The 72,089-nt window shown below is 45.0% G+C and overlaps 1 protein-coding gene across 1 annotated transcript; it reads right to left on the bottom strand.

Moving 5' to 3' along the window:
• Positions 1 to 34,404: 34,404 nt before the first annotated feature.
• Positions 34,405 to 65,552, bottom strand: LOC307078291 (zinc finger BED domain-containing protein 5-like; the record flags this gene model as incomplete). Its single annotated transcript, XM_079740034.1, has 8 exons — positions 64,412 to 65,552; positions 63,970 to 64,295; positions 63,788 to 63,872; positions 63,568 to 63,702; positions 63,315 to 63,472; positions 63,107 to 63,218; positions 62,850 to 63,003; positions 34,405 to 34,705 (listed from the first exon to the last, which is right to left on the bottom strand). Exons 1-8 carry the CDS (start codon positions 64,518 to 64,520, stop codon positions 34,405 to 34,407), a joined length of 1,380 nt encoding a protein of 459 aa, XP_079596160.1. The 5' UTR covers positions 64,521 to 65,552.
• Positions 65,553 to 72,089: the final 6,537 nt, after the last annotated feature.

Here is a 72,089-nt window from a genome sequence, read left to right as displayed (position 1 = left end):
GGCTTTTAGCCTGATCAATTCAGCAAATCAGTCTACCACCATGAACAGCAGTAGGGCCATTGTCTTTATGTGGGCTATTACCATAGTGTAGCTATCTTTGGTAAGAGCTAACTTGTTTTCCTTCTTGTTTTAGGCAGTACTGATTGGTGGCTTACAAATCGTTCTTGAGTGGGGGTCGAAAGGAACACAGCAGGGAAGAGGAAACCGACATGTTCTTCCATCCTGTGTAGTGACCAGCATCCGAAACAAATACCCTTCGGCCACTGGACAATATATTGGCTTCAGGGAAGGACAAGATGCTCTGAGATTGTTCTGAACACAACGCTACTGTAGGCCACTAGAAAACATTTGCTACTGCACCAAATCCTTTATATCAAACACAGAAAGAACACATACATTTGGTTACAGATGACACAATACGATTGTGAAGATACTTTGTATAATTTTACTTTTTTATACAAACAATTGCACCTAAGAGAAGATTAACAGTGTTCTCATTTTACAGTAACATTTTAATTACAATGTCCGTAAATGGTTCAATAAAAATAAGTTTGCTGTTGACCTTTTGTCTTTTTACTAATGTTTGCAGACAGTATTTAGCACCACACTAACCTACAGTTAGACTTTCATTTTCCCTTTTTAATCAGGTTTTAAAATGGGAGACGTGCTCTGCAATATTTTGATCTGGTCTTGGAGTGGTGGCTATGTTGTCGGATATACTAGCTGGTTGCTGTTAAGGGAACAGAACGTGGGGACCCAAATGCTGAACACAGGGAGGCAGAGGCGGGGAAAGGGAAACGGGATTTATTGGTAGGCAGGTGGGTAGTCAAGCAGGCAGGGGTCCGGTAACAGGCAGACAGTCAGGCAGAAAGGGGTTCAACGACAGGTGGGTAGTCAGGCAGGCAGGGGTTCGATAGCAGGTAGGCAGTCAGGCAGGCGAGGACGAGACGGTATGCGGGTAGTCAGGCAGGGGTCCGGTGGCAGGTGGAGAACTAGGGAAGAGGAGAGGTGGTTACCACGGTGGTAGGCTACAAAACAGAGGTTCAAGAATGCTGGTAGGACCGATACTGACTGGGTAGACGTAACGATGAACTGGCGCCGGCTGATAGGAAATCCCCGGCTGAAGTAGGGAATGGTGATTGCTGATTGTAGACTGGTGTGTCGGTAGAAGGACCACTGGCGTCAAGTAGTCGCTAGATGGAGGTATTGGACCGAGTAGCAGGACGCGGCGTGACAGTACCCCCCCCTCTACGGACGCCTCTCGGCGGACGCACAACACCAGACGGATGGTCTCGATGGAAGTCCCGGACGAGCGAGGCATCCAGGATACTACTCCGGGGAACCCAGGAGCGCTCCTCAGGACCGTACCCCTCCCAGTCAACGAGGTACTGGTGACCCCGGCCGCGGCGTCGTACCTCCAGGAGGCGACGGACTGTCCACGCCGGGTGGTTGTCGATGACCCTGGGTGGAGGTGGGGGCGGAGCGGGGGGAGACAACGGGCTGGTGGAGACGGGCTTGACCTGGGAGATGTGGAAGGTCGGATGTACACGGAGGGATGGGGGAAGTCGGAGACGAAGGGCACAGGGGTTAATAATAGTCTCAATTTCAAAAGGTCCAATGAAACGGGGGGAGATCTTGGGCGAAGTACCCTTCAAGGGAAGATCCTTAACCCGAAGCCACACCCTCTGTCCGGGAGCGTACTGGGGGGCAGGTAGACGGCGCCTATTGGCCTGCAGTCTGGAGCGGGAGGATGCGCGGAGCAGCGCAGTGCGTGTGTGCTTCCAAGTGCGCCGGCACCTGCGCATGTGGGCCTGAACCGACGGGACTGAGATCTCCTCCTCCAACTCGGGGAACAGGGGTGATTGGTAGCCCAGTGAGGCCATGAACGGAGATAAGCCGGAGGAGTCATTGACCAGCGTGTTGTGGGCATACTCGACCCAGGGAAGCTGAGAGCTCCAGGAGGAGGGACTGGCGTGGGAGATACAGCGGAGCGCTGCCTCCATCTCCTGCTTGGCCCGCTCCGATTGTCCATTGGACTGGGAGTGGAACCCGGAGGAAAGGCTGGGTGTGGCCCCTAGGACCGCGCAGAATGCGCGCCACACCTGCGAGGTGAACTGAGGGCCCCTGTCAGAAACGATGTCCGCAGGGATGCCATGAAGGCGGAACACATGCCTGACCAGGAGGTCCGCAGTCTCCCTTGAGGATGGAAGCTTGGGAAGCGCGATGAAGTGTGCGGCCTTGGAGAAACGGTCGATCACGGTGAGGATGGTGGTGTTACCCTCGGACGTGGGCAGACCGGTGACGAAGCCCAGGGCGATATGAGACCAAGGTCGGCTAGGAATGGGTAGAGGCCGAAGCAGACCAGAACGGGGGCGAGTCGAGGTCTTATTGCGGGCGCAGGTTGCGCACGCTGCAATGAACGCACGGACGTCCGCATCCATGGATGACCACCAGAATCGCCGGCAGATGAAGTCCAAGGTGCGGGTGACTCCTGGGTGGCAGGTAAGCTTGGAGGAATGGGCCCAAACCAGTACCCTGGACCGTACCGTGTCTGGGACGAACAGGCGATTCGGAGGACCGGAACCGGGGTCTGGCTGTTGCTTTTGTGCCAGGCGTACCACGACCTCAATCTCCCAGGTGAATGTGGCGATCAGACAAGCGGGAGGCAGGATGTTTTCGGGCTCAGTACAGGGGTCCTCAGGGGAATTCAGAAGGGACAGGGCATCCGGCTTACCGTTCTGGGAACCGGGGCGGTAGGTGAGGGAGAAATTGAATTGACCAAAGAATAAGGCCCACCTGGCCTGTCGAGAATTCAATCTCTTAGCCAACTGAATGTAAGCCAGGTTACGGTGGTCGGTCCAGACTATAAAAGGGTGGCCCGCGCCCTCCAGCCAATGCCGCCACTCCTCCAAGGCAAGCTTGACGGCCAAGAGCTCGCGGTTACCGACGTCGTTGTTCCTCTCCGGCGGGGACAGCCGGCGGGAGAAGAAGGCACAGGGGTGGAGCTTGTGGTCGGAGGGAGAGCGCTGGGAGAGGACCGCGCCCACTTCGGTGTCAGAAGCTTCAGCCTCCACCACGAACTGGAGAGCGGGATCTGGTTGCAAGAGGATGGGCGCAGATACGAAACGCTTCTTGAGATCCCGAAATGCTGTCTCGGCCTCCGGAGTCCACGAGAAAAGGCTCTTGGTAGAGGTCAGGGCTGTGAGGGGTGCCGCGACTTGACTGTAGCCTCAGATAAACCGTCGGTAGAAGTTGGCGAATCCCAAGAACTGCTGCAATCTCTTGCGGGTTGAGGGGGAGGGCCACTCGGCCACCGCAGAGACCTTGGAGGGATCCATCCTTATCTGGCCCTTACCGATTATGTAGCCCAGGAAGGAGATGGATGGCACGTGGAACTCGCACTTCTCCGCCTTGACATAAAGTCGATTCTCCAGTAATCGCTGAAGAAGTGGCCCAAAGGTGTGTTGAACGCAGTCTTTCACTCGTCTCCCTCACGGATGCGGACCAAGTGGTATGCGTTATGCAGATCAAGCTTGGTGAAGACCGTGGCTCCGTGGAGGGGGACGAAGGCGGAAGTAATGAGGGGCAAGGGGTACTTGTTCTTCACCGTGATGTTGTTCAAACCACGGTAGTCGATGCAGGGACGAAGCGAGCCATCCTTTTTCCCCACAAAGAAGAACCCGCTCCTACCGGTGAAGAGGATGGCCGGATGATCCCAGCGGTGAGGGATTCCCCGATGTACTCCTCCATAGGCTCACGCTCAGGCCGAGAAAGATTGAACAGGCAACTCCCAGGGAGAGGAGCTCCGGAAAGGAGGTCGATTGCGCAGTCATAAGGATGGTGGGGGGGCAAGGACGAAGCGTGGGCCTTGCTGAACACCTCCCCATGGTCGTGGTACTCCTCCGGAACGGAGGATAGGTTAGGAGGTGCGGCGGCAAACTCGAGCTCTGGCGCCCAAGGTGACTGAGCGGACCGCAAACACTGGGACAGGCAGTGCGTACTCCAGGTCATTACACAACCTGTTCCCCAATCGATCTGGGGGTTGTGTGTTTTAAACCAGGGGTAACCCAGAACGACCGGGGAGAAGGGGCTGGAAATCACCAGAAGCGAGATGGACTCGTGGTGATTACCTGAGACGAGTAGGTTGACCGGAACGGTACGGTGCTCCACCCGCGTGAGTGTCCTCCCGTCTAGCGCCAGGGTCTCGATTGGGGGGTCAAGCGGAAGTCGATCTTCAAACGAAGAACCAACTCCCGATCAATAAAACTCTCATCAGCTCCGGAGTCCAGGAGGATAGAGAGCGGGAGGGTTTGATCCTGCCAGAGGAGGACAGCTTCCAGGAGGGGATGGGAGACCGAGGGGTTACAGGAGCGGCTCGCCAGGATCCCTCGGGTTACTGGCAAGCCCGTTCTTTTCCCGAAAGCGAGGGGCAGGCTGCCCGGAGATGGCCCGGAAGACCACAGTAGAGGCAGGAACTGGAGCGCATACGGCGCTCCCTCTCCTCGGGGGAGAGATGCATGCGTCCGATTTGCATGGGCTCGGGAGAGAGTCCCCGCTCGGGACGGGGTGGAGCGGAAAACAAAGGAGAGGGCTGAGGTGTTGCAGGTGGTCCAACCGGGTGCGTGGAGGACGAGCGTAGACCTCTCTCTCTGCGGCGTTCGCGCAAACGATTGTCCAAGCGAATGGAGAGAGCGATCAACTGATCCAGGCTTGTGGATTCCTCCCGAGAAGTCAGCTGGTCTTTGATGTCATTGGCGAGGGCATTTAGAAAAAACCCCTGCAGAGCATCCTCATTTCAGCCGCTCTCGGCCGCAAGGGTGCGGAACTCAACCGCGAAGGAGGCGACGCCGCGGGATCCCTGGCGAAGACGCAGAAGACGCTGAGAGGCCTCTTTTCCCCGGACCGGGTGATCGAACACCTTGCGCATCTCTTCGGTGAAGGCAAAATAGTCAGAACACACCGCGGAACCACGTTCCCTCACACGGCTGCCGCCCAGGCGAGGGCCTCACCTCGCAAGGAGCCGATCAGATAGGCGATCCGTGACTTCTCGTGGGGTAGGTCTGGGGCTGTAGCTCGAAGACCAGAGAGCACTGAAGGAGGAAGGACCGACAGGAACCCAGGTCCCCTTCATAGCGTTCGGGAGCTGGGATAAACGGCTCCCGGGAGGAAACCGATGGACCAGGGGCAGGGAAATGGGGTTCCGGAGAGACGGGGTGCTGGGAGTGTACTGAGGTCAACTCACGGAGGTTGGAGGTGATCTCCTGCAGGATCTGGTCATGCTGACCCAGGAGTGTCCCTTGACGGGAGATTACCTGGCGGAATGCCTCTGTGTCCGCTGGGTCCATGTTGGCCAGTTCGTACTGTTAAGGGAACAGAACGTGGGGACCCAAATGCTGAACACAGTTAGACAGAGGCGGGGTAAGGGAAACGGGATTTATTGGTAGGCAGGTGGGTAGTCAAGCAGGCAGGGGTCCGGTAACAGGCAGACAGTCAGGCGGAAAGGGGTTTGACGACAGGCGGGAAGTCAGGCAGGCAGGGGTTCGATAGCAGGTAGGCAGTCAGGCAGGCGAGGACAAGACGGTATGCGGGTAGTCAGGCAGGCAGGGGTCCGGTGGCAGGTGGAGAACTAGGGAAGAGGAGAGGTGGTTACCACGGGGGCAGGCTACGAAACAGAGGTTCAAGAATGCTGGTAGGACCGATAATGACTGAGTAGACGTAACGACGAACTAGTGCCGGCTGATAGGAAATCCCCGGCTGAAGTAGGGAATGGTGATTGCTGATTGTAAACTGGTGTGTCGGGAGAAGGACCACTGGCGTCAAGTAGTCGCTAGATGGAGGTATTGGACCGCGTAGCAGGACGCGGCGTGACAGTTGCTGGTTATAAAAATGTGGATCTGCAAACTTCACAGTAGGATCCTTGCGCCTTTCCAGGACCCGCTCCATAAAATCCTTCATGAATGTCTGCCTGGTTGGCTCGTACCTCTTCCTGGCAACCCATCTTGTTGGGAAAAACCAAATTGTATCTCGGAGTCCCTGAGGGAGACAAAATGCACAGCAACATAAACAAACCAAGGCTTGACAAGTACATTCACAGTGTACTTGTTAAAGAAGGCTTACAATTTTGCAGTTATCTATTATGTGTAGGCTTACCATCACTGGTCGTTGCTTGTTGACGGCCAACATTCTCGTTGTTGTCCATCACAGAGAGTAGGGTGCGTGCCTTCATAGAGCTGTAGGCGAAGCGAAGCCTCTTCTCAGTGTACTTCAGCATTGCACTGTGGTACACTTCCAGGGCTCCTGCAGTTTATATTAGTTGGTTATTACCTTGTAAATGGTATCCAGAAGGTTTATATTCAAAAATAGTTTGTATAATGATGTTGTATAATCTATGCCTTTATTCATTCAATCACAAACAGTTACACAGTAGAAACTCTCAACGGCAGATGTGCTAATATCTAAAGCACTCATGGCAGCATGTTATTTTAAGTAGAGCATTACAAAAAAATATTTTTTTCAAGAATTCAAGTTGTGTAAATGCTCAACTATTTGGTAGCAGCAGACATACCTGTATGTTGGAAGAGAGTAATGTGGTTGAGGTCTTTCAACAGGTAATGGTTCAGGACGTGGTCTGACAGTGTATTGAATGCAGCAGAGTCGGTTTGCAGCCATTTCTTCCTTCTCTGCTGCTCTTCAGTGAGGTCCTGGTGGTAGCAAGTCCTCTCCTGTCCGTCTTCCTCCCAGCGATGTATGCCACAAATGTGATGGAGAATGGACGTCCAGCGGCGTTTCAACTCCTGCCAAACCACCGTTTTTCAGGGACACACAGACATTATACAAAAAACCCGAAGTACAGAAAAGAAGAAAAAATCAGTACAGAAAACAAGAAAAAACATCTAATGAACTTGCCTCTGTATCACCCCCGCATGACTAGCAAGACCACCACAGGTGATTAGTAATTGCCTTTAGCCAAGGATGCAGATCATTGTTTTTTTTGTTGTTTGCAGCCGCAGTCAACGTCTTCTTCAGTCCTAAGGAATAAAAGGACAATGAGGGCAGGGATGAGAGAGAAGAGGGGTTGGGGGAGGTTTCAACAGAGTCCGATTGCATTTAGTAAAAAGCTTACCTTTCGCAACATGCCAAGGGTCAAACTGACGTTGGATGTCAGAGTAGGTCTCTCTCATAAGCTTCCTGATAGAAGGAGAGCATTCTGTAGTGATGACATCCACTCCAACTCCTGCCTGAAGCAAACGGTCCAGACCCCTTCGAAACCCTAACCCTAACCCTAACCCAGTGTCTCCATGGCTGGTGAACTGGTCGCCTCTGTAACCTTTGTAATGACAATCAGTGTACGTTATGAGCAACTATTTCACCTTCCACCAATCACTCACCCCCCCCCCAACCATGATGATTTCCTGTGTGTCATTTCTCATGAAACTGTATGTAGTGTACTTGGCACTAAATCCAGGTGAATCCGAACGACCATCATCACAGATTGAAATCCCTCCACCAACTGTCTGTAGTTGTAAATTGCTCATTATCTCTTCGTGATGGTCACGGTATGCACACTCAATCACTGGTATGAGGTAGGTGGATTGCAGAGTGTAAAATGTAGTCTTCTTTGGAATTTGGAGATTCAGTAGTTCAGCCCAATCAAAGATTTCTGTGTAAGCTGAACCTGTGAACAGGATGGATGAGGCATTATCGGCATTCCACGCAGTTGAGAACATGACTCCCATTCACCTGAGTGTCCTTTCATACAGCTCCACTTGATGTGTATGTGGGTCCTGTAAAGTATTTGGTTACTTATAATAAAAGATGTCCTAACATGGGTCCAAGTTAACTCAACGTCTTTACTCGTTTTCTTCAGGTACGCTTCCGCGCATGCGTCCATCCCGTAATGACGTATATCCGGGTACGTCATTTACATGTGATCATACAATTCTATTACATCTTCCCCTTGAGATTCTTACGATCTTAACACTGAAATTATCAACATTGGCTAGGAACATCACTGAAGGCTTATTAAAGCATTATTCTGTTAATTCTATTGCCAAACTAGGAAAATGTGTATGGCCTTCTGGAACTCAACGTAAAACCAACTAATACATTCCGTCACAGTATGATAGACATTTCTGGAACTCTTTTCACATTAAAGACAAAACTCTTTTCATTGTTGGAACTCAATGCAATATTACCAAATCCTTATATCACAGTGCACAGTATGATTGACATTGCTGGAACTTTTTTTTTTAATTTTATTTTTTTTACTTTCTTTATCTTTTCTTTTCCAGTGTCCAGGTGACACGACCGCTCACAAGTCCAGTCTCTGAACTGGTCTACTGAACCTGCCTGACCTGGTCTGAGTCAGGCCATCAGCAACTGCGCCCGTGCTGGTGTCAACCGTTGTAGGGCTTCTCCCCGGGTCACTGGACGGCTGCTCTGGTGGAGGTCCCAGTGTACCTGATGCTGTAGATCTCACGCTGGGCACCACCTAAATATGGCGACGGTTGCGGCAAAGTCTGGCTCCCTGCTCCGTCTCCACAAGGTAGGATCTCGGTGTTATGCTCTCGCCAGTCACCACAGCTGGAGTGACCCAGGACTTTTGATGGTCCAGTCTGGTGAAGACGTGGTCCCCTGCCCTTAGTGTTGGAAGGTTCCTCACTCCGTGGCGTTGGTTGTAGTAGTAGGTTTGTTTCCCCTTCTCTGATGCGTCCTTGGCTGCGATACTCTGCTTGTTAGGCCGTCTGGGTTGTAGGTTGCGGTCAAGGGTAGGCAGAGTGGTTTGAATCTTGCGGCCCATTAAGAGTTCTGCTGGGCTTACCCCAGTGCTGCTGCACAGAGTAGATCTGTAGCACATGAGTGCCAGGAGAGGATCCTTTTGTCTCAGGATCCCTTTTGCTATTTGCACCGCACTTTCGGCATGCCCGTTGCCTTGAGGATGGTGTGGGCTCGATGTGACGTGTGTGAAGTCTTATTCACGGGCCAGTTGCTTGATCTCTTCACTAGAAAACTGTGGGCCATTGTCACTGACCACTTCGTCTGCTACCCCATAGCGGGTAAAAGTAGCTTTCAGTTTTGTGACTACATGGGCGGTAGTGGTGGTGGGCTTATGGAGAATCTCAATAAACCATGAATAGTAGTCAGAGATAACTAAATAGTTCTGTTTGTTGTACTCACATAAGTCCATGCCAATTCTTTTCCACGGCCTGTCAGGGAGCGGTATGGAGATCAAAGGCTCTTTGGACTGAGCCCTCCTTTGTTCCTGACAAGGCTGGCAGACTAAGACTTTCTGCTTGATGTGAGCTGATATACCCGGCCACCAGACGGCAGAGTTAGCTCTGTCTCGGCATTTAGTCAGTCCCTGATGACCATCATGGATACATTCTAACACATCTGCTGTCAATGTCTATGGGATTACTATCCTATTGCCTCTAATCACCAGGCCCTGGTGAACTGACAGCTCGTTTATCATGGGGAAGAACTCTCTAACCGTTGGGTGTGTCTTACCTACGTGATCAGGCCACCCGGACTGTATGTATCTGGTTACAGCTTGTAGTGTGTCATCAACAACTGTGGCAGCTCTGATACTGTCCATTCTCCCCTCCATAGCCGGCATGTTGTTGATGATGGATGCTACGTAGCACTCCACATCAACGTTGGTGTCGCCTCCCTCCTGCGCATCTCCTACTGGGCTCCTGGACAACGCGTCTGCCGTGACAAGGGTTTTCCCTGGTGCATATTCCGCTATAGGGTTGAACCTCATCAGCCGCATCAGGAGTCTCTGGCAGCGGATGGGGACAGTATCTAGGTCTTTGGAGTTCATTAGCGGGACTGTGATAACGTTTGTGAGTTCATAACGGTTTGTGATCTGTGATCAGCCTGAACCCCTCTAGGCCGTGTAAGTATTTCCAAAATCGTTCGCAGGTCCAGATGCTCGCCAGGCACTCTTTTTCTATCTGAGCGTACCTGGTTTCCGCCTCACTCAGATGCCGTAAACAATAGGCTACAGGTTTCCAGCCCTCACTGTGCAGTTGAATCAGCACGCCCCCGATTCCATAGCTGCTGGCATCTGCAGAGACAGCAGTGGGTTTGTTGACATCATGAAACGCCAGAGTGGGTGGGGTTGTAAGAAGTTCTTTGATGCATTGGAACGCTGACTGCTGTCAGTTCGTACATGGGCTGCCCCACAGCAGCTAGGTTCGGGATGTATTTACCTAAATAATTCACCATCCCGAGGAATCTCTTCAGCTCGTGGACATTAGTGGGTGGAGTCAGGTCGTTAGCTTCAGCCCAGCTGTCTCCAGGCGCTCCATGACCTGCTGTAGACATTTGTTGTGCTGGGTCATATCTTTTCCATGCACTATGATGTCATCCATGTAAACAGCCGTCCCTGGTAGGCCTTCCAGTGTTCCCACCATCTTTCTCTGAAAAATATTGCGTGCGCTAGATATCCCAAATGGGAGTCGTTTGAAACAGTACCTGGCAAATGGTGTGATTAAGGCTGTCAGTCTCTGACTATCCTTGTCTAGCGGTATCTGCCAGAACCCTGCTGCTGCATCTAATGAGGAGAACACCGTGGACCCACTCAGCTCAGCTGTGATCTCATCTGTTGTCGGCAAAACAAACCTCTCTCTCTTAACGACCTTGTTTAATTTTTGTTGGTCAACACAGATACGCACCTGTCCTGATTTCTTGGGAGCGGGCACCATGGGAGCACACCACTCTGTGGGCTCCGTCACCTTTTCTATGACGCCTTTGGTCTCCATTCTGTCCAGCTCCAGCTTAACAGACTTCATGAGGGGAATGGGGTCTCTGCGGGCAGTGTGGACAGCATAGGGCATCCTCCTGGAGCGCTATTTGCACCGGCTGTGTTTTTAGCAGGCCGAACTCTCCTCCGGAGCCACGGACCTCACAAATTCTCTTCACGAGCCCCATTGTCTGTGCCGCCGCTCTGCTAGGCAGGTTGCTCACACTCTCTCCTCCAACTACGTAGACTCTGAATGAGTACTTTTTGTCCTTGTGCCACACGTTCGCTGTGAATTGGCCAATACAGTTCAATCGCCCGCCTGGACTACACAGCACGGCCTTTGCTAGGTGTAGTTCAGTCACTTGGCTGACATTTTCAAAAGTACACATAGCCACCACTATCCAACAGAGGGCGCACCTTCACAACAAACACATCTCCAAATACCTATAAATTACCACAAACAATACAAGATTTTGATGAAATAAAACTCCCCTAACCACAAAATATAAAATGCATTCTCTAACCCGTTACATATACAAAAAACATGAATGCAATGAAAATACAATTGTTGTCACAGATCACAATATGAATGAAACGATCATATAAATCACAAAATTACCTCAATTGACCTCCAATTTCTGAGAGGACGGAAGGCAAAATAGAAACCAGATGAAGAACGCAGTTTCTGTGGGCGTGACGAAGCCTGTTCTGGAGTGGAGATGAACATCTTCAGTGCACCAGAACACTCAGTTGAGTCCTTGGATGATACTGGTCCGGAGGAGTCCTTTTTAGGGGTGGACTGTGGTACAGTGCACATCTCCTGTGTTTCCTTTTCAGATAACAACAATAACATATAAAAAATAAATGTATTACAACACACAACATAAAGACAAATAAACAACTTTCATGGATTGTAAAGACGACCAAATTCAAGTACAGCTGTACAGTAGGCCTACAATGTTTGAGAGACTGTTGGACCAATTCATACACCACTACACTTCAAAGTTGCAATGCAATATGTTTTGCCCCAAAGTTACAGCACAAAACGTTAGTATAAACTCATGCTCTTGTTATGGAATATATCCTATATGTTTACAAGATTCTCTCTCTTCCCCTCTCCCTCTGACACTCACACAGGCCCTGGCCCTGACACACACACACACACACACACACTCACACACACACACACACACACACACACACACACACACACACACACAAACACACAATCGCTTTTGTCCTGATGTGAAATTGCCAGGGAAGTTTTGCATGTACACTTTACAAGCTTACATTACTTTTCTATAAGCAATTACCTAAAGTTAGCAATTAGCCACTCAGGTACCAAGTGTGTAGCTTCACCATTAGCTAACGTTGTCACTCTCCAAAATGCATTGAAATGTAACTATACCGCTATGTCTAATAACGTCATCATGAATCTATCAGTAAGCTAACATTATGAAAGGGGCAAGCTTTATTAGCTAGAGTAGCCTACCAAAACTTATTACCTGTTCATCAGTGACTGTTGGTGCATCTGAAAAGACGGATGGCACCGCATTCGATTTCAGCGATGTCTTGCTCTTTAGATTGCTTGGTTTCTCAAAGTCGTCCGGTCTGAAATGATTGCTACAAATTTGCCAATTGCGAGCAGTTTCCGCCTGTGTATTGATGTCCAAGCCAGCAGCAACAAGCCACAGTTGAGTCCTTTCTGGATTTCGCAATGGAGATTGGTGGAAACACAATGGCCTAATAATTGAGTTTTACATGTTCTAGAAATGTTCATTAATTGACAGTCCTAATATTTTTTTTCTTGTCTTCTGATGCTTTATTACAGTATGGGAGGGGAGATTTGGAGGAACCTGGTCAGGGCTTGGTCAGCCTACAAATCCCAGGTGTGGCGACTGCAGGGAAACCGCACAGAGAGGACACTAAAGAGCCATCTCTCATTCATCGAGTGGACTCATTGGTTTGCGAATGACCACAAAGATGCTCCCATAGGCAGATTGCTGCATGGCATTCGCCACTTATTCAAATTGTAGAGGTTGAAGCAGTCTGCATTTTGGTCACTTGCCATAACACTGTCATGTGTTTTATCAAAATACCATCAGTAACATTTAAACTGAGTTGATGTGGATGGCACATTTTTTTGTCCGATTCTTTCAGTGTTCAGTGCCTGTTTGTGAGATATGCATTGTTTGAAAGATAAGCCTTTGATTTTGTTTAATTTTAATATGCCTTTCATCAACAGTGGTTTGGGGTTTTTAACTAAAATTAAAGTGCTTAACTACTGGTGAACGACGTTGCAGAACATATATGGTACAAGTTTGTGTTGATTGCATGGAGAAGGGAATAACCTATTACAAATTATGTGGTAAGACCATGTAAACAAACAAGGCTTCCTTTTACAGTACAGTTTCAGCTTACTTGGTGGGTAAATTGTCATGTTTTACTTAGTAACGTTGCAGAGCATACATGGTACAAATTTGTGTTGATTGCATGGAAAAGCAAATAATCTATTACAAATTATGTGGTAAGACCATGTAAACAAACAAGGCTTCCTTTTACAGTACAGTTTCAGCTTACTTACATGGTAAATTGTCATGTTTTACTTAGTAACGTTGCAGAACGTACATGGTACAAGTTCCAGTTTACTGCATGGACAATGGAATGTATATTAAAAATTATATGGTAAGAACCTGGTAATACCATGGAAACAAACAAGGCTTCCTTTTGCAGTACAGTTTCAGTTTACTTACTGGGTAAATTGTCATGTTTTACTTAGTAACGTTGCAGAACGTACATGGTAGAAGTTCCAGTTTACAGCAAGGACAATGGAATGTATCTATAACAAATATATGGTAAGAACCTGGCAATACCATGGAAACAAACGAAGCTTCCTTTTACAGTACAGTTTCAGCTTACTTACATGGTAAATTGTCATGTTTTACTTAGTAACGTTGCAGAACGTACATGGTACAAGTTCCAGTTTACTGCATGGACAATGGAATGTATATTAAAAATTATATGGTAAGAACCTGGTAATACCATGGAAACAAACAAGGCTTCCTTTTGCAGTACAGTTTCAGTTTACTTACTGGGTAAATTGTCATGTTTTAATTAGTAACGTTGCAGAACGTACATGGTAGAAGTTCCAGTTTACAGCAAGGACAATGGAATGTATCTATAACAAATATATGGTAAGAACCTGGCAATACCATGGAAACAAACGAAGCTTCCTTTTACAGTACAGTTTCAGCTTACTTGGTGGGTAAATTGTCATGTTTTACTTAGTAACGTTGCAGAACATACATGGTACAAGTGTGTGTTGATTGCAGGGAAAAGGGAATAATCTATTACAAATTATATGGTAAGAACCTGGTAATACCATGGAAACAAACGGCTTTGTACCCAGTATTTAAGAAGATGTACCACGACACTAGAGGAAAACTGTTCCTGCGGAGGTTGTTACCAGGTAAGTAATTCCATAGTTTCTAAGGTATATCAAATAAACCCTTTCTAAATGGGTGTAGCTATGAATAACAACTATGTAAGAAAAAGTCAATTATTGGAAAGTACTATTCTAATTTCTAGATAGTACATCATTAAACTTGGGCTGTTACCAACATAAAACTTTGATAACTACAATTGTAACTTGAATTAATAGGTGTTTCTAAGAATTGGTTGCCTAATTTCTTAGGAAGTACACAACAATATCAGAGTTATTACCAACCTAAAACAGTTACAACTACTCGGTGCTTAGTTGAGTTGATGGGTAATAGTGGAGGTTTTACTCAGTACTTCAGCTGTAATTCCTCTGTATTTACCTTCTTATTACCAGTGTTAATTACCCAGTAATACACTATGATTTACCATATATTTACCGGGTAATTCCTCTATTTACCTTCTTATTACCAGTTGTAGTGCCGGAGGAAAAGGAGGACGTAGGCAGCGTAATAATAACCGTTTTAATCCAACAACGAAAGAGCAGAACAATCACTCGCAGCGCATGGCTAGAACTGGTGCAACCGCATAACCCGTCCCCCTAGACCCCCGTGACTCATAGCCAGTTCCCTCCCACTCGATCAGTAAGAGGGGAACACGAACCCATAATGTAGTTACTACACCAGCCCCCCCAGTGTTCACCTCAATATTCAAAATCCCCGCGGCGAGGAGGGCGTATGGCCCGGCCTCTACGACTGTAGGCAAAGTCAGGAGGTGCGGGAGGAGGTGTGACATCGTCCATCACAGCCTCTTGTCGTGCGGGGCGGGGGGCAGCGTCGACCCGAGGGCCGCAAGCTGTGGGGGCTTGTAGGGGTTGGAGGGGGGAACGGCCACGGAGTGGCAGGGGGGGTAGGACGGGGGGGCGGCCCCTGCGCGGTGGCAGAGCCAAGTCCGGGGGCAGTTCAAGGTCCAAGTGAGCCGGTTTGAGGCGATCAACAGACACACACTCCGGCGTACCCCCCATATCAACCATGAAGCTCTTGGCTCCCGCCTCGATGACACGGAAGGGTCCGTCATAGGGAGGTCGTAGCGGAGCCCTGTGGCCGTCGTGGCGGATGAAAACGTAACCCGCAGACTGCAGCTCCGGGGGCACCCGCGAAGCAGGGACGCCATGCCGCGTGGTCGGGACCGGGGCGAAGGCCCTGGCGCCGTCCAGCAGGGAGGCGCGCTGAGTGGAGGCGGACCAGGGCTCCGTCGGCTTGGGGATGAAGTCACCAGGGACCCGCAGCGGCTGTCCGAACACCAGCTCAGCCGACGATGACCGGAGGTCCTCCTTGGGCGGCGTCCTGAGCCCCAGCATGACCCACGGCAGTTTGTCGAGCCAGTTGCTGTCCGTGAGGCCGGCCCGAAGGGCGGCCTTCATGGAGCGATGAAAGCGCTCCACAAGTCCGTTAGCCTGTGGGTGGTAGGCGGTAGTGCGGTGGAGCCTGACCCCCAGATTCTCTGCCACCGCCGCCCACAGCCCCGAAGTAAACTGCGGGCCGCGGTCAGAGGAGAGGTCAGCAGGAGTGCCGTAGCGGGAGACCCACACCGCGATGAAGGCCCGGGCCAGGTCGGGGGCTGTCGTTGAGGAGAGTGGGACTGCTTCCGGCCAGCGGGTCGTCCTGTCCACCATGGTAGAGAGGTAGGTGAAGCCGTGCGAGGGGGGCAGGGGTCCCACCAGGTCCACGTTGACATGGTCGAACCTCCGCTCGGGCACCGCAAACTGTTCCAGGGGGGCCTTGACATGGCGATGCACCTTGGCGCGTTGACAGGCAGTGCAAGTGTCGACCCAGGACCGCACATCCCTCTTGAGCCCGTGCCAGACGAACTTCGCTGACACCAGCCGTGAGGACGGTTTCCTACCCGGGTGAGATAAGCTGTGCACCGCCTCGAAGACGGGGCGTCTCCAGTTGGCGGGGACTACTGGCCTTGGCTGACCCATGGAAACGTCGCACAGGAGCTTGGCCCCTGTGTCACTGAAGAGCACCTCCTCCAGGCGCAGCCCTGTGTTCGACGACTTTAGAGCTTGGACGGAGGGGTCGGCAGCCTGATCCACAGCCATGCGGGAGTAGTCCAAGTTCAGCTGGACCGCACCGACCACCGCCCTGGAGAGACAATCGGCGACCACGTTGGACTTCCCAGCCACGTGCTGGATGTCTGTGGTGAACTCGGAGATGTAGGAGAGTTGGCGCTGCTGGCGGTCGGACCAAGGCTCCGTGGTTTTGGACATGGCGTGTGTGAGCGGCTTGTGGTCCACGTAGGCCGTAAACTCACGGCCTTCCAGCAAAAAACGGAAGTGTCTGACCGCGAGCCACAACCCGAGGAGCTCCCTGTCGAAGGTGCTGTACTTGCGCTCTCTGGGAGACAGCTGGCGGCTGAAGAATGCGAGTGGCTGCCAGGCATCCCCAACCCACTGCTCGTACACCGCCCCCACGGCAAAGTCCGATGCGTCCGTGGTGAGAGCAGTGGGCGCAGAGGGTGAGGGGTGGGCCAACATGGCCGCGCGGGCCAGGGCCGCCTTGGCGTCCTGGAAGGCCTTGACACGTTCCGCCGTCCAGTCGACCGGTTGTTTCAGAGCCTTGCCCTTCTGGGCCTCGTACAGTGGGTGCAGGATGTGAGCTATGTGGCGGAGGAAGTGATAGTAGAAAGTCACCATCCCGATGAACCCCTTGAGCTCGCTGACTGTGCAGGGGCGCGGGAAGGCTGCAACAGCTTCTACCTTCGAGGGTAGGGGGGTCACACCCTCCGCGGAGACCTGATGCCCGAGAAAGTCAAGGGTGTGTCGTCTGAACTCACACTTTGCCGGATTGACAATCAGCCCATGTTGGCTGAGTCGCGTGAAGAGGGTCCGGAGGTGGGACAGGTGCTCCTCTTCTGTGGTGCTCGCGACGAGGATGTCATCCAAGTAGACGAAGAGGAAGGGCAGGTCCTGGAGCACCGAGTGCATGAGGCGTTGGAAGGTCTGCGCCGCGTTCCTCAGGCCGAAGGGCATCCGCAGAAACTCGAAGAGACCGAAGGGGGTGACGACGGCTGTTTTAGGGACGTCCTCCGGGTGCACCGGCACCTGATGGTACCCCCGTACCAGGTCCACCTTGGAGAAGAAGCGTTTGCCCGCCAAATGCGCTGAAAAGTCCTGGATATGCGGGACTGGGTAGCGGTCAGGCTTGGACGCGTCGTTGAGGCGGCGGTAGTCCCCACATGGGCGCCACCCACCGTCTGGCTTAGGGACGATGTGCAGGGGAGACGCCCAGGGGCTGTTCGAGCGTCGAACAATGCCCACCTGCTCCATGTGCGCGAACTCCGCCCTGGCGACGGACAGCTTCTCCGGGTTGAGGCGCCTGGCCCTGGCGTGGAGGGGAGCCCCATTGGTCTCGATGTGGTGCTCCACACCATGCTTCACCGTGGGAGCGGAGAAGGTGGGCTTAGTGAGGTCAGGGAATTCGGCGAGCACCCGAAGGTACTGGTCGCCGTCGGCAAGCGTGTTGGACAACCCGCTGTAGATCGCCTCCCCTTGCGTACAGGCGAAGGAAGCGAAAGTCTGCGAGTTGACCAGGCGCCTGTTCCCCACGTCCACCAACAGGTTGTGGGCGCACAGAAAATCAGCTCCCAGGAGGGGAAACGTGACAGCAGCGACGACAAAATCCCAGGTAAAGCGTTGTCCACCGAAGCAAACATCCACCGCTCTAGTGCCATAGGAACGGATAGGCGTGCCGTCCGCACCCACCAACTGCGGACCATGCTCCCCCTTCGCCACCTCCGATCCCCCTGACGGAATGATGCTCCATTGGGCACCCGTGTCACAAAGGAATCTGCGACCGGAAATGGTGTCTTTTATGAAGAGCAGCCTGTTGGTGACACCAGCGCTCAGGGCTACTACCGAACGCCGGCTCTGCCGTTTCCCGCCGGTCCAAAGGAGCAGGGCGAGCGGCATCGTTTGGCCTTGGCGCCAAAAGTGGCGTGGTAGAAACAATGGCCCGCAGCGTTACCCTGCTGGCCCGAGGGTCCGGCGTCGTCCTTCGCTCTCTTGCGACGGTCCGGCGGTGGAGCAGCCGCGGGAGCCAGCAGGTCCGGGGACCGTTGAGGCATGGCCAAGACGAACCGGTCTGCCTCCCTGGCCAGGGCGCGGGGTCCAACGACGGTGGTGTTAGCAAGCGCCATCCTGACCTGAGCTGGCAGTGCGCGCATAAACAGCTCCGTGAAGAGGATCATGGGGTCTTCTGTACCGAGCAGGTTAAGCATCCTCTCCATACGTGCAGAGGGCCTCTCGTCTCCCAAGTCCGACATGTCAAACAAGCGGCGCACCCTCTCTGCGGTGGACAGCTCAAATGTCTCCAGGAGCAGGGCCTTGAGGCGCTCATACTTGTTTGTCGCCGGGGGGGTGGACAGAAACCCCACCACACGCGCTGCGGTGGAGCTGCCTAACATAGCCACAGCATGGTTGTACCGGTCGTCGTCGTCGGTAACGTCGCTTTTGTAGAAATGTGCCTCTACTATAGTGAACCATGCAGCAGGCGTTGAGTCCCAGAACTCTGGCAGCTTAAGAGTGGGGGTGCGCACGACCTGCGTCACCCTGACAGGAGACGGTGATGTCTGCCGCTTTGAACGTCTTCCTCGGGCGGACATGTTGCAGAATTGCAGTGTTCGCTTGTGCGGTTTTTGTAAACGAATAAATAACAAAAACGAACGTCGGGGTCACCAATGTAGTGCCGGAGGAAAAGGAGGACGTAGGCAGCGTAATAATAACCATTTTAATCCAACAACGAAAGAGCAGAACAATCACTCGCAGCGCATGGCTAGAACTGGTGCAACTGCATAACCCGTCCCCCTAGACCCCCGTGACTCATAGCCAGTTCCCTCCCACTCGATCAGTAAGAGGGGAACACGAACCCATAATGTAGTCACTACACAGTGGTAATTACCCAGTAATACACTATGATTTACCACACATTTACCGGGTAAATACGTAGTAATAAGGGGACTGTAAAAGGAAGGGTTACCCATTTGTTTCGCATTCGTTTACCATTCGTGAAGCTTTTTGTGTACCTTTATGTAAATTAATGCATTATACTGAGTTGTTACTCTTTCGCGAACCATTCGTTCACCAGTAGTTAAGCTTTTTGAATCATTCGTTTACCAGTAGTGAAGCTTTTTGGGTGCCTTAATGTAAAGTCACGCATCTTTTGCAAACCATTTGTTCACCAGTAGTTAAGCTTTTTGAACAGTTCGGTGACCAGTAGTTAAGCTTTTTTAATCATTCGTTTACCATTTGTTTACCAGTAGTGAAGCTTTTTGTGTACCTTCATGTAAAGTAATGCATCATACTGAGTTGTTACTTTTCCGCGAACCTTTCGTTCACCAGTAGTTAAGCTTTTTGAATTATTTGTTTACCAGTAGTGAAGCTTTTTGGGCACCTTAATGTAAAGTCACGCATCTTTCGCGAACCATTCGTCCACCAGTAGTTAAGCTTTTTGAATCATTTGTTTACCATTCGTTTACCAGCAGTGAAGCTTTTTTAATCATTCGTTTACCATTTGTTTACCAGTAGTGAAGCTTTTTGTGTACCTTCATGTAAAGTAATGCATCATACTGAGTTGTTACTCTTCCACGAACATTTCGTTCACCAGTAGTTTAGTTTTTGAATCATTCGTTAACCAGTAGTGAAGCTTTTTGGGTACCTTAATGTAAAGTCACACATCTTTCGCAAACCATTCGTTCACCAGTAGTTAAGCTTTTTGAATCATTAGTTTACCATTCGTTTACCGGTAGTGATGCTTTTTTAATCATTTGTTTACCATTCGATTACCAGTAGTGCAGCTTTTTGTGTACCTTTATGTAAAGTAATGCATCTAACTGAGTTGTCACTCTTTCGCGAACCATTCGTTCACCAGTAGTTTACCAGTAGCGAAGCACCATAGGGTTAGTTATGAAACCCCAAACCACTGTTGATGACAATGAGGGATATATAGCCACTTTAGTTAAAAAGTATAAATCATAATAACAGGATCATATAGAAAATATTAACAATTGAAAACACAAACAGAAACAAAAAAAGGCATTTTAAAATGGAACAAAAATAAGGACTGCACTTTTAACAAGGCATTTCTCAAGAACAGCCACTGAACACTGAAAAAATCTAACAAACAAAAGAGCTGTCTGCATCAACAAAACTCAATGAAATGTTATTGATGGTGTTCGTGGCGAAAGTCATGCGGCAATCTGCCAAGGGGACCGTCTTTGTGGTCAATCGCCAAACAATGAGTCCACTCGATAAATGAGAGATGGCTCTTTAGTGTCCTCTATGTGCGGTTTCCCCGCAGTCTCCACACCTTGGATTTGTAGGCCGACCAAGCCCGCTCAATGTATTTTGGGTATGGGCTCCTGTGACTGGGTTGACGAATGACTGGCCGTGGTTTACTGAAAAATGTACATAGACACTCTGTGCCAGTGCAGTCATGTAGAACCGCCACCTGTCCATGAGAACTGTGGTCCCTTGACGGACGTATTTTGTGACCAGCAGAATTAAGTAGCGCCTTGATATTTTCGTTACCAGCCTGAGGATGGGTCTTCTCCTTCTTCCTTTGATTCCCAAAATTCCGAAGACCCATTTTCTCCTCCTCCAGGTAGCTCTAAATCTTCCATACTGTGATAAAGTAGTAGAAGACAGGAAAATAAACATTAGGACCGTCAATCAATGAAAAATTCTAGAATATGTAAAAGTCAAAGATTATTGTGTTTGCACGGTTAAGAAATTATGCTGGTCCTCTGGCCATTGTGTTTGGTCATTAAAAAGAAAAAAAAAAGCTGTGCAAACGACGTGAATTTGATGAGTTTCAAAGTGTTTTTTAAAGCCTAACGCCTAATTTCCACCGGGGACGTACGTGCCGTGGAACGGCTGCGAACTCTGCCCTGTGTCAATCCTCACTGGGCACGTAACGGCAGTGTAGCGCTGCTTTGCGAGCCAGCCGTATTCACGAGTTCACGCGATAATCCTAAACCTATTGTACTCACCTTCGACTCCCAAAACTACTGCAATTAAATGTCAGGCTTTGTCCTTTCTGACATTGTCCTGGAGGATGAAGGATGATTTATTTCATAAATTATTTTATGTTGTTCCACTTCGACAATCAGTCTCTCGTCGTCCATGTTGCCGACCCTCTGAGACCCTGGCCACCGGTCATGACGTAATGTTGATGTGAAGTTGTGATAGGCTACATGAGCTGAGTATTGTGTTTTATTTTGAAAATTGACCGGATGCTCTATGGCTTTTACTTTTTCACTTCCTGCCCGGCTCGATCTGCTCTGTTGAAAATGACGCGGTTCAGCAACGGCTCGCGTCAAAAATAGAAGTGCTACGGAATGATAGCGTTGCTGCGCCGTTCCCAGGCGCTTTCGTCCCCAGTGGAAATCAGGCGTTAGAAGGCATAAGTCATTACTGTGTGCATGACACAGTAATAACTAAAAGTGCAATACTTTTGTTTCTTAAGGGTTCCCGGCAACCACTGGGCCCACCCATTTTAGGTCCGGGCCCGCCCATTTTGACCCAGACCTATGGTGAGTAGTGAGTGATTTTCATTCTAGCTGTTCATCCAATAAGCAGCCTGAGGAAAGCGTTGAGTAAAAGCTTCTCAGCCAATCAGCGGCTTCTACCCCACGTGTGGACTGCCTGCCCACAGGCTGCAATACGCACGTTGATTCTACTGGGCAAATCATCACCTGTACAGCAAAACTCGGACTTACAGAAATTATGGAATGACATACTGGACAAGCAGATGATGGAGCTGAACACTTGTTTCAAGCCCGACACATATGGCTTAATGAGAGCCGCTGCTGCCTGCTTGACACGGTCAGACACCTTTGGTGACAAGGCTCTCAAGGCCAGGCAGGTGCTCTCGAGAAACCCCCACACCAGCGTTGACACACACAACTCGCAACACACAATTCGCTAGAAGAAAACACATAAGACTGATACACCCAGAAGGACATTACGCTCATTTGAAGCAGAACCTCTACAGAGGCGAAGCTCCGGACGACCTCAGCGCTGTTAGGGACTTAGACATTTTCGCTCGATCGATCTCTTACGCTCTATAGCTCAGTATAACCTTTTTCACCTTACGAAATAAATCCGAGGCCCTCGTGCCAACAATTTTATCTCCTCTCCATCTCAGTTTATCTGTTCAAGTAACTAGGCAGACTATTTTTCCCAACACCGCCGATTTTGCTACTTCATGCCACCCACACAAACATTCACATCTCTCTCATGATGAGAGATATCACTCTCATCACTCTACGACGAAAACTCACTGAACTAGCAGCCAAAGAAGAGCAAAATAAATAAACAAATAAAAAACGTTATACAGTGTGATACTTTTGATTGGCGAATGGTGTTTTTTTACATGGATTTGGGTCCCTCGATTTGACTGTCCATCGACTCTATTGGCTCTGACGGTTCGGTAGAGGGGTCACTCATCCAAATTGACCGATGCATACCCAAGATATCTTCCCGCGTTTGACTGGAAGGTCAGCATAATTCGCGCCAGAAGCGCTGAGAACATTCTCAGAGCAGACACTCCGGCTAAATAGAGACATACGCTCCTACAACACGCTTCTTACAACGTTTGCATTCCTAGTTAGCTAGTTATTTTGTATTTTCTTGCCTTTTTTTCCATTTGTTATTCTTTTCAAATAAATAATGGCAGGCAGGAGAAAGACCTATACGTTTGCGGAGGCATTTGCTATCGTTACTAGCGACAGTGGGGTTACTGTAGTCCCTCTCGAGTCCTCGTCTGACGACAGTGATTTGCTGTTGCCAGAACTGGACACGGATTAATTGTACTGCAGAAAGTGCCAGGTCCCTTTGTGCTTCACTTCCAAAAAAAACTTTTAGTTAGTTAGTTATATTTGTTCAAAGTTGCTGCCAGCGTGTTTATATGTATGTATATATATACATATCTTTATTCCTAGTGATTGTAGTCTTTAGCTGTGTTTTTACCTTTGTTTTTGCAGTTTGGTTTTATTATATGTTGTTCTCAAAATATATCTGCTCCAGTTGGAGTCAAACTTAATTTCGATTGTATGGTTTTCTTTGACTGGTAAAAATGTATAGAGGTCTGGGTGAATTTTAAAAACAAGTCATGGCTATTGAATTTGGATGGAATGCATACCTATAGTGATATGTCAGTGAAATAAAATTAGTTTTACAGTCTGGTACCTTAGAAAGGTCAAATGGCACTGATGGTGCCCAAAAGTGCCCAAATGGCACCATTTAGTCCGCCTGGACCTACCTGTAGTAAAACCTCTCTAAAATCACTTTATTAGCATTTATCCTGGAACATGGTTCTCATCAGTTGTTGTTATATGTTTCCCTAAAGGTTCTGGGCTACTATCCCATAGTTTCAAGGTGGTATTCACTCTAAATAATGTGTTTTCTCTAGGCGAAAATTGAAATTTCTTACTATGTTCTAGCTGAATTTACTCTGACAGAGTAACATCTATATTGATTCTGACACTTCTGCAGCCACCTCACAGGTGTTACCTTCTTTTTGAAACCAACTTCATTCATATAGCCCTTGTAGTTGTGGAGGCAAACTCTATTCATTTTGGGTGTGTCATTTCGGGCAGGAGGCCTGTGAAATAGGCTTAACAGATTAAACGTTTTAGGTTATCCATCGCGAGTGTGAATGATCCATCTGGAGCAGTATTATTTGGTATGAAGGTACAACACATTTCACCTATAAGAGCACAAACTCCTCCCTTTTCTGCTAAGAGCCAACCTAAGGCTTGTCTGTTCTGCCAGGCCACAGCACTTGTGGCTGTCAGCTGTTCGCCTAAAGCGGATAAAGCATCATCCGTGTAGTTGATAAACCTTTATTGATTATAAAAAATGTAATTGATCCATTCCGCTTCCAATTGCTGGCAGTAGTGCCTCAAATCCTGCCGCTATTTCGCTTTTTTCCTTGAATTTATCGGGTATGCCTCTGGGTTGTCCTATTCTATCAATTTTTTTTGTTCTTGTCTGTTTCGTATGCTCTTTTCCGCCTGTTTATGTTATTCTTTTCTAAGTTACAACAACATAATTTATTGATGGTAATATTGCGACCTCTGTAACCACTTGCACTTTTTCGCATCTACCTCTCCACATCTCGGCAAGTATGGGACGAAAAAATGTTATTGCCTCAGAGCCAAAACTTTTTTTTTTTTTTTTTTTTTTTTTTATTGCCTCAGAGGTAAAAGCTGAACATTATTGATCGCAGGTCGTTGATAGGACAGTCGTTTCCCGTCGATATCGAACAGTGTGACATTCCAAATTATGTTACATTGTTCCTCTGGTATGCTACCTACATCGCTGGCATCCTTGTTTCCTTCGTAGTTTTGATAACATTCTAATCCTTCTTCATTATGAAAATTTGATGGTTTTGGCCGTGTTGCTTCTCGGCATCTTTGAAAATTTGATGGTTTTGGCCGTGTTGCTTCTCGGCATCTTTTCATAATTACGTTCCATGGCTCTCCGTGATATTTATCTTCAAGATATTTGTTATGGTAACTCGATCCCAAAAACAGAAAACATTTCATCTAACATATAATGTACTTATTCTGATATGGGATACCTTTTGTTCGTGTTCTATTTAAATTGACCTCTTGGTGATATTCTTGCTGTCTCCGTTCTGTTAAGCAAAATTCAGAATCGTATTTAGTATTTTCTACGTATACTGCATCCTGACGATTCTTACTACAAAAATAACAGTTATGTGCCACTATTTGTTTTCTAGTAAATTCCACCCATTTATACCACCTATTTCCTTTTGCTTGTCTGAAGAACTAGTCTGTTGTTCTTACCCTAACGCGTCCATAGGGGTCAGGTTTATATTGTTTTAGGGTTCTAGTTATTTATTGGCGACCAATACTTTCTACTTCCTTATTACTCTCAGGAATGCTTGTCTGCTCTACAAAAGTCTCTTCAAGAGACATTGGTGTCGATGTTACGATCCGAGCCGTAATAGTTTCGGATTTAAAAGTTGATATTGCGATCTCATTTATCATAATTTCGGAATTTACCATTGATATTGCGGTTGCCAGTGTTTCTATATTATCCTCTTTAGGTATTATTATTGTTGGGGTCACCTCTACTTCTGTTAGCATTGTTGTTTGTTTTATCTTACTCTGAGCAGCAGCTGCTGTACCATTTGTTGCTAGTTTGTTTATTGGCTCCTCTCTAATAGAAGTTACATTAGTGACTGAAAGTTGTGCTAAATCCCTGATATCAGAAGTTTCATTAATCTTACATCTAGCGTTGAATTGAATCTATTAGTGGTTACCAATGAATCTATTCCATTATCTCTAACTGGACAGTCCCTCCAGAAAAATGTGGCGTTTTTTTGTGATTGTTGCAGCCAAAAATCCTTGATTGTGCCGCACGTTTTCTTAAAGAATGCGATGAAATATGCGGCATATTTATGCAATTTTATGCAATGAAATTGCGGGAACTTGCAAGAATTGCGGGAACTTGCAGCTTTTCGATGACGTTCACGTCACGTAAATACGTCACTTCATAACGTTCCCATGGCAACAGGGGGAAATGGCTGCTCTTGTGTGAAGTAAACGCAACATTTTTCAACTTTCTGCTAAGATATATGTGACTTTTTTGCAACGAAAATGCGGGGATTATGAAATCATGCAAGCCCCACATATTTTGCGCGGAAATCGGCAATTTATGCAGTGAAAATGCGGCGTATTTGAAAAAATGCGGCCCCCGCATGAATATGCAGACTTTGGCTGATTATGCGTTGAATTATGTGATCGCATAATCACGTTTTTCTGGAGGGACTGACTGGAGGTTGATCTACTTTATCGGTGACTGTGGTTGTGTTTACTTTGTCATTATCTGAAGATTTTAGTGAATTGCTTTGTTCTATTTCAATGACCTTACCCGGTTGATTTTTGATTATAGAAGGGGCTTTTGTTTCTAGTGTAAAATTGAATGTTCTTTCTGACACTGCTTTACAAAGCAAATATACTTTAATATGTAATTTATACTCGCTGTTGTAGTCCCATGTCTTTTGTGACTTTACTGTTAAACACCATTGCAATTGGTTTTGGCTGAATATCCACTTCACACTGACTTTTCCTCTGAGCTAGTTCATACACCCGGTGGAAAGTTAATGCACATAATGATTGGTTACCCGACATAACAGTAAACACAAATTCATTAACTTGGTTTTGCAGTGGTATCTGAGCATACAAGACTATTCTCTCTTCCTTTTTAAATATTCCTGGATGTGTCAGGCTGGATTGTCCTGTGTTTCTCTTATGCTTCCTTCAGTACCAACCCCTGATTCCTAGCTTTTCTAGGTCTGTGGTGTCTCCATAGTTTCATCCTTCCTCGGGATCTGTCCTTAAGCCAGTGGAATCTGGCCCAACCCGTAGAGCATCAGTAGCAGGCTCGCCATTTTCATCACCATTGTGTGGTTGTTGCTCCTGGCTCGGCTGGGTCTGGTCCTGGGGTAGCTGGTCAGCCCCAGGCGTGTCTGCATCTGGCTCCTCCTCATGCTCCTCCTCACGCTCTTCCCTTGTCCTGGGTTGAGCGGCTTTTGTGCAGTGGTTGAGGTGATACCACGTGGCACTTCCTTCCACCTGGATGGCTGTTGGTGTTGCGTTGGTGACTTTGTATGGTCCTTCTCTCCTGGGCTCATTCCACCTCCTCCTGAACACCCTTAGGTACACTTGGTCACCTGGCTTCACCCCTCTTGGTGGTAACTCCTCCAACTCTGGAACTTTGTGTTTCTTTCGCTGGAATTCCAAACTTATGTACAGCAGTTAGTTGTCCAGACATAGCGTCTTAATTTAGTTTCCAACTGTTCTAGTGGAGGTCCTTTATGGGGCCATCGAATGACAGGTGAAGGCATGGGTCGACCCGTAAGTATTTCATGCAGGGTTAGATGCGTCGTTCTGTTAGTTTGCATGCGATAACTTATTAGTGTCAGTGGCAGTGCATCAATCCAATTCAGTTTAGTACTTGCACAAATTTTGTTAATTTTTGTCTTGAGCGTCCCATTCACTCTTTCCACCATACCTTTTGATTGAGGATGGTAGATGCAACCTAATCTTTGTTTGACATGCAAATGCTGAATCACTTGTTTTTGTGCTTTCTGAATAAACGCTGCCCCATTGTCTGAGCTTATTTCTGACGGAATTCCAAACCTTGGCATGACTTCTCGAGTCAGGAACTCGATTACTGTAGCCACAGTTTGGTCTTTTGATGGGACTGCTTCTACCCATCTGCTGAACCTGTCAATGATAACTAACATGTACCTTTTACCACCTATACTTTTAATCATGTCAACACAGTCCATGACCAAATGTCTAAATGGTCCTTCAGGTGTGGGAATGTGTCCCAATGGAGTAGTGATTGTTTTTCTTACATTGTTTTTTGCACATACTTCACGCTCATTTAGCTGGATATCAATCATTGCTTGCAAGTATGATGAAGAAAAACCTTGTTTTCTAATTCTCCTCAATACCTCCCCCCTTGCACAATGGTCGAAACCATGCGCATTAAATGATAAGCAAACTAAACCTAACAATGCCGTTGGTACAAGCAACGTTGAAACGCCTAACCTTAACCATCCGTAAACTAAAACCAATCCATTGGGAAGGGAAAAAGAAGCCAGTATATCCAAAATCAAAGGTCGATGTTGATGGGTTTACCATCAGCCGCCTTGAACCCACGCTGTTCCCAAAGTTATGCACTAAACTGAAAACATTTACATGTGTTAGTGGCCTTTATACCACAAGGGTTAAAATAAAATAAAACTCGAAATGCCCCGCTCCAAGACCACCATTTCTGCTGCCAGAGCTGACATATCTGACTCCTGTTCCTCCTCCACCTTTCACTAACCGGCCCTTACTATGATGGTTGCAGCTTGTCACTTCATGATCAAGTAAGCCAGTGCTCACAGTGACCCTGCCGAGTAATCGTGACTGTGCCTGTTTTAGGTTGTCCCGGGCTTCAAGGTGGGATCTGACCCGTCGTTGGCTAACCAGCCTTCCATACTGGCTTATTTCAGGATGCCGTGCCTGGGATACAATCAATCCCCACCCATAAGGTAGTATAGATGGCAAAGTAGAGGGATGGAGACAGAGTCATCAGTCCCATTTGCCTATTATCAATTGCTAACATTTTATAATAAGCTGCTCCATAATTATTGGACCAGCAGTAGTGGCATTTGAAATGTAAACCCACGACTTCTGAATGTAAATTGAGAACCTTGCATGTAGGATCCCTTCCCAGCGGATGTAGCGTTAATCCACCTATTGTCCTTAACTAAGGAGATGTGAAAGAAAACAAAAATCACAATATTAAAACTTGCATTTTCAATATTGGGCGACTCACTTCTGTGTTAACCGTTACTCATTATCACAATTCCCTTCAGAATTTTACCCGATTATCCTACACTAACTATTTAAATTGGACGACCTAATTTTCTTGCATTTAGTGTTTTCCACATTTTGATTCACTACTATGTGCCCAACACGTCTCTCTGTGTTGTCCTTATCTAGTTTATTCAACATTGAATCGATACATTATCTCCATTTTTTAGTTAACCTTATTCTTTTATCTAAAGTTTGCTTTTAGTACCCCTATTTTTCACTGTGGTTAACATGAATTAGAAATTTGGATAACATTTTATCGTACTTATTTAGTCTAATTTTAAGTATTGCCGATTATTATTTCTAGATTGTACGATCACTTTTAATAAAACGTCTGGTATTCTCGTAATCTCTTAGGAAATATTTTATTTGTGTTGTCATTTTGGTACTTGGACCTCGTCAGGTCTGTACTGTGCATTTCCACCGCGCTCCCACAGAGTCCTATGGGGTGGGTGTTATCAGCTCCTCTTTTGATGAGTGCAGCTGTATTTACCCTAGCGCCATTAAACCCGTGGGCTTCTGTGAACGAGCGGTGTGCAGGCAACTTTTAATGCTAATTGTTATGGAGTCTAGATAATTATTCCTAAATCCTGAGATCACCATGTAACTTTATTACTCCAATACAGGGCTCTCCCCTTATTTATTACCTCTGGGTCGATCCGCATCCGCACCTCTACATTCTTTACATTCCTCTCCCTTCTTCAGACACTTTCTCCCTCTGATCCAACTGTTTCACCAGTGCTCTATGTACCAAGATGTATCGATCTATATCACATGGTGCTTCGACGCGACGGAGAGTCTCCAAGGTTGCCGCGACATACAGAACCACAGAGTCACCGATCCCAGTGGTGGTTCTATGATTTTTCTAAAACAGGCGCCATTGGGGGGCCACAGGTTACATTCAGGGACCAAGTACAAAGTACATCCAAGCACACAAATTATCTATTCAGTACAATGCAAATTAATTCTCTCTCTCTCTCTCTCTCTCTCTCTCTCTCTCTCTTTCTCTCTCTCTCTCACTCTCTGTCCAGCCCCCACCGACTGTTTTTTCCTCTTACTCGCGTTCCTGCTCTCTCACTCACTCACTCACTCACCCACTCACCTACTCACTCACATATGCACCTTGAAAATAAGAATTCTCTGATTGTCATCCTTGGAGCTGTCATAGGTATTAACTGCGTGTGTCCCGAGAATCCTGCAGTTTTGGCGAATTTTCCTGCCATGGGGAGGTGAGAGGCATTTTTTGAAGCTAAGATAGCTTCCTCTGGACCTCTTTGCTTTGTTCCTGTATTTTTTGTTAATTCTTACAATATTTATCCACTGCATGAACTAAATGTTCACTGAATTCTCTATGAGATTTTGATGTAACCAGTCCAACCACATCTTCTAGCTTAGCTTTGATTGGGCTGGGTAGTGTCTCTATCACAGAGTTTCTGAACATGACAGAGAACACAGGATGGATCTCAGGATCCTCATCCGTCTCCATGCGTCACCTGTCTACTTGGGCCTGCAGGTAGGATGCAGGGTTCTCTGTGTCACCGATAGGGGGACCTCTCATGTTTTTATGATCCATGTGGATCGGGAACTCCCTTCTGAGTGTGGCCCACATCACCCCTCTGTAATCATCAAGTGTAGTCCCATCATACATTCCATCCAGTATATCCAACCCTCCATTCCTCAGTACAGACTCCATCTTGGTTAACCCCAATACTCTCGCCAACAGAGCTTTCAGATCCCCCACTGCCATTAGTCTTCCCACTGTAAGTTCCTCAAATGTTCTAATCCATTTTGATGCCCCGTTATGTATGTTAGGGAGTCTAGATATGACTCCCTCCAAGTCCTGTGAACCCCATGGTTGATAGTAGGCCTGTTGTCCTTTGACTAGAATAGGATAATTTCCTGGGAGAGTGCCGGTTGTTTTTTTTTCCTTTGTGATCTCCTTTGCTTCTCATATAACTCGAATGCTATGGGGCTTAGTAATGATGTACTGCAGCAAGGCTCCTCTGTCCCTCGATCCCCACTGAAACCCTCACCCTCATTTTCGCACTTCTTTCTTTGCCTCCTCTGACTCTTCGTTCTCTTCTGTGTGTTTTTTCCTCTACTTTTTTTTTATTATTTTTTTTTTTTTTGAGAAAGCCCTTCGCAAATTTGCTCATTATCAATTTTCCCATCTTCGTCCTCGTGCTCATTATCACTTTTGACATCTTCGTCCCCTTTGTCACTTTCACTGGAACTACTGTCAGCATTGTTACACTCTTCCTTTGTTTTCCTAATCCCTTCATAACAGTCCATGTGTATGGGTGCGCCCCTCCTTCCCTGTGTGTTACAATTCTTATCTTCATTTAGAGTGACTTCCCCTTTAATGTCTACCGTGCCTGTTACCAATGGGTATAATCCTTTGTCATATGGCGGTGGCCTAACCTTTGGGGGCAGTGGTTGAGCCTTCTCGTCATTAGTTATTATTTCTCTTGCTACCCTCTGTAATGTTTGCCATCTCTTTCCCTCCTCTTGGAACAAAGCTAGTACTAACTTTTCCCTGTCCCTTTTCTCTAATGACTTTTTTCCACTTTTGTTAGCTTTGTAGTTCCTTATTACTACCTCCATGTCTCTACACATTTTTGGATCAAAAGTCCCTCCCATAGGCCATATTGTGCCTGATTTAGTCGTCCTCTTCTCCATTTCTCAGAGATCTTTTTTATCTCATCATTGAGCAATGGATTATCCCTACTCAAAATTTCTACTGTTGTTGGTGCCATATTCAACTTTTTGGTGTAGAGACACTATTTATTAATACAATTTATTTGAGTTAATTCTACTTGTTAGTTTAAATTTTCTATTCTATCTCTGTCGCTTCAAATGTGCACTCCTCCCCGGCGCTGCTCTCTCCCTACAATTGGAATGTGGGTCCCTGGTGGGCTATTTTTAGTCCTGCTCTGCTCTTGGGCCCCGTACAACTCTCTTGGTCACAGTTAGAGTCAGTGCAGCAATGTTTAAATCGAGGTAGGTTTAGACATTTACTTCAAACAAATTAAATATTCTCTGTCCGTCTAATTTATTCATGACAGAATAAACAAAAAAGAAAACGGGCCGTACAATTAATCCTAATCCTTAATCCTATCGCGACTTGAATACAGAAAGAAAACGATTTATTCAACTTTTAATAGTGTATCGTAAAAACTGCGAAATTTGTTGTACAAGATGCTGAGTGGAACTAGTCACTAACTCGTCTTTAATTACAAATAAAAGGTTGCCCAAGCGTTGAAGCTGGCCTTTTGCTTAAAACACGAACGGTGGAGTGCTCCAGCTCTGAGCTACTCAACCAGAACTTTAAAACAAGAACCCTATTTCCTCAAAGTGCCAAGATCAGAATTAAAATTCACTCAATCGATCCAAGATCAGAAAACTGTTCAATCGGCCCAAAATAAGAGAAAATTCACTCAGTCGATCCAAGATCAGATAACTGTTCAATCGGCCCCAAATAAGAGAGAGAGTTCACTCAATCGATCCAAGATCAGAAAACTGTTCAATCGGCCCAAAATAAGAGAGAACTCACTCAATCGATCCAAGATCAGAAAACTGTTCAATCGGCCCATACTAAGAGAAAATTCACTAGTCGGCACTTCAAGGAAACTCTTCTCAAAGAAAAAAATAATTCATCCACAGTAATGAATTCTTATTGACAACCCAACTCCAGTTGGGATATTTTCAGAAACCCTACAGGTCTGCCTCATTCGACCTGCGGGCCTGCTCGCCCCGTCCTTATTAGAACCTTTCCACTAATTCGTTCTTCTAGAAGACAGCCACAGGACTTACAGTAGGCCTACTTATTGTTATAACAATAACAACTCGTATCAATTTAGAACCACACAGCGTGTTAGTCAGTCCAAACCACAGAGCATTTATGGTTATGTGCGCACGCACGTCAATCTCTACCGTGGCTCCCCTATTTCTCTCTCTCTTTATCTATAACTTTGGTTCGTTTAATTGAAGAGACACTTTACCTGCTGCTCAGCGTTCAGATGGGGCAAGGACAGATCAAACAACTTTTTCTGAATAATGGCAAGTCAGCTTACCTTTGATTTTATGAGCTCTGGTTGTGTGATCTGCCCGCGCCCCATCCTTCGGCCCGGAGCTGGTGTGTCTCTGTTCTTCAATCCTGTTGGTGACGCCAAATATGTGGTAGAAAATAACTGAGTTCTATCACTTCAACTAATTAAGAGAGCAAAAGAAATTGAGGGGTCCGGAGCAAGGATGACAAAAAAGACTTTATTGTTAAAAAGACAACAGCAAAGCCGAGTAGTTTGCAAAGCACTGCCGGTCAACAGATCCCGGCCTCTTTTTTATCCTCACGTACAAAGCTGTTTCTTGTTTGAGGTGTCCGCCCACGGCCACCCATGGCCGATCAGTCATAACTTCCTTTAAGCGAGTGGCCGGCAACACTAATCTAAAGCACCAGGCTGAGGTCAGCACGCATCCCTGGCGCTGTGCCAAGTTCTAGATAAGAGTCCAGAGGCGCTTTTAGATGCTTTCTACCATTAGATATATAGGCCTAGTAATAATCATGGTTTACCATAGAATATAATCATTAATTTTCTTCCATACTACCCATCTTGGTATCAGACACTACACCAGTAGTTTGATTGGAAGGGATGCATTGTGTAAATTACGATTGCATATATTATGTACACCACAGGGCATAATGATTGAACCTGCAGGGACAGCATCTCAAATGATTTTATCAAAGCCTGACACACCAAATGTGTATTGGATAGGTAGAATTCAGGACTAGGTAGAAGAGTCAATGGGAAAATGGGGTAGCTACATCAAAGCTCAGATCCAACATGCAAGGGAGTCAAGGATAGGATATCATTGTACTCTAATGTATGACCCAACACAGAATTGGAAAAAGAGTGGCAGGAGAAAGCGGCAGGAAAAGCAGTAGCGATAGAGTCACAATACATAGCAATAGGGCCACAAGGAGCAGCCATGATGATACAAGATGCAGATCAATCATCAGCAATAGAATATTGGTTTAAAGAAACTAACAAAGTTGCCCATTACGTTGTTGATAAACAAAGGACAATCCATTTGTTCTCATGTCATGTTGTGGGAAGTTTTTAAAGATTCTGTGTTATGCGCATATGACAGGGATCTTGCAGGAAGTTGAGGTAGTTCAGAAAAAACAACGACAGATGGCATTAGGGGAACCATGGGACAGGCGGAATGAGATGAGAGAAGAGATGTTGGCAACCATACCTGGACAGGTATGGTCAAGGTTCGATACAGATGTGGGTTTGGTACATTCGGCTAACCCAGTAGTAGTCCGGCCTAGACAAAATGTTAAGCTACCATGGCGAAGAAAGTATTACATGAAACCAGAGGTTGAGATGGGAATAGCCAATACCATAGAAGGTCTAATAGCAGCAGGAGTACTGGTGGAAACCAAAAGCAACTGTAACACTCCTCTGCTTCCAGTGCTAAAAGCTGACAAACAAAAATGGCGGTTGGTACATGACCTACGAGCTGTGAATGATGTAGTTGAAGATATGTATGCAGAAGTTCCAAATCCACAGACTGCTGCGGGCCAAGACGGGGTGAACCCAAACCCACGGCGCAAATGACAACAGGACGAGATTGGTAGCAATTAACCAGTTTATTGCTACACAAAGGAGAATGTTCGTGGGGATCCGGAGTCCGCTGACCTGGTTGTCTGAACCGGAGTTGGTGGGTCAGGTAGATTGCCGAACAGGTAGTCACCCTCGATGGTTCGGAGGAACTGGTATTCCAGCAGGCGAGCAGAGTCGAATGACAGACGTGATTACGATGACTGAGGAGGAAGACAGCTGGATCAGGAATGGAGACTCGAATAAGAATAACTGGAACAGGCAAGAGAGGTCGGAGGATAACTTCACCAGGTAAGTATAGCTGACGATCTGGCGACGAATGGTTGAATGACTGGGGAAGATATGCAGGTGGATGTGATTGGTGATGATGGTCAGGTGCGGGTGATCAGCGTGGCTGGGTCGGGGAGTTGAGCAGGCCACGCCCCCGTACCTGAAACAGAACATGACGACAGAGACAGACAAGACTAACAGAAAACCAGTGGCAGCTAGGATCCGGTAGGAGAGACCGTGACACAGACGCTGCTGACCAATATCCCTCCAGATGCTAAATACTTTACAGTGATCGACTTATGTGGAGTATTTATCAGTGTGCCGCTTGCGGAGGAAAGCAGATATCTATTTGCGTTCACGTATAGAGGTAAACAATACACATATACAAGAATGCCACAAGGATTCAAACATTCCCCACATTTGTTTAATCAAGTGCTAAAGAATGATTTGGAGGAATTAGAATTGCATGGGACACTGATACAGTATGTGGATGATCTTCTGATATGTTCCCCCACAATGGAACAATGTCAAGAGGACTCCATGTCTGTATTAAGCAAATTGGAAAAAGGGGGACACAAGGTGTCAGAGAAGAAATTACAGTACTGTCAGACAGAAGTTGAATATCTAGGCAGGTTGGTAGCACACCAAACTAAAACCATAGCTCCTAGTCAGCTGGAAGGGATTGGTAAAGCACCCAAGCCAGAAACAGTTAGACACATGATGACTTTTTTAGGGATGACAGGATTCTGTTCAGATTGGATAGAGAACTATGCTTTGAAAACTGTGTCATTACGAGAAATCATGAAGGAAGGAATAACTAACCTACAGGCCCGGCTAACATGGAATGTTGATGCATCGGCGGCATTCAAAAGCATTAAACATGAAATGCAAGGGGCAGGCACATTGGCAATTCCAGATTACACCAAACCGTTCCTGTTGTATGTAGCAAATAGGAGTCAGGGCTACATATGCAGGACTTGTGTAGTGGTAGGGGTAGCACAGGGCTACCCACCGTGTTACCAGGGATTGGCTGCAGTACAATATGCCTACGACAAGGCCTCAAAAATCACAATGGGATATCCAGTGACGATTTGAACGCATCACAAAATCACTGAGTTGATTGAGAAACGAAAGTTTGTGTTGACAAATTCCAGGTTGTTAGATTATTTGACATTACTAACATTTTCAGATGTAACCATAGAAAAATGTTTCACGGTGAATCCAGCAGAAAGAATTCCACATGATTTTGAAAGGACACCACATGATTGTGTGGCTGATTCTCTCACTTTCACTAAATTAAGACCTGACCTATTGTCAGAGCCCATGATTGGGGCAGATGAGGAATTTTTCGTGGATGGGTCTTGCTTCAGAGATCATTTGAGTAACCATGCAGGGTTTGCAGTGGTTAGACAGAATCCGGACAACTCATTTGCTGTTATTTATAGTTCTCAGTGTACACAGCCATGCTCAGTACAGTTGGCCGAGTTGAAGGCTCTTACAGTGGCCTGTCAAGAAGGAGCAAGTAGATCAGTGAACATCTACACAGACATATGCGCACGACGTATGTCATTTGTTTGGGGCAGTATGGAAAATGAGGGGGTTTAAGAAAACTGATGGATCCCCCATACTGCATTGTAATCAGATCGTGGAATTAATGTCAGCACTTTTGTTGCCAAAACAGGTGGCAATAATCAAATGTCAAGCACACAGGAAGGGCGTTGATTATATCACAAGAGGTAATAACTCTGCAGACGAGGCTGCAAAGGCAGCTTCGGACAGTTGCAGGGCGATTCAGTCAGTATTATCCAGGCCCGAGGCCGCGCCTACTGATTATGACATTGTCCGCATGCAGGAGAAAGCTGGTGTCTATGAGCAGAACATGTGGTTAAAAAGAGGTGCTATATGCTCTTCCACAGGGTAATGGAGAACTCATAACGGGATGATGATGGCGCCTACGGTACTGTTGGAGTTACTCATCACTAATGTGCATGGTTTTGACCATTGCGCAAGGGGGGAGGTATTGAGGAGAATTAGAAAACAAGGTTTTTCTTCACCATACTTGCAAGCAATGATTGATAACCAGCTGAATGAGTGTGAAGTATGTGCAAAAAACAATGTAAGAGAAACAATCACTACTCCATTGGGACACATTCCCACACCTGAAGGACCAATTAGACATTTGGTCATGGACTATGTTGACATGATTAAAAGTATAGGTGGTAAAAGGTACATGTTAGTTATCATTGACAGGTTCAGCAGATGGGTAGAAGCAGTCCCATCAAAAGACCAAAGTGCGGCTACAGTAATCAAGTTCCTGACTAGAGAAGTCATGCCAAGGTTTGGAATTCCATCAGAAATAAGCTCAGACAATGGGGCAGGGTTTATTCAGAAAACACTAAAGCAAGTGATTCAGCATTTGCATGTCAAACAAAGATTAGGTTGCGTCTACCATCCTCAATCACAAGATATGGTGGAAAGAGTGAATGGGACGCTCAAGACAAAAATCAACAAAATTTGTGCAAGTACTAAACTGAATTGGGTTGATGCACAACCACTGGCACTAATGAGTTATCGCATGCAAACTAACAGAACAACGCATCTAACCCCGCATGAAATGCTTACGGGTCGACCCATGCCTACCTGTCATTCGATGGCCCCATAAAGGATCTCCACTAGAACAGTTGGAAACTGAATTAAGATGCTATATAGGACAGCTAACTGGCATACACAGGCTTATTTGTCAAAAGGAAAAAGACAGAGTTCCAGAGTTGGGAGAGGAACCACCAAGAGGGGTGGAGCCAGGTGACCAAGTGTACCTATGGGTGGTCAGGAGAAAGTGGAACGAGCCCTATGGGTGTTCAGGAGAAAGTGGAACGAGCCCAGGAGAGAAGGACCATACCAAGCCACCAATGCAATTCCAACAGCCATCCAGGTGGAAGGAAGTGCCACGTGGTGTCACCTCAACCACTGCACAAAAGCCGCTCAACCCAGGACAAGGGAAGAGCGTGAGGAGGAGCTACCCCAGGACCAGACCCAGCCGAGCCAGGAGCAACAACTACACGATGATGCTGAAGATGCCGAGCCTGCTCCTGATCCTCTACGGGTTGGGCCAGATTCCGCTGGCTCAACGACAGAGACAACACAGACCTGGAAAAACCAGGAATCAGGGGCTGGTAGTGAAGAAAGCGTAAGAGAAACACAGGAAAATCCAGCCCCGACATATCCAGGAATAGTTAAAAAGGAAGAGAGAATAAGTCTTGTATGCTCAGATACCACCGCAAAACCAAGTTAATGAATTTGTGTTTACTGTTATGTCGGGTAACCAATCATTATGTGCATTAATTTTCCAACGGATGTATGAACTAGCTCAGAAGAAAAGTCAGTGTGAAGTGGATATTCAGCCAAAACCAATGCAATGGTGTTTAACAGTAAAGTCACAAAAGACATGGGACTACAACAGCGAGTATAAATTACATATTAAAGTATATTTGCTTTATAAAGTAATGTCAGAAAGAACATTCAATTTTATACTAGAAACAGAAGCCACCTGTAGAATCAAAAATCAACCGGGTAAGGTCGTTGAAATAGAACAAAGCAATTCACTCAAATCTTCAGATAATGACAAAGCAAACACAACCATAGCCACCGATAAAGTAGATCAACCTCCAGTTAGAGATAATGGGACAGATTCATTGGTAACCACTAATAGATTCAATTCAACGCTAGATGTACGTAATATTAATGAAACTTCTGATATCAGGGATTTAGCACAACCCTCAGTCACTAATGTAACTTCTATTAGAGAGGAAACAATAATACTAGAAACCACTAATGTAACCCCCATTAGAGAAGAAACAACAATCATGAGTGAGCCAATAAACAAACTAGCAACAAATGGTACAGCAGCTGCTGCTCAGAGTAAGATAAAACTTACAACAATGCTAACAGAAGTAGAGGTGACCCCAACAATAATACCTAAAGAGGATAATATAGAAATACTGGCAACCGCAATATCAATGGTAAATTCCGAAATTATGATATAGGAGATCGCAATATCGACTTTCACATCCGAAACTATTATGGCTGGGATCTTAACATCGACACCAATGTCTCTTGAAGAGACTCTTGTAGAGCAGACAATCATTTCTAAGGGTAATAAGGATGTTGAAAGTATTGGTCGCCACTCAACAGCTAGAACCCTAAAAAAATATAAACCTGACCCCTATGGACGCATTAGGGTAAGAACAACAGACCAGTTGTTCAGACAAGCAAAAGAAAATAGGTGGTATAAATGGGTGGAATTTACTGGAAAACAATAATAACAACTTATTTTACTTACTTATTTTGTAGCAAAAATCGTCAGGATGCAGTATGCGTAATAAATACGATTTTGAATTTTGCTTAACAGAATGGAGACAGCAAGAATATGACCAAGAGGTCAATTTAAATAGAACACGAACGGAAGGTATCCCATATCAGAATAAGTACGTTATATGTTCGATGAAATGTTTTCTGTTTTTAGGATCAAGTTACCATAACAAATATCTTGAAGATAAATATGATGGAGAGCCATGGAATGTGATTATGAAAAGATGCCGAGAATTTGACATAACTCTATCAAAGGAAATAGGTGAAGTAACACGGCCAAAACCAACAAATTTTCATATTGAAGAGGGATTAGAATGTTATCAAAACGACGAAGGAAATAAAGATGCCAGCGATGTATGTAGTATACCAGAGGAACAATGTAACATAATTTGGAATGTCACACTATTCAATATCGACGGGAAACGACTGTCATATCAACCACCTGCGATCAAAAATGTTCAGCTTTTACCAGGACAGAGTGGTGGCAGATCAGTTTTGCGGCAATAACATTTTTCGTCCCATATTTGCCGAGATGAGAGGTAGATGCGCAAAAGTGCAAGTGGTTACAGAGGTTGCAATATTACCATTAATAAATGATGTTGTCGGTAACTTGGAAAATAATAACCTAAACAGGTGGAAAAGAGCATACGAAACAGACGAGAACATGAAAATTGATAAAATAGGACAACCCAGAGGCATACCTGATAAATTCAAGGCACGAAGCGAAATAGCAGCAGGATTTGAGGCACTACTGCCAGCAATCGGAATTGCTAAAAATGCGGAATGGATCAATTACATTTTTTACAATCCACAAAGGTTTATTAACTACACGGATGATGCTTTATCCGCTTTAGGCGAACAGCTGACAGCCACAAGCGCTGTGGCCTGGCAGAACAGACAAGCCTTAGATTGGCTCTTAGCAGAAAAGGGAGGAGTTTGTGCTCTTATAGGTGAAATGTGTTGTACCTTCATACCAAATAATACTGCTCCAGATGGATCATTCACACTGGCGATATTTAACCTAAAACGTTTAAGAAAGGAGTTAAAGGATAATGCAGGCCATGACCAGGGAACTTTGAATTGCTAGAAACAAGGTTTGGTATGTGGGGAATGGTACTAGCCAAAATAGGTATAGTGCTTTTGATAGTACTAACAGTGGTAGGATTGATTTTCTGTTGTTGTATTCCCATAGTCAGATCTGTGATATCATCCAGGCTTTCTAAGGAGATGGCCCTCATGGTGACTGGCATAGATGAGTCGGATGATTGGGAGAGGAAGCTCTATGGGGAGATAGATCAGAATGAAACCAGAGAGGAGAGTGGAATGTGAAAGTCGGACACCAGGAGGAGGTCTTAGGTCGCTTAGGTCGACCTCTCCATGTGAGCTACACCCTTTGCAGACAGAGTGAACAAATGGACATTGGAACTCATGGGCCCCAGGGCCTGATGAATGAGAACAGGAGCAGCAACTACGACAATGCCCAAAACCCCCCACATGTATCCAGCACACCAATACACGAAGGTCACCAGAGCCATTCAACTGCAAAAATTTTCATTTGTATTACTATGCCACATATTTTTTTGAAATGCTAATTTTCAACGCATGCTGAAAATACAATGTTATGATTACTATGTGGGAATTCTTTTTTTTTAAGTACTTTATTTATAGATTTTCAATTTGCAAAACAAAGAATGACAAAGATACAATGTAACACAAACCCACCCCATCCCACCCACCAAGGCTCAAGAAAAGAAAAACAACCAAAAACACAAAACACAAAACAAACAAACAAAAACAAACAAACAGTAGAGGTAGGTACACAAAACATAGTTACAAACGTTTCCTGTATATCACTTTACAATGCTCAAAATGGGAATATCCTGTAACGTTATACCACATATATCATCATGACATACATCAGTAGATCCAGTTGGCAGTACCTTGATATGTAAAGTATTACATCATGTGAAGGATACATTTTCAACAAATTCTATAAAGGGGGCCCAGGTTTTAATGTATCTGTCCCGTAAATTACTCCGATTATATCTTAACTTCTCTAATGGGATCTGTGTCTAAACGAGGGGGGTGTTACAGACTTCCAGAGCAAAATAATTTGTCTCCGGGCTAGTAGTGTTATAAATGCTACAGCATTTACCTGGGGGACAGCAAATTGTTCTTCTGATGGTAATACCCCGAAAATAGCAACTGTTGGATCGGGATTCACTGTTCTGTCACAAATGGAGGAGATTGCTTCAAAGACCCTGACCCAGAAGTTATTAAGCGAATTGCAAGACCAAAACATATGACCTAATTTAGCTGAACTGTGGCCACACCTCGGACACACAGGATTGGTGCCAGGATATATTTTGGCCAGTTTCTCTGGTGAATAATGCAACCGATGCACAATTTTAAATTGAATAAGACCGTGTTTTAAGCATAAAGAGGTGGTAGGTATGCGTTTTAAGCTACATTGCTATGTTTCGTCAGACAGTGCAACACCTAGGTCCTCTTCCCATGCCAGTCTGGCATTGTCCCACTGAGGGGGGCTAATGCCTAGTACTGTTTTGTACATTTTAGACACCCTTTTTTCCAACATAGGGTCTAGGTCCAGTATGATATCGGTTGCATTTTTAGGTGGTAAGGAGGGAAATGGGAAGTGTTTCCTGGCAAAACTACGTACCTGTAAGTACCTGAAAAAGTGATTGTTGGGAAGGTTGTGAACTTTTTGTAGCATATTAAATGAAGCAAATGTGCCTTCAACGAAGAGGTCACCAAAAAACACTAAACCATTCCTATGCCACACTTGAAAGGCAGTGTCAATCTGAGATGGAGGAAACAAATGGTTGTTTGCTAGCGGGAGCAAAGTAATTGCCTGACTGAAATGAAAATGTTTCCTGAATTGGAACCATATTGTTGAGTGTTTTTGACAACTGGGATCAAACCTTGAAGACTTACGCTGACAGGTAAGGGGCCACTCAGGATAGATATGGGTGAGAGTGGAGAATTGGAATTAAGTTCCATAGAAGCCCATGCTGGCCCCACTTTGTTTTCGTGGGTAGAAATCCAGTAATTCAGCTTGGAAATGTTAGCCGACCAGAAATAAAATAAAAGATTTGGCAGACCCAGTACTCCTGCCCCCTTAGGCATCTCCAGGTAAGCTCTTTTAATACGTGGAGTGGAGTTGTTCCAAATAAAGGAGGTAATAGTTCTATTCAACACTTTGAACCAGGACTTGGTTAATATGATGGGGATCATCTGAAATAAATATAAGAATCGAGGCAGAATTGTCATCTTTACTGTGTTTACTCGGCCTGCCAGTGTAACAGGGAGTGCAGACCATCTTTGGAAATCCTGTTTGGTGCGCTCCAGCAACAGTTTAAAATTACACTCGTATAGGTCTTTGTATTGTCGTGTAACCCTTATGCCCAAATAAGTGAAGGACTTGTGCTCCAATTTAAAGGGAAGATTACTATAATTAATGGAAATTGCCAGTTGATTAATAGGAAAAAGTGAACTCTTTGAGAAGTTTAGTCTGTAGCCAGATAGTTTTCCAAATTGATGTAATACGTCTATGAGCTCAGGGATCGATTCTGCTGGGTTGGAAATGTAGAGCAGAAGGTCGTCTGCATATAGCGAAACCTTATGTATTACCTGGTTCCTAACAATACCTGGAATATCCTGTTGTATCCTCAGCGCTACAGCAAGAGGTTCAATGGGTAAGTCAAATAGAAATGGTGAGAGGCAGCACAGGGGTGCTGCCTCTCACCTCTCACCTACCACACAACCTGCAGAGCTCCTGCAAGATCTGTCTAGCAGGGAGGATAATGGGGGCAACCATACCAAGCGGATCATAAACGGAACTCACTACTGATAGAATCCCATGCCGAGTGAGCGGTTTTTCTGGGAGCTGGATCTTGAATCTGAATGAGTGTCTCAAGGCACCATTGTACACCTAGTGCTCTTTCGACAGGCAAAGAGTCTTGTTCAAAATCCAGATCTTTGACCTCCTTACCTCGATCCTCCTCTGGTATTGAGAGTATTAAAGCTCTGCTGTTGCTGACCCACTTGTTGAGCTTAAAGCCTCCTGTAGCGCATAACGATGTGAGGTCTTTAGCAAGTGTGAGAGCTTCTTCTTCACACTCTACAGATTTGAGGCAATCGTCCACATAAAAGTTCCTGAGCACTGTTGTGATGGTTTCTGTCTTGAACTTGCCAACATTTTCCCTTGCACACTGCTGAAGAGCAGAGTTAGCGCAACTTGGTGAGGATGTTGCTCCAAATATGTGCACAACCATCTTGTACTCTTCCAGTTCCTTTTCCACATTTCCATCAGGCCACCATAGAAACCGAAGGAGGTCAGCGTCTTCAATAGGCACTTTGATCTGATGGAACATTGCTTCAATATCGGCCATAAAGGCGATGGGTTTCTGTCGAAATCTTGTGAGAACGCTAATGAGACTACTGGTTAAGTCTGGACCTTGGAGAAGCTCGGCATTGAGACTCGCACCTCGGTAAGTTGCACCACAATCAAATACTACCCTCAGTTTGTATTTTTCGGTGTGGTATATACTAAACTCTCTTGCTCTGGCTTGCCTTAGCCTTTTCCTCAGGTGACACTGGAACAGCAAATCCTTTGTTCAACATGTTGGCCATTAACGTCTTGCATTCCTCACGGAACTTGTTATACTTTGAGAACTTTCTCTTCAAGTTTAAGGCTCTTTGTACAGCAACTGAGTGGTTGTTGTGGAATTCAGTGTCTCCATTCCTTAATGGCAATCCAATCCTGTAATGCCCATCTACCAATTTGACAGACTTGGAGACGCGTTCCATGAACATGGAATGCCTCTTTTGACATTTCCAGGCGCTCCTCATACTGACGTTCTGGAAGGTCATATCTGATTTGCTATTGCATCAACTCTGCAATCCTTACAACAGAGATCCTGTATGCCATAACAATGGGATTTCCAACCTTTGAGACACTTGTCTTCCTTAGAGGTCCATTTACAGTCCAACCAAAGGCTGTTTTAATGGCATAAGGTCCAATATCTTGACTGCTGATAAACATACATCAGCATCAATCTGAGGGAGCTTTACATCTCTTAAGTATGACCATTGCTCCACGTCCACTTCAGTGGGAATGTTTTCCTTTTTCACAGGGATTTCTCTTTGTGTGTAAGTATCTGGGAGTTCAAAGAACGTTCCACTTTCCAGGCGGCTTATTTTTAGACCACAGGCAACCGATGTCTTGACAACTTTTTGTTTGTTCATTGTACGTAGAAGTATCAGTTGTCCTTCCAGTCATCTGAAGCTGCTGGAGCAGTGCCTCTGTACAAAAGGTGTCAGTACTTCCTGGATCTAGGAAAGCGTACGTTTCAATCACTTTGTTACCTTTTTTGTTTTTAACTTTCACAGGGACAACAGGCATTATGGATTCAGATGCGCCCGCCCCAATATCATTCCATCCATTTTCTATTTCCACAAGAGCAATTGTGATTGTCTTCTCTTTGTTTTCTTTGTAGGTGCTTGCTTCTCTATTGGTGATATGCAGAGTGGTGGGGTGCTTGAATGAACATACTTTACAGGTAAGTCTCTTTTTACATCCTTTGTTCATATGCCCTGGTTCCAGACACCCAAGCATACTCCTTTTCTTTTGAGGAATTCCAACTTGTCTTGGTGTGATTTCTTGTTAATCAGGTAGCATGAATCAAGACTGTGAGCACCATTACAAAATATGCAATAAGGTGCTTTGGAGGATGAACTAGGGACCACACTCTCATTGCGTGTTTCATTTGTTGCTGGTGAAACAAAGCAAAACCACTCTTGCTCCTTCTTTCTCTCTCCAAATACGAGCGGGGCATTGGTTGCATTGAGCTTCTTCTTTCGGTAATGGAGGTGTCCTTTAAGTTACCGAACATCAGATGAAACAAAATTCTGATTCATACTGATTATCCACAAACTCCACCAAGTCTGCGAATTTTGCTCTCCTACCATCCCGGTCTTGCAAGTTACAGGCCTTTACCCTCCACTTTTCTTTCATCTTGTAAGGAAGCTTTGCAAATATAGCCTTCATATTGGTGGCCCAAAGTGTTTTTTCAATAACCTCTTGGCCTCTGCATATCCTCTGTCTGATTGCATATATTGACAACTGCGCACAAGCTCTCTTGGTTGGCCAGTTGTAGACTGCTCTAGAAAGTAGAGTCTGTCTTTGCTGTTCTCAGATCTGTCTTCAATGCCATGCTCAAAGGCCCTTATGAAAAACGGATAATTCAGTGGATCTCCTTTAAACACAGGTATGTTGAGTGATGGTAATAAAGACAGGCTCTGTTGTTTGACTAGAACTTCCGTAATCAAATTTTGTTTTTGCATGATGTCCACCAGATTATTGAGGTCCATATGTCCTTAGATAGAAAGTATTTGCTTGCCTTGATGCTTTATTGGGTCACATGTTATAGTTTGGATGCTATGTTCAGCCTTCAAATAAGCACCAGCTCTCATGACTTTCTGTGGCTGTGGTATGGGAGGAGTTATGTCTTGCATAGGTCTTTTGACAACATTAACAGTTTCTTCATCAGGATTGAACTTAGTTGTTTTCCTTTGTACAGTACTCACTCTCTGTTCCACATGCACTTATAAATTAGGACTTGCGCTTTCTTTTTCCGTTTATTTTTTAATGTACACATCGACAGGGGGGGCATCATATTCTGTATTGACCAGTACCGCAGCTTGTGCATGTATTTCAATTGCATCTTCATCAAAAGGGTTCTCAGCCAGTCCTCTTTCCAAATATTCGTTCATCCCGTCCATTGACCGAGGCTGAGCAATGTGTGAGGCTTCATACTCAGTGATGATGTTCAACTTTGCAGCATTAGTTGCAATCTCAGTTTCCAAATCCAATTGCTCTTTCCTGGCTTTGAGAAGCGCTTCCTCCTTTTCAAGTTCCTGCCTTCTTTCCAGTATGGCAGCTTGTTCCATCAATTCCACTCTTTTGATTTCCAATGTTCGCCTTGCAGATATGACAGAAGATTTAGAGGAGTGACTAGATTTTGATTTTTGTGAGCGAACACTTTTTATGTTGGAAACACTGTCCTGAGGTCAGCCTTTCAAATTAATTTTCGACTTTGGATTTAACCAGTTCAACATTGCAAGCATTTAGCATCAGTTTTTTTATTTTATTTTTTCTGCTGGTTATTAAGGCCAGTTTATTTTTTCTGGATGTTTTTAACTGATTGAGTTTTTCAACCAGTGCAACATCAATGTCACTTTCCAAGCTTTGCAAATCCTCCATGATCCTCCTTAATCAATAAACACACAGCAGAGGAGAATCAACACTGTGGAATCCTATTTTTTATTTATTATTTCACCTCATTTGCATTGTGAATATCGCTTTATTTGCTATGACTTCTTCAAGTGCTTTAAGATGCATTTTTAGGAGACAGGCAGGTTATTTTGTCGTATTTCACAACGTCCATTGATACCACTTGGATGACGTTTCACAGTGACGTAATGACGCAGCCACGGCGCTTTGATACATTCAGGAAATAAACATCTGAGTCGCCGCTCGTAACATCGCTCTTCTGCATTACTTTACAAGCGTAGGATCGCTTTTACAAACAATGCGATCCTGTTCTTTCTGAAACTGCGCTTTGAGCCGTCCATGCAACACACGCAGTTTTGTTTTTAGACAATAAAAGTGCAATACTTTTGTTTCTTAAGGGTTCCCGGATATGTGCTGCTAGACGCGCCGAATTGACAAAAACAGTTTTCCTTTGATTTAGGGTAGTTTATTCCTCTTCTGACAAACAATTTTGCTTTTCTTACCGGAGTGGAGGAGGAACAGGCCGCCGCAGCAAAATCGCAATCTCTTGCCAGGTACGCCTGTTCCTCCTCCACTCCGGTAAGAAAAGCAAAATTGTTTGTAATGTGTAATTGTAAAAAGACACACCGTGTGAAGATATTGTTTCGTTTTGGCAAGGAGAGTGTAATAAGTGTATAAATAATACTCTTCAGGGCGAAGCAAGACACCTCCACTTCGCGTCGGGGTCCGGTTCGTCCTGACCGGCGTTCTGTACAACATTATCCCTTACATATATCATATAAATCCAGAACAACATAACGCAGGGCTCTCAAGTTTTGAACTGAGTTCAGAGTGACATTATGTCGGTGCCAGCGGCGGTGGGGCTTTGGTTAGGGCTGGGACGGGGGTCTCATATGATCATGGTGGTGACAAGATTTGGGGGGGTGGGTATAGTAACATGTGACTGATACAAATTTGTCAACAGACATGGTGACTAATGTATGATAATGTGCTTTATTGGCCTTTAGCAACACTAATATGCAGAAACAACACTGCCATAAAACGGCTATTGGCCGAAGTAACACCAGTAGAGGAATATACTTTTCCCTGGACTTTTGAATGTTGCAAATGTAACCAATAAACAGAATTTACTCGGGTTGTGATAGCAGTTTACTATCGATCCAGTGTTATTTAACATTTGCTGAACTGAAATGCGTCTTACTTGATCACAATGTATGTCAGGAACAACATAAAACAGTAAACCTTAAATCACATGGAAATGTGATTATAATTTTGGTAACCCATGAAAACAAAATGGATACCGAACGGTCTTCTTATAGAACATAGAACAAATCTTGAAGTGTCCTTATATTGTCTTTAGCAACAAAAAAAATAACAAAATAAAGTAAAGTAAGGTGCTGGCCAGCAAAACAATATTATAGAGCTCTATATGTGTGTGGTTATTGAATTGGTTTTGCCTGCAATCCTTGGCGACGTTCAGAAGATGGCGACGGCTCCTCACGAGCCAATGGGAAAAGCAACTCAGGAAACAGCAGCCGTCTCTTTCATCAATGTTCATTAACTCGGCGGAGTTCCCTTCTTATGGCCTTCTTGTGTATACACTTTGCCGACGGGCTTCCGGCTTATTATCAAAAGCAAACCGAGTACTTTGTATGGTATATATTACACTTAAAATACTTATAACAAGTTAAACTCCGAAATAAACAGCAGGAGAATTACAGCTTGACCACACGTTGCTTGCAGGCATTGAAAAAAAGATCTACCCGCGAAAACTTAGTCTCCAAGGTAACAATAACACACACCGTAAAACAGCAGTCGTAAAGCTGCCGCAACATAAAGTGGTCGTAACCCTTAAAGAGACACACACCAAAAACAGTGATAATACAGAAAAGCATTAGCTGACTGAAAATATATCTGGGTAACACAAACATGCAAAAACATAATTATATATTTATGTTGCATTCAGTGCAATGCTTAAAATATATCTGTGGCATTCAGTAGGCTAATGCTGTTGTAAGTTTGTAAAGTAAAGTGTGGTTCTTTCTTTCAGATGACTAATTGTTTCTTTCCGTTCAATACATACAACTTTATCAATCCCCCGTAAGAGAAATGTGTTAATGTTTGTCCCTATGAAACAATAATAGTAAAAAAATAAATGCAAAACATGAGGATAATTCTACAATCTAACCATGCAATCCGAAGGCTCCACTTCACCACTCTCCCTTCTCACTTCAACCAATGCAAATATAATAGAACTAACTAGGGGATCGAGGGTGTAGCCTAACTAGTTCGTGAACGACCCAAAGAAACGCAACGCAAATTCGATGTGAACATGTTTGAGGCTTTAATAAAATCCCGGTCAATTGTGAAATTCCTACGGACACGTTTTTAGGTCTCAAAAAGAGGACATGTCTGGCCAAAGAGGGCGTCTGGTCATCCTACTGTACGGGTAACCCACTTGAATCCTACCTGTTCCAGTGTTGAAAAATAGCGGCTCAACTTGGTGGTCGTCATCCTGGTAATTTCACTGCGTGACGCCTTGTTCACACTAAATGCGTTCGTCGACGGATGACCGAGGGCGTGTCTGACGTATGGGGGAGTAGTCTTTGTAGACGCATACTGCAGCCAATCAAATCCCTTCCCGCTACAAAGCAGACGTGTGGATAGAAATACAAAGGTTGACACAATCAACAGGTGACTAAGAACAAGCCTATCATTCTTTAAAAAAATATATAACGGACAGATTTTTCCTGCTTCTTCCTGTTTGTTATTGCAAAATGGATCCAGTAGACACGTGGAGTGTATTTGTGTAACCGCGATCTGATTGGCTGACGGATCCGGCGCAGCCTGAAAAATTGAACATTTCTCAGCTTTTTGACACAGGCCACTGATATGAATGGACGGACAGACCCACAATGCATTTCGCGAGCGCCCCATGCAAAGTCAATGGGATCCGTTGAGGGACGGAGATAATGTGAACAAGGCATGAGAAAAACAGTGTGGCGTGTGAGCATGTGAATGGGTTGAAATGCGTGAGACTTGAGAGCCCTGATTAACGGTTCTGCGCGAAAGACATACGGATGTACACTTTGTCAATGCCATATATACACTACATTTGGATTGCTAATAGGAATAGATCTATTCTGATTAGAAATCTAATCGGATCAGAAGTGTCCATGTAAACACGACTACTGTCGCTATGCCTCGACAAAATTCAGTGTTGAAAAAAAGGTTGCACCAAATTCGTTTCATATAGTTAGTGGATACGATTGGGGCTGATCATGTAGGCCTAATAGTGTTTTCAATAACATTCGCTAACCTTTCGGTCTTTAAATTCTCTGTAAAGCACGGGATGTCTGTCACGTCAAACATGGCAAACATGCTTTGCCATGTTTGACGTGTTGTCTCCCTTTGTCTGAACTCCTTTATAACACGTCTTACATAAAGGTCTCAGTTGGCCCTCGCTATCTGCGAGGTACGCAAAATAACTCTGTATTTCACTTCTCCCAGATTTTTTCTCCGCAAGCCGAGGACTGTCAGCAAGCGCTTCCGAACCTGTCGCCATCTCGTTGCCTCTCACTCTCACTCACTCAGTGAACTGCCTGCTGCTGCTGTGGCTGAGTGTGAGCTGAGGGTACGCCAACTTACTAGCCTCTGCGTGCAAGGAGTATGACTGAGAGTTGGAGCAGCTCGCTGCACAGAGACACAGAACGTTATTTTAATTAAAGTATCGATACTAAAAAATTATCTAATCGTATCGTTTTTTTGCATGAGGGTATCATGATACCTTTCTAGTATCGGTATACCGTGCAACCCTAAGTAACATACAGTTCAAATTTAGGTTTATCTATTTGTAATACTCAAGGGGGCTTACATCCGAGTTCTCCATGCTGTGCTTATAGATTATAATTGTAGCACATTAGGCTTGATTGAAGGACAAATCCAACATCGATGCTGTGAATTTGAAAGTACAACGAAAGTACCCTAGTTTTCCCAGAAAGTACACAGTAATGATTATTTCAAGCAGTGTCAAGTGGTTCATACAAGCACAAGACGGTAAAACTTTACCATAAGGTACGCAAAAGTGTGGGTAGTTACTGAGGAATGAATGAGTAACGAATGATGAATGACCAGGGCCCTAAATGGGGCCCTAAGTGACAGTCATTCAGTAACTACTGAGGAGTTACTGGTAAACAGACCAGGGGACTACTGTATTCGTTACTGAGTAACAAATGATGAACGACCAGGGCCCTAACTGGGGCCCTAAGTGACAGTAATTACTGGTGAACGAATGATTCAAAAAGCTTAACTACTGGTAAACAAATGATTAAAAAAGCTTCACTACTGGTAAACAAATTATTCAAAAAGCTTAACTACTGGTGAACGAATGATTAAAAAATTGTATTGTGAATATCTTTATTTAAATATGACAATCAACCCGTCTGTGCCCTGTTAATTAAATAACTAATTGTGAAATCCCAGGAAAATACAGTTGCTACCATAATAAATTGGTCAGTTTGCTAATTCACAGAATTGTTAATTATAACAGTATCCCCTAGTCTGTTTAATAGTAACTCCTCAGTAGTTACTGAATAACTGTCACCTAGGGCCCCAGTTAGGGCTCCAGTTGTTCATCATTCGTTACTCAGAAATGAATACAGTGTCCCCTACCCTGTTTACGAGTAACTCCTCAGTAGTTACTGAGTAACTGTCCGTTAGGGCCCCGTTAGGGCCGGGTTAGGGCCCCAGTTAAGGTCCTGGTGGTTCATCATTTGTTACTCATTCGTTCCTCAGTAATTACATACGTTTGTGCGTACCTTATTGTAAAGTGTTACCTCATTCGTTTACCAGTAGTGAATCTTTTTGAACCATTCGTTCACCAGTAGTGAAGCTTTTTGAATCATTCGTTCACCAGTAGTTAAGCTTTTTGAATCATTTGTTTACCATTCGTTTTTCAGCAGTGAAGCCTTTTGAATCATTCATTTACCAGTAGTGAAGCTTTTTGAATCATTCATTCACCAGTAGTTAAGCTTTTTGAATCATTCGTTCACCAGTATTTAAGCTTTTTGAACCATAATACAGTATCCCCTAGTCTGTTTACCAGTAACTCCTCAGTAGTTACTGAATTACTGTCACTTAGGGCCCCGTTAGGGCCCCAGTTAGGGCCCTGGTCGTTCATCATTCATTACTCAGTAGTGAATACAGTATCCCCTAGTCTGTTTACCAGTAACTCCTCAGTAGCTACTGAGTAACCGTCACATAGGGCCCCGTTAGGGCCGGGTTAGGGCCCCAGTTAAGGCCCTGGTCATTCATCATTCGTTACTCATTCGTTCCTCAGTAACTACCCACGTTTTTGCGTACCTTATTGTAGTGTTTTGAAGTATTGAAGTGTTACCGAGCCAAATGCAGACACGATAAAGGAAAAGTAGGGGTAGCGGGGAATGAGGATGGCAGGCAAGGCAAGAGGTGACGAGGTTAGTTGGAGGAGGGAGATGAACAGGCAGGCAGGCAGGGAGATGAACAAGCAGGCAGGGAGATGAACAAGCTGGCAGGGAGGCAGAGAGGTGATTAGTGATCATGTGACAGAGGGAGACGAAGTAAGGCAAACTCGAAAGCAAGATAAACTTGAAAGTACAATTCAGCTCAATCTAAGGCTTGTCAGGGAGGTCGTATTGTCCCGAATGAGGGAGAGAGTTCCAAAATGAGCTTGAAATGAAAGGAGGGGAAAAGGTGACAAGGAGTTAGATGGACTTGATTGATGATTGCCAGATTTTATGAAGTGTAGGACCTCCTTAACATGAGAAACCAATATGAGGAGCTTTCCATTAAGGCCGTGTTGGTCAAGGGGAACGTCAAGTGGCTCAATTGAAATGCCAGCTTGGTAAACAAGGTTGGCGTCCAGGAAGCTTTCATCAGCGCCACCAAGCAAGGCACAACGGAAGAGACTGTGGTTTGACTGCCGAGAGTCCCCCATTTGACTGGTGAGACTCCTCACTGCTCCTAGGGGTCAAGAGACTAGGAAATGCCCATCATGGCTGCAGTAAATTTTACAGCACTCACAGAGATGATTATCCAATCTAATGACTTAAGAAATAAGAGTCTAAATCGCTGCCGTCGTCCCTAGAGGCTAACTCTTCCTTAACACTTTCACTGAGCATCTTTTTGAAATAAAATCTTGAAATGAGCAGCTATTCCAACCAGAAGCTGCAGCTTCAATTCTAACCCCTGGATATTATGCTACACTGCGGGAACTCATTGTTAACCGGATCATATATTATTATTTTTTCCTTGATTTATATTTATTTTGTACAAAGTATAATAAATCAAATTCATGCATTACATTATTTTCCTTTTTCTCCTGTGTATACACTTTATATACTTTATACACATTTTTCACCTGTTTATTTACTTTATACAATTTATGTTAAAGTATTTATATTATATATATAAACAAATCCATCAAACGAAAAATGTATTTTACCAAAACTTATATTTTTTCACTCCAAGATGGCATATCATAAATACAAAAAGCAGATTTCTATTTTGTCTGGGAACCGTAGATATGGGATGTGCATATGGAGAGAATGTAAAGTTAGACAGGAGGGCTGTGACTTTTTGGATCCATATGTTGTATGTGGGAGGGTCTTGTTTCAGCATTCTGATTGTTCTAGATTTCATGGCTACTGTAAACAATATATTTTAAAAGTATTTATTAACCTTCACATCAAGGACTTTAGGTATCATTCCTGACAGTGCCATGCTTGGGTGTTCTTCGAAACTTCTTGAAAGGCCTTTTCACTCGGGTGACCGAGCTGGGCCCCAGGACCAAAAGCACAAATACATCAAACTGCGTATGATGTTGAACATTTATTTAAGCACATAATATCCTCTTAACAAAACAGGATATCAAACCGGAGGCCAGAGAAGCCCGATGGCATTTAACCTTACTTCCCCGTCAACCCCAAACAAAAGAAACCCCAACCCATAAACAGACACTTCTCTCACCATGTCCTACACAATAGTGACCAAGAAAACTATTCCCTCGAGATAATTCATGCATTTTGTCGGCATTCACAAAACAACTTAGAAACACCAAGACCAGTTTGAGGGCAATGCAGAGGAGAAGGTGGTAGTGGGAGAGTTGTGAGCAAATGTGAGCTAATAAAGCTTAATGAATAAATTGGCAACCAATATGACATTTTAACTATTTTGCAACAACAACCAAAATGATGCGGTTTTAATCACTGACCTTTCGGTAAATAGTCCTGTATTTACAAAAAGATAAATTGCTATTCCAGTAATAGGGCTTGTTTTTGTGTGTTTTATCTCCAGGTAATCATTTACACAAATCAGTAAAGCAAACAGGCTGTCCCTCTCAATGCAAGGGATTTTGGGAAATCAGGACCCAGACATGAAGCCAAGAAAGTTAAAGTTCAAAGTTCAAAGGTTTTAATTTGCCATTTGTGCATAAACCAGACAGTCCGAACACATAGGAATTCTTGTGCAGGGCTTCCCAAGTCAAGTACAGTATTAATGCAAAGAGAGAGAGAGAGAGAGAGAGAGAGAGAGAGAGAGAGAGAGAGCAGCACAATAAATAGTAAAAATTGAGATAAGGACAAATTGCATGTTGTGCATTGCATTTCAGAGAGCACCACAGTAGATAGTGATTAAAAATATATATACATATTGAATGAATTTTGAATTCAGCAGTGCAACCATACTGTATAACCACTTGTAGCAGCGTTATTGCATGTAGGAAGTGGGGGTAGAGTGGTGAGGGATATTGCACATCTTGTTGAGATCCTTGATATATGTAGCTATGTTAGTCTCCATGGCAATGCAGAGTGTGTGGGTGGTGTTTTGCCTTGGTTTCAAAATGTAGGTACACATTGCCTGTACCACATTGATGTGGTTTCTGTAACACACACACACACACACACACACACACACACACACACACACACACACACACACACACACACACACACACACACACACTCATCATCGTCCAGTATGATTGTCCTCCTGGGGTATCCTTTTAGTTGGTCCTCAGATGGCTAAAGAGGCCAATTCTGGAGCCACATACTTTATTGCAGTGTGGGCATGGATGTGAGTATGGGGGGCCTGTTTGGTGGTGAACCTCACCTTCCTTTGATGCTGCTTGGGTTTGGCAGCCTGTCGGAGTTGGTCCTCATGGAAGGTGGCACCTTCTTGCATGCAGTTTCTCCAGGTGGATCTGGGAGAGCTTTGATTTGGCTTTAAATCTGTTTAGGTTGAACAGTTTGCCATCTGCTCTGAAGACAAAACACCACACCTTTACAACTGATGGCTGTGATATTTACATTATTAGTTTCATTCTTAGATACTTTCTTGGAAAGTCCAACCTAAAAGCTGTGGTAACATTCCAGATTGTAAAGAAAGAGCAGAAGAGAGAAAGATTTTGAAACTAAACAACTGAAATAAGTCCACTCCTTCCCTGCCTCCACATGTTTCTCCACCATTGAGATACATTACATTCACACACCTGTGACCATGGATGGCTCCAACTAATAAATAATAATTTATTAATAAGCACCGGTCTTCAATTGACATATACAGAGGCAGATGCAGCTCAAATATATTCTCCCAGCGCATTACGCTCAGTAGTAGCTAACTGATGACTATACCATTTCTTACTGATGAATATACCATTTCTATACTAATTATAATAAAAATATAGCTTACCTACTACCCCTTTAATCACTGTTCCTGTCTCAAAAGGCCTTTGCACACCCCATGTATGATGCCCTCTATTAATTAATTGTTGGAGAATAGAAAATAAGAAATGTACATGGTGGAGAATAAGTGAAAGTCTAGGCTGAGTTAGCTACTAGCAATACGGTGAAATGGCCAGAAGTCCAGGCAAGATGCACAGGGGTAGTTCACAGCGTTGTCAGCCAACTATGCGAGGGATATAACTATCAAGGGTGCGACTACCACTGTTGGGCAGAGACAGCATTATGGTAAGATGGTCCATTGGGCCATGGTGGACAAAAGGGTGTACAAGGAGCATGTAGGAAACATTTAATCTAGTATTTCCATAGGTTGAAGAACAAGTGTTCTTTAGAAAGGGCACTTGATAAGAGTACGGTCTGTTTCCTGCTGATTTCCTTTTACAGGACAATCATTTCCTTCATGTAGAAAGGTCCATATGTGGTGGTTTCGAGAATCAATAATAAATGCCATCCCAGATTGGATGTGTCTCTCTAAATCCATATGGTCTGTGGTAATGGATGTCAGAAAAAAACCTCTAGATGCATGTTCTGTCAGAGGTTTTATTTAATATACAAATCGAAAAAGATTAAATAATCAAGCAGTTTGAAGTCCTGTATTTGTTTTCTATTCATCATCAACTCAAACAAAAAACAACTTATATGAAGGTAGTTGGCATGTACAATGATGCAGAGTTGTTTCATCTCTGAATGCTATTTCCCCAGCCTGATACTGATGCAATGTGACCTTTTAAATAACATCAGACTGACAATACAAATAAACAGTCTGTCTGACCAAACAGAACAGTGCTACCAATTCATTATTAAAGAATGTATAAAGAATTAGGGTAAACTTGCTAGATATGAATTTGATTGACACAAGCTTGCATTAAGATGGCACACTGTTTCCGTCACAGTTTTTATTTTAATGTTTTCCTACCCAGCTTCATATAAGCATGAAATATAAGTAGCATAGCAATAGGTCATGGTCCGTTATAGAAATGTTGGTATGTAGGAAGATTATGAAGCACACGTACTACACTTCCATTCCTTGTGTTTCTCGAGTTTCCTCTTGCCTTGTCTCCCTTATTCGCCGGTCTATCTGTCTCCTACTCTCAGAATGTGTGTCACAGACACACTAGGGTTGAGAGTCTCTGGGGTTGAGAGAGCCAGTTTGCTTTATTGATCAGTGTCAATGATTACCTTGAGATAAAACACACAAAAACAAGCCCTTTTACTGGAATACCCATTCATCTTTCTGTAAATACAGGATTATTTATAGAGAGATCAGTGATTCCATGTTGATTTTTTAATGTCATACAAACAATAGCTGCTTTTACACATACATGTTAGGCCTGATCATCTCCTGATGGGCCATATGTGTGAACAACATTTCCTGATATATGTACCCTGAAAATCTCCTGAAAAAAATACTACCCCTGAGGTAGTATTTTATCGGTAACACTTTACAATAAGGTACGCAAAAACTTCGGTTATTCAGTAACTAATGAGGAGTTACTGGTAAACAGACTAGGGGATACTGTATTAATGTGTCTTAACAGGGAAAAAAGGGTCTGTCGAAAGGTGTGGCATTCTCATGTTTTCCAGGTAGGTGTTTACTTTTGTTAGACATAACTGAAACTGTGTAACAAATGATGTTCGATTTCACAACAGTTTGTTTTACATACACAGGGTAGCCAGACCTTAGTGCACAAACTCCATGACAAGCAATTTGAGCTGTTCCAGGCTTTTTTGGCCTGCTTCATAAAAGGGGAAAACATCACTCAAGTTTCTCCCAGGGCCCTGGGAGAGATGGTGCTGGAGGAAAACACGCTGCTGCCTGCCAGGGAGCTCTATGTGGGACAGGAAGCAGACAAATTCAAGACCAAAAATCCCAATCATGTTAGTCCCCTACACTTTAATAACATTTGATACTTCACCTTTTTTCCTGGTTGTTTTTGAGGTATGTACTTTTTTTGTTTTGTGGTGTACTATATTTCAGCTGCTAAAGCCATTCCTGAAAAAAGTCAGAACAGCATACACCACCACTGCTGTCTACATGCAGAAAAAACTTCCAATGGCCAGCCAGACACTGATTGCCCTGTCTTCTCGTGACCCACTTCTATGAGGCCACTCACAGGCAACCATCAAGCTGAAGAGATTGGGTGGAAGGCTAAACCACCTTTTACCAGCTGTCAGTGACATCCACAAAGTGATCCTAATGTAAAACATTGATCTTAACATGTCCACGTTCAAGGAGGGAGACAGCATGGAGGAGTTGTGGGGTCATGTCTTTGACAAAGGATCTAAGTACCCAGCCCTTAGTGAAATTGTAAAATGTGCGCTCTCCATCTTTAATGGACCCAGAGTTTAATCATCTTTCAGCCTAATGAATGAAATCCTTGACCCTAGAAGTGAAAACATGAAAATCTCAACATTCGGTGCCATGCAAACACTTTTCCTGGGATTTTGGGTGTTGTTTTGGGTCTCTGTTGCTCCCACACGCATACAAACTTTGAAAAAAGTCTGTACATAATTTTTTGAGTGAGATATGCATTTCTGAAAGTACCACGCCTACAGTTACCAAACGAGCGAGTCAGTTTCGGCGCTCCCTCCTACGTAGGAAGGGTGCACAGTTGAATATTACCTCCCACTTCCCCACTCCCCTCCAATCAGAGCATAGCTAAGATTTTGTGGGCCAGCAGACAAGCAGCTCCGGCGCAGGTAGCTCGGCGGCAGTGCAGCAGCTCAGCAGCTCAGCCCCCGGAGTAAAATCCCTTTTCTCCTCCATGTTGCGGTTCATGGACTTCAGAGAGTCAAGGCCAAAGTTCCTTTCCCCCAATTCTTGTCAACCATGGCCGAGATATCCCCCACTATGAGTCTAATTATTGTGAAAGTGCCAGAGACATCAGACGCAGTATTTATGATTCATAATATCATCCGAGGCGCACATAGCTTTTGGCCGTTATATTAGATATAATATTATATAAATACCCATATATAATATTATTATTATATATTATATTATGTAGATATAGAGCTCCAGGAGTCCGCAAACGGCAACAATCCCTTCTCCTCCATGCTGTGGTTCTGTCTGACAGCTCTTTGGTTATTAGGCAGCAGCTCATTTGCATTAAAGCTACAGAGACCAGAAACAGCACATTCTGAAGGGACTGAAACAGAGGAGAATGGCGGTAGGCGAGATTTTTTTTCCTAAAAGCTATTTCCAGCAAACAGCTTCAAAAACGTGTTTTCTGGAACTCAAATACTATGTTTACTTGTTGTGAAAACGCCATAATATGTCTCCTTTAAATCATCTGGTCAGCAAGAAGCACTGACAAACTCCAAAGACAGCAGAGTCTGATAGGAAAGCAAAGGCAGCAGAGCAAGTAGGGCTGCCAAGCATCAGGCAGTTCTTCCTTGAGAAAAAGGCAGAAGGCTGAGGAAGAGAAGAGAGCGAGGCTGACATGCTGCAAAACAGAGAAACCGGGCCCTGGAGACACTGGTCCAGGCCAAGAAGAAAAATAAATAATGGCAGGCTCCTAATGCCCTGTCCTCCCACCTCTTGAGCAGTATTATTCTTTTTTTGTGAAGAAGATTGTGAAGTTTGTAATATGTTATGTACCTATTGGGGCTTCTATTTGCATATAATAAATTCATACTTTGTTAGTAATTTTGCGCAGTCCTGTAATTCTTTTAGCTTGTGACCAACCCTAGTAATACATAACTTATTTCACATAGCTTATTTTTCAAAAGGAAAACGCCTCGGAGTATAACCCTGGAAACCCCTAGAGGGTTTGGGTTTTCTCGGCTCACGCATCATTCTCACCCTTTTTCAGCCAAAACCAGTTTGCATGCCTGTACTTGGCTCCAGCCTTAAGCAGGTTTTGGGCCGCTACAGAAGAAAAGTTAGCACAGAAACAAGGATAATAACCTGCCAATCCCAGGAATCTCTTGAGCTCTGCTTTAGTGGACGGGGCTGGGTATACTTCAATGGCTGCGACCTTTGCCCCAACAGGGTGCACCTCACCTTGTCCCACCACCGTTCCCAGATATGTAACAGTAGCTCTAGCAAACTCACATTTGGCTAGGTTGATAGCAAACCTTGCCCTAACCAGTCGGTCTAACAATGCTGTCATTCAGGTTAAATGTTCCTCCCAGGTTTCACTGTATATTACCACATCAGCCAAGTACATCGCACAGCCACAAAATCCAAACACAACTCTATTCATTAATCTTTGGAAGATGACTGGCATGTTAAGCAATCCAAACAGCATGATATAAGCATATAAATCAGAGGTGGTAATAAAGGAGCAAATCTCTTGAGCTCTTTTAGAAAGGGGGACCTGCCAACAACCTTTTAAAAGGTCAAACTTGCTGACATGTTTTGCTGCCCCGACTTGATCCACACAATCCTCCATCCTTGGAAGAGGATATACATTGGGCTTTTAACAGCATTAACTTTACGGAAGTCAGTGCAAGGGCTAAAAGTGGAATTTGTCTTTTTAACCATGAGAAGACCAAGGAGAATAAGATGGCTCCGCGATACCATTTTCCAGCATATAGTGTACCTCAGAACCTTATAATTCTCTTTTGTGAGAAGAAAGCCGGTGAAAGCACTGTTTAATGGTCTGAGCATCCACAACGTCAACATCAGGCACAATCAAGTGAATGCGAGAAGGCGTGTCTGAAAACAGAGATGGATAGGACTGAATGATGCAAATCAACTGATCAAGTTCACTGTCATCCAAATGTCCCAGTGAGCTATACAAGTTATACTGTCTTTGAATTCTTTATGCAAGGTTGTAAAACCCCATCTCCTGACACATCTCCCTCCTCATGCTCTGCCATTACCTGGGATGTACAGGGGCAACACAGTCCCCCTCCGAGTTCGTCAAAAATCAACGCTTGTTTGGGGCTTTTACCGTTAACTGATGACGCAAAGGGTGTTCTTGTGCGTCTTCATTCGACGCAGGGGGTTTTCAACTCCCTTCCAAATCTTTGCACTGCGATATTTGACGCCCAGGGAAAGCCCTCCCGCAAATCTTTTTTCGTAGGATGGTAGTGCTACGAAAAAAGATTTCAGTGCCTAACCCTTCAGTGTCTAAACGGGTTAGGCACTGAAACAGGTTAGGGTTAGTAGTGGGTATGGTAGTAGTGGGTAGGGTTAGGGTAGTAGTGGTTCAGGTTAGGGTAGTTGTGGTTAGGGTTAGGGTAGTAGTGGTTATGGTTAGGGTTACGCACTATTCGCCGTGGAGGGATTACATTTGAAAAAACCCTGCGTGCATATGTGCAAAGCAAAGCTAATCCCAAAACCTAACCAAACCATACGGAGAGAGAAAAAGTGGCTGACTCCGACAGCTTATATAGCTGAGGAGCTCAGCCAGCATGGGTGTTAACATTACATTAGCCGTTACACCGATCACCTCCTGGGAGCCTGGCAATCAGGAGGTGCCAGAAGGCATTCACAGTAATGTTGCTAGGATACTTTGTTTATGTTTTATATTTGGGTCTCGCAGCGTGAAATACGTTGTTAGTTTCTGTGGTTACTGTTTTGAGTTACTGTTAGTTATACCGTTCTGAATATGTACAGTTTGTTGGTTGAGTAAACTGTGGATTAGACACTGCATCCACCTCGTATGTGAGAACATCGCGAGAGGTGGAGCGTGGTCTGAGGGACTCTGCTGTGAGGATGGCTGCCGACGCCGGCATAACTCCCTCACCTGCGTTTCTCCTACCGCGGGATGTGCATCACCGTTCGAGGCTCGGGATGTAAACAAACATCGCCCTTGACTGAAAAAAAAAGACATGCACAGGGGTGGTCGATGGAGGCTAAAGCGCTGCAGCTGTCTTTGTGCCTCACGGATGATGCCCTGTCCTGGCTTCTACTGCTCAGCCCCGAGCGTATACACAGCTATGTGGCTTTAGTGGGGGCTCGTCAGAGGCGGTTTGGACAGTGTCTACAGCCTGGGCTTCTGCAAAATTAACTGAGCAATCGGTGCAGGAAGCCTGGGGAGCCGTTGCGGTCAATGGCCAATGATGTGGATAGCCTGACTTAGCGGGTGTATGCTCACATGGACCAAGGTGTGCAGAGCAAGCTGGCAGGGGACCAGTTCATTAGAGCATTATTCCCCACTGAACTAAGTGTCCAGGTACAGCTGCAGCATCCACAGACTTTGCAGGCGGCCTTTGAGATGGCGATAGAGAGGGAGATAGTGTGGGGTGGGGCTACTGGGGCCTCCCAAAAGGAGAACTTAGCTGCTGTAAGGGCTTAGGTGGGGGTCCCCTCAGAGGAGGACAGTGTTGGGCAAGTTACTTCAAAAGAGTAATGCATTATTTATTACTTTTTACTGTCATTTGAAAGTAATTAGTTACATTACAATATTACTGTCTTTGAATTTTAAGGCATAACACTACTTTTACATTACTTTTGCATTACTTTCACCAAAATAACAGGAAATATGGTTTTGGTGTTCTCAATAGATCTTGTGTTCAATGCAGCTCATTACACAGCAGGAGGGGATGTGGTATGGCATAATGACTGAACTAGGCTTAAGGCTAACAAAAGTATGATATAATGGTTGCAGTTATCACAGTGCAATACATTTTATAGTAGAAATACTGTTACTATAGGTATTCATATTAAAATCAAAAGAGCTAGAGCCTACTAGGGTAGATTGTAAGAAAAACTAAACATTGAGCCCCCTTTCTGGTTTGTCTAGGACAGGGGTCGGCAACCCTTGGCACGCGTGCCACCACTGGCACGCAGCAGCATAATCATTGGCACACTTGCAAAGAAATAATAGATACAAATATATATATATTTTTTATTTCTTTATTATTATTTTTTACTCGCTGTAATGCGGCAGCATAATCACTTTCCACACTTGCAAAAAATAAATGAATATTCTTCTCGTCTCCCCTGAAATTAAAAGCAATGGCTTTAAGCGAGATATGTCTGTCTTAACTGCGCCCTCCCGCACACATTTCCCACGGTGGACGCTTCGCGCTGCACATGGCCGCTTTCCTCAGTGCCAACATTTCAGCGGCAGCAGTAGGCTGCTTGGCTAAGATGATGGTGCCGCCAACTAAGAAAGTCAAGTTGAGGGCATTTCAGCCATTATGGACAGAAGACTTTCTTTTTTCAAAAGGACCGTGCTGTGTGCACTTTATGTTTCGAAAATGTTGTATGCCGAACCTCAAGTGTGAGGCGTCATTTTGAAACCAAGCATGAGAAAACATTAAAAGATAATGCAGATAAGGCAGAATCAATTAAGCGTGCAGTGTCAGGGCTGCCAACTTTTCAAAAAGCCTTGGAGTGAGATTTTGTCGGGCCAACCAAAATTTTGCCATATGCACGCCAATTTTTGTTTGGCCCATTGCCATACACAAAAAACACATACCTCTGACCATACATCAGTGGTTCTCAATGTATGGGCCTTAGGCACTACTCAGAGTGTACAAATGGAACCACAGGACACAGCATGGCCCATTTTGTGCATATTTATTTGGGGAAAAAGTAAACACATAGTACAAAGTAAACAGATATGTAGTACACAGTATGTGTTAAAGGAGGGGAGCAGGTGAGGGAACCATATTTTAAAGCAGAGTTACAAGTATTTTATTTTTGATATATGATGTATTTATGATATATGTCATCAACCCAAAGAATTGGTTTTTAAAAGCCAGTTAGGGATGGATCATGTGCTTAGAGGCATTCTTGTTATAGAATTCATGGCATTAAGTCTCAGATAACAAGCAGAGATTGCTGAAAGAAATCCTAACCTCTCTACAAAGTACAGGACATCTTCCATGCCACATTCCTTTGCCGGGCATCTATGAATTTTGCATGCTTGAGCAGTGGCTCTTGCAGAGGCAGCTTCTTCATAGCATACTCCACAGCATTGATTAGAAAACTGAGGGCAGCTTCATGGAACTTCTCAACCTGATGAGGTGTGATGTCTCCATCATCAAGCAATCTGTGGAGCTTGGCCCTAGTGGTAAAGCCAATGTTCAGCTTTCTTCCTGTCAGAGATACAACAAATCAAGGTTGACAGATATGCTGTGTCATGCTTATCATAAAAATAATAATAATTATAATTATAATAGTAGAATATTAAACACTGACCTGACAAATGGTTGTCCTTTTCTTTGAAACAAATCTCATGTGGCTGTTCGTGGCCCATCAGCACTCTAGGTACCATGAATTTACTGCACATCTTGCGAATGAAGTTCAACATCTACACATCAACACAGACATTTACAGGTGTAATACAGTAAAACATGTTGCAGCAGAAAAAGCAACAACAGCAAAAGTATATCCTCTGCTTCTGTACCTCATCATGTAGTAGGAATATTGATGAACATTCTCTCTGCAGTAGAAGGTTGAAAGATGTGAATGTTGGTATGGTGGCCTGGAAAAAGAGCAGGTACACCTCTGTCATGGGGTCAGTGAATGCCTCCCGAAGTCTCCTGAACCTCGCCTGACTTTCATCTTGAATGGAAAAAACAAAATTGCCAATATGTACAGCTAACAAACTTGTGGTATTAGTAGTAGATGCATAAGGGAAATGACATGAGGGACCATACTGGCAGATTTGAAGTAGCTGGCCAAAGGGTCATACAGCCTCAGAATCCGGGTCACGCAGCGCTCAAGGCTTAACCAACGAACAGAGATATGCTGCAGGATCTCCATATACTCTGCCTCGTGAAGCTCACAAAATTCTGTTACAGGAATTAAATTATAAAACATATGTATTCAAAAGTTCTGTATTTCAATATTTTAATTGGGACTGTCAAAAGTGCATACCTGTTAAGTAGCCCTTTCGGTTGGTGCTACCCTTAAACCAGTAGCACACATCCACTATCAGGTCCTCCAGATCAAATTTAGAAACCTGCAATACATAATCAGACCAGAAACATTAAGGTTAATGCATGTAATCAGTACACAGATATTAGTTACATGTGAAGTACAATTAGGCCTATACTTACTTCCAAAAACCCTGCACCAGCTTTTTTAGCGGTATTATGGACAATATGACATGGGCAGCCATGAACATAAATGCTGGGGTGTTCCTTCAGGATTCTGGAGGAAATGGAGTTCTGTGAACCTGTGTTCACTGCAGCATTATCCACAGAAAGACCAACACACTTCTGCCAGGGAATAGCCTTTTCTTCCAAGGTGGTCTTGATCTTGCTGAAGATCACTTCTGCTGTCCCACACCTTGCTCCGCTAGTAGTACACATCCCCAGGAAGCGGTGTTCAACCTTATCTTTCATAAAGATCCTGACTGTCAGGGGGTTCATCTTCTCTACTCCTGCAATGACAGCATAGTTAAGCAAAACATCCCATCCTCTTATGTACATGTATGCACAAAAACTAAATAATGCCAGATTATTGTTAAGGTGAAAAACATCATAGTTTGGGAACTACCTGTGTCATTGGATCCATCTGTGAATAGAGTGTATGGCTGTTCCCTCATTTGATCGACCAACTCCCTCATAAAATGTGGTGCCAGCGCCTCGTTTACTATGCTGGACATTTTTGTCCTGGCACACCGGTATTCCTGGGCTGTTCTTGAGTCTTTGAAACACTCCTTTAGAAGAGGCCCCAGGTGGTCTGCAACAGCTAGTGGAACATTGTGCTGCACTAGTGTTGCTGTTATTTTGACCTCAGCCCTCCTTGTCTGCAAGATTTTTTTTATTAGTACTCCCCAAAGAACACAGTTGAGTTGAAATAGACATTATATTAGACAAAACTATAAATTGTGATAGAACAGTAGTAGTACACAAAACTCTTGAACCTTGACAGACCATGACAGTGACACATAGCATACCTTAGCCTCTTGGTCTGCCATACCCACAACAGAGGAACAGGGCACTGAAAATCTGTCTAAAGTTGCCTGTGATTGAAGTGCCTGCTGCTTGTCCTGGTGGCTCTTGCTCTTGATGTGTCGCACAACATCAGTCACCCCTTGGTGGCAACATGAGTTCTCGACACGACACACAGAGCACCAGTAATGTGTGCTGAGGGTCCCTCTTGTTATGAATGGCCATGTTGTGGTCCACCCACTTTTAAAGATGGACCTGTATTTTGCAGCTCCACACATGGCTCTACTCCTCGACCCCTGCTCAGGCCACCGCTGTTCTTCATTCTCTGTCTGTGGCTGTTCTGTCTGTTCCTGTTCTGTCTCTTGTTCTGTCTGTTCCTGTTCTGTCTCTTGTTCTGTTGGTCGCTGTTCTGTCTGTTGTTCTGTCTGTTCCTGTTCTGTCTCTTGTTCTGTTGGTCGCTGTTCTGTCTGTTCCTGTTCGGTCTCTTGTTCTGTTGGTTCCTGTTCTGTTTGTTGCTGTTCTGTAGCCCTTTTCTTGTGTGTCTGGTTTTTCGATAGATAAAATAAAATATTTCTCTTTGTTCCTGCTGATGGCCCTGGCTTTTTTTTATTGGGCATCCTTGAAACCTTTAGGTTTAATAAAAGTCATGTTGGTTTATAATTCTGCGCTAGTATATCAGTTACAATATGCTTTTTTTCTGGTGTACAATTTATGTTGTGCTGCATTTAGACCTCAAACTAATAGTTTACAAATATCTCTCGTTTACACATTACAACGAATAGGTTACTTTAAGAGCATAAACACTTATAATTATTAAAAAATACATACCTGAAAAGGGGGGAATATAATCCAGTGACGGGCTTCTTTGGATAAAAGTCAAGCATCTGATAGTAGACAGTAGTCCGACCGGTTCTGGCAGCGCGAAGCGCGAAACGCGAAGCGCGAAACAACACAACTAAGTCTAACTAAATGATCCCTGTGCGGTGGTGTTTATGAATGAATCAAGGCTCAAAAAGGTAGATAACAGATAACCGAACCGATTTTTTTTCTTTTTTTTTTTGCCCGGAGTCAGACGTGCGTCAGACGAAATTCAGCGTGAGAAATCGGGGGGGTGGCGTGAGAGCGTGTGAAGTGATTCAAATGAGTGTGTCTCACGGCCAATGCGTGAGAGTTGGAAGCTTTGCAGTGTCCAGGTATGGGAAGCGAGCAAGCACCCTCAAAGTCTTTGTCACCACTGAAAAACCATGCCACTGAAGCTAGCTATCGCATTGCTCATTGCATCACAAAACATGGGAAGCCCTTCAGGGATGGCGAGAATATTATGTAAGCTTTTCTCGATTGCTCTGATGCCCTGTTTGAAGGCTTGCCAAACAAAGAAAGTATTAAGGCAAGAATAAAGGACATTCCCATGTCAGCAAGAAGTGTCCAGTGACACATTGATGAAATAGCAGAAAATGTCAGAGCGCAGCAAACAGTAGGGTTAAAAGATGCTGTGGTGTTTAGCATTGCGCTTGACGAGAGAGTTGACGTGAATGATATTCCACGTTTGGCAGTCATGGCAAAATATTGTGATTCAACTGTAAGAGAGAAACTCTGCTGCCTTAAGCCAATGCCTGGCACGACAAAGGGCGAGGACATAGCCAAGGTGTTTATGGAACATTTTAACGAGCGGGGGATCGACATCAGCAAAATCTTCGCAATAACAACCAGTGTTGGGAACGTTACTTAAAAAAAGTAATTAGTTATAGGTACTCACTACTTGTTCCAAAAAGTAACTGAGTTAGTAACTGAATTACTCTATAATAAAAGTAACTAGTTACCAGGGAAAGCAACTATTTGCATTACTGTAAAAAAAAAGTAAGTTGCTATATGTCAAAGAATTTGGTTTTCACTTGGCCTTAATGTGTTAAACGGTTGAACTGCCCATTCAAGGCCCTGATATGCTTCCAACTGGGGCCCCGTCCATACCAACCCGGGTAAATTTACAAACGCATACATATAAATGTGAAAACGCTGGGTTCGCGTTGTAGTGTGGACAGGGTAGATGGAGGCTTTCAGAAACGATGACGGTCGGTTGCCATGACACTGCCATGACACTGCCACAAGCTTGCGCTCGAGACCGAGACGCTCATCAAAAAAATGGCAGGTGAAATGCAAATGATGATCTCTCTGTACAATGTACTAATTAATCTCCAGAGACAACTCGAAATATTGCCTCAAACATATTCGTTGCGCCAACGCCGGAGGTGAGCGCTGTATTTGATTTTCTTCAGTGATGGTAAAAAACCCGAAAGACGACAGTTCAAACCTTACTTGGAGCAGCGTTTCTGGACAACACCGGGTCGAAAATGATTAACCAGCTGATCAACTGTAAATATCAGCTGATCGCGCACCTGTAATCGAAACATAGAGGTGTGGCGGAGTTACGTGACCATGACAACAACTGTTTATGAAAATAATTTCAGTTTGGAACGTGGGTGCAAAAAAATTCCGAAAACAATATGAAAACGATAGTGTGGACGGGGATTATTTTCATTGCGGATGTGCGTTTTTACATTTACCCGGGTTAGTGTGGATGGGGCCTGAATTTCAATTTGCTAAGTTGCAAAGGCTGTGGAACATCTGCCGAATACTACAGAAAATGCCAATTTTTCATCGGATTGCTCCGGACTCGCCTTTTCTGCTGCTTCATCGAATCTGTTTGGTGTGTGTGTTTGCGTGTGTGTGTGGCGCGAGTGTCCTGGCTTGTGTGTAAAAACACTGGCTCCGATTGGCTACAATGAAACATGACTCTGCCTTAGCCAATCATAATCGCTTATCTCATTGTTAACCCACCCGGTCTCCTCACTAGCAGTTTGTGTTTGGAGCCAGGGGTGCATTCGGATTACGCAGTTTATTCAATCAATTCATAGTAACACACTGCATTTTTCATACAGTAACAGTAACGGCGTTGTAACAACGGAAATAGTATTAGTTTGATTACCCCGTTACTGAAAAAAGAACGGCATTAGGTAATGCCGTTATTTTTTCAGTAACGGCATTATTACCAACACTGATAACAACGGACGGCGCTCCCTCCATGGTCAGGAGACACAGGGGAGCTGGCAGGTTAATTGAAGAAAAAGTCGGCCACCCCATCATGAAACTGCACTGCATTATACACCAAGAAAACCTGCGTCCAAAAATGTCCAATTCGGATCTTAATGAGATAATGGCTGCTATGGCGAAGGTGATCAACTTAATAGTGAAGCGATCTGCACTGACGCACCGACAGTTCCAGTCCCTGCTCGAGGAGAAGGACAGCGCATACAACAATCTCCCTCTCCACTCAGCTGTGAGGTGGCTAAGCTGCAGAAAAGTTTGGGAGCGGTTTGTCGGCTGCTTCGATGCTGTCAAGGCCTTTCTGTCCGAAAAAGGCCAAGACTATCCACAGCTGGAAGATGAGCAGTGGGTGGTGAAACTCATGTTTCTGACGGACATAACGGGACGCCTCAACTAGCTCAATCTCCGACTGCAAGGTGCAGGGCAAACTGTTTTGGACATGTTCGACACATGGACGGCTTTTGTCAGCAAGTCAGAAGTACTTTTAAATGATATTTCTACCTCCACTTTCCACTACTTATGACACTTAAGAGAGCTGTCCTCCCAGTGCAACATCAGCAACACTGAAATATGGGCATATATGCGCGAGCTTGAGTCGGAGTTCAGAACAAGATTTGGGGAATTTAAGAGGTTCGGACCCATGTTCTCTTTCCTGATCAAGCCCGAAAGCTTTGATGGACATGAACTGGATTCATCCCTGACAGATTGGTTGGATATACAGGACATGGAAATGCAGCTGATTGAGCTAAAGAGCTCAACACTCTGGTTGACTAAGTTTTCAGAGCTACGGAAACAACTGGAAACCACAGCAGTCAAAGATCACGGAGCCTGCATCCTCGCCTGCTGGGCATCTGCACCAGAGAAGTTCTGCTGTCTCCGGAACGTTGCGTTGGCTCTGCTGTCAGTCTTCGGGTTGACATACCTCTGTGAGCAGATATTCTCACACGTGAAATACATGCTCAGCCCCTCCCGCAGTCGTTTAATGACGGAGCACTCTGAGGCATGTGTGCAGCTTAAAATCCCAAACTACAACCCCCAGATATTGGAGCTCAGCCAAGCCAAGCAGGGTCAGAGATCACACTGACTGGTCGAGTATATATGGATATAAATGGAAATATATATAGAAATAAATAAATAAATAAAAAAATCCAGGTCTTTTGGAAATGTTTGGAGTCGCTGTGTCATAATTCAGCTTAATATTTAATATATTGTTGCTTATGGCACACTCATTAACGAGAAAATGTCAAACTGGCACTGCATGTCAAAAAGGTTGCTGACCCCTGGTCTAGGATGAAATAGAGTGGTCGACACCGAAATGTTGACTACTGGTCCTGTCTCGGGTATTTGGCTCATTTCGAATCACCCCTGCCTGCTTCACAATGGCTGGCTATGGGTATTCACAAAACTGTCCTTAAAACATCCCTAAACGTTCGTTTTCAGAAATGTGCAACTCACCGAGTGGTTAGTGGTGTTCGTTGATGTTCCAAATCAAGTATCTTAGCGAAATACTCCTTGACCGGAAACGGAAAGGCGGGCTGGTTGTAGTCTTTTCGCTCCATTCTAGCCCTACTGTTGATACGGAGAACCGAGCGAAAAGACTACAACCAATCCCCTTGGACTCTGCTGCTGCCGTGTTCTTCTCCTCTAGCAGTAAGAGGAAGTAAACATTTCCGCAGATTCTTTCTCCCCTGCGAATCTCGCGGTGTTGGCGAATTTGTATAAAAACAACACACAAATTCATTTTGGGTTTAAAATGCGTTGTAACACCCGTAACTGAGATTTGTACCGAGTAAAATATTACCTCTTTTTTTGTAATGCCGTACATTACCTTGTTACAACCAAAAGTAGTGCATTACAGTAATGCATTACTTTTGTAACACGTTACTCCCAACACTGGAGGAGGAGAAGCCGGCATTGGTGGTTGAAATGACTGATCTGCTAAGGGCTGTGTCACTGCAGACAGCACGCAGCCCACTGCCGGGTCCCAGGGTCTGTTGGGGGTGTGGTCAGCAAGGGCATTTGGTAAGGGAGTGCCCCAAGTCACCCAGGGCTCAGGGAAACGGCTCAGGGACCGCATAGTGGGGGCTGTGTGGAACAACCCCAACCCCATCCCTTACCCCAACACTACTTTCTCAAGCTACGCTATCGGCAGGAGGGGCCCAGCAGCACAGACGGGGAATGGCTCCACTTCCCCAAGAAGATGACAACAAATGTCTTGGGCCTGTTGTGGTGGTGGGGCGTACCTGTGTTGGGGACTCGTGTTATGTCCCTGTCACAGTGGAGGGGGTGCTGTGCTCTGCCCTAGTAGACACAGGGGCGACAGTGACTTTGGTGAGGCCGGATGTGGTGCCAGGCTGAACTCAGTTTGAGCCCACTACTGTGCAGCTGTGCACTCCTGAAAGGCTAAGGCATGTTAACTGTTACTGTGGGAGAGAGGTCTGTGCGTCATCCGGTGTGAATAGCTGCTGTACAGGACCCGTGTATCCTGGGGTTGGACTTTTTGAAGGCTATGAGCTGTCAGCTGGACCTGGAGAAGCGCAGGGTGAGCTTCCAGGGGGGGGGCCTGCTGTCACTATGCCCCCCAGTGAAACCCCCACCATGCCTCCTGTCCATCTTATCACACCAGCAGTACGTACAGCAGAGACTGCTTTCAGCAATCACACAGGGGGAATGCTGTTCCCTGTGACACCTCACCAGCGTGACCTTTTCCCTGCCAACTCAAGAACCCGTACCTTAACCATCATGGGCCACTCCACCCCGGCCCTGCTACCCCAGACAGGGTATGAGGGGACACTGTCTGCAGTGAGGGAGGTATGGAGGAAGAACTGTGACAGTCTGGGTCTCTAGCAGCAGGGGCAGATGCTGCTGGAGTTCCAAGACAGTTTTGACATGCCTGAGGAGGTGGGGAGGGCCCATATAGGGCAGCATGACATTGACACGGGGAACGCACGGCCCATCAAGTGTCATCCTCGCCGCCTCCCTCTGGCTCGTCAGCAGGTATGTGACCAAGCTGTGTGTAACATGCTGCAGGCAAATAACATCGAGCCCTCTTACAGCCCCTGGGCAGCAAGAGTCGTCATGTCCCCAAGAAGAACGATGGCTGGCAGCTCTGCTCAGACTACAGGCCGGTGAATGGGGTCACCAGTAAAGATTCCTACCCCCTGCCACGCATCGACGAGTCCCTGGACTTGGTCTCGGGGTCCTCCTGGTTCTCATCCTTGGATCTTCACAGCGGATATTACCAGGTACCTCATTCCCCAGAGGCGAGACCCAAGACAGCCTTTTGCACCAGAGGGGGCTGTGGCAGTTCAAGGTACTCAGTTTTGGCCTTTGCAATGCCCCTGCCACCTTTGTGAGGTTGATGAACAAGGTGCTTTCTAGTATTCCCCGAAAGCAGTGCCTGGTGTACCTCGATGACATCCTGGTGAATGGTTGCTTCTTCAAGGCTGCCTTGGGGTCCCTGCGGCAGGTGCTGGAGAGGATAACAGCTGCAGGCCTGAAGCTTCAACCCGAGAAATACCACTTCATGCAGCAGGAAGTATCCTTCTTGGGGCACAGGGTGGGGGCCGAGGGCCCCATGGAGGAGAAGGTGCGGGCTGTCACAAACTGGCCCACGCCCACCAATAAGAAGCAGCTAAAGAGCTTCAACCAGCGAGACTGGGACATCCATTTACCTATGGTGCTCCTGGCGTGTCGCTCTGCCATCCAGGAGTCCACAGCATGTATGCCCGCCTTCTCATGCTGGGGAGAGAGCTCCGCATGCCAGCAGAGTGTGCGTTTGGTCGGCCGTCTGATTCCTGATTTTGTTTACATATATTTGGGGAATGTCCCTCAATTCTATTGGCTCTGACGGTTCGAGAGAGGGGTCAATCATCCAAATGGACCAATGGATAGCCAAGATATCGTCCCGCGTAACTTTCAGAGTGCGACTGGCAGGTTAGCATAATACGCACCAGGAGCGCAGAGTGCATGCTCAGAGCAGACACTCCGGCTAGTACAGACAGAGACGTACGCTCCTAGAAGAAATAATGGCAGGCAGGAGAAAGATGTATACGTTTGCGGAGACAGTGACGACAGTAACTTGCCAGTTTCCAGAACTGGACACGGACAACAGTGAGTCAGATTATCGAATAACATCACCTGAAATGTATGTCATCTCTTTTATCGATTACTTATTG

The sequence above is a fragment of the Pollachius pollachius genome, assembly GCF_949987615.1.
Source record: "Pollachius pollachius genome assembly, chromosome: 7".
NCBI lineage: Eukaryota > Metazoa > Chordata > Actinopteri > Gadiformes > Gadidae > Pollachius > Pollachius pollachius.
This window is presented reverse-complemented; position numbering and strand designations above follow the sequence as displayed.